Source organism: Zingiber officinale, chromosome 6A (assembly GCF_018446385.1).
Source record: "Zingiber officinale cultivar Zhangliang chromosome 6A, Zo_v1.1, whole genome shotgun sequence".
In the NCBI taxonomy this organism is placed as follows: Eukaryota; Viridiplantae; Streptophyta; class Magnoliopsida; order Zingiberales; family Zingiberaceae; genus Zingiber; species Zingiber officinale.
This window is the reverse complement of record NC_055997.1, coordinates 110,903,902-110,975,990: the sequence shown is the minus strand read 5'-3', so window position 1 is coordinate 110,975,990 and position 72,089 is coordinate 110,903,902. Positions and strand designations below refer to the sequence as shown.

At 38.8% G+C, this 72,089-nt stretch overlaps 3 protein-coding genes and 3 non-coding genes across 6 annotated transcripts; 3 read left to right on the top strand and 3 right to left on the bottom strand.

Annotated features, from left to right (window-relative positions):
• Positions 1–4,941: 4,941 nt before the first annotated feature.
• LOC121997430 (IAA-amino acid hydrolase ILR1-like 7) lies at positions 4,942–16,215 on the top strand. The gene is made up of 5 exons (XM_042551830.1): positions 4,942–5,337; positions 14,795–14,920; positions 15,045–15,359; positions 15,484–15,612; positions 15,696–16,215. The coding sequence occupies exons 1-5, from the start codon at positions 4,993–4,995 to the stop codon at positions 16,068–16,070; spliced, it is 1,290 nt and encodes a 429-aa protein (XP_042407764.1). The 5' UTR covers positions 4,942–4,992; the 3' UTR covers positions 16,071–16,215.
• A 2,554-nt stretch (positions 16,216–18,769) lies between these two features.
• TRNAV-CAC lies at positions 18,770–18,843 on the bottom strand. Its single transcript has one exon. It is a non-coding gene; the product is annotated as a tRNA-Val (tRNA).
• A 31,195-nt stretch (positions 18,844–50,038) lies between these two features.
• On the bottom strand, positions 50,039–50,112 carry TRNAV-CAC. Its single transcript has one exon. It is a non-coding gene; the product is annotated as a tRNA-Val (tRNA).
• Positions 50,113–62,562: 12,450 nt separating this feature from the next.
• On the bottom strand, positions 62,563–62,636 carry TRNAV-CAC. Its single transcript has one exon. It is a non-coding gene; the product is annotated as a tRNA-Val (tRNA).
• Positions 62,637–63,015: 379 nt separating this feature from the next.
• Positions 63,016–63,896, top strand: LOC121995145 (cyclin-D6-1-like). The gene is made up of 4 exons (XM_042548965.1): positions 63,016–63,174; positions 63,264–63,353; positions 63,447–63,542; positions 63,603–63,896. The coding sequence occupies exons 1-4, from the start codon at positions 63,016–63,018 to the stop codon at positions 63,894–63,896; spliced, it is 639 nt and encodes a 212-aa protein (XP_042404899.1).
• A 6-nt stretch (positions 63,897–63,902) lies between these two features.
• LOC121994576 (cyclin-D6-1-like) lies at positions 63,903–64,369 on the top strand. The gene is made up of 2 exons (XM_042548564.1): positions 63,903–64,030; positions 64,192–64,369. The coding sequence occupies exons 1-2, from the start codon at positions 63,932–63,934 to the stop codon at positions 64,366–64,368; spliced, it is 276 nt and encodes a 91-aa protein (XP_042404498.1). The 5' UTR covers positions 63,903–63,931; the 3' UTR covers position 64,369.
• The last annotated feature ends 7,720 nt before the right edge of the window (positions 64,370–72,089 follow it).

Sequence of the window (72,089 nt, the reverse complement as noted above, 5' to 3'; positions counted from 1 at the left end):
AGCCCTACAAGACTCAGTACACGAAGAGAGGGAAAGGATACAAGAAATACAAGCTTACAATGAGTACAAACCCTAACCCTAGCTTCTCTTCTTGACTTTGATCCGCCTCTTGACTTGGAAACCTTCCAAGATCCTTCAAGAACTGGCGATCTGAGCTTTGCAAGTGCTGTGGAGAAGCTGGCGAGAGATCTGGAGTGAATCGGTGAAGTAATGCCGCAGCCAACGCACGCCTGCAGCTCAAATACGACGCAACGGTCGGATCCCGATCGATTCGAATATTCCCAATCGATCGGGGAGGCTTTGGATCGATCCACGGATCGATCCAGAGCGCCTCTGTGCTCTGGAAAAACGCCTGGATCGATCCACGGATCGATCCAGCGCTTATCGCGCAAAGCAGCCGCGTCCCAATCGATCCACTGATCGATTTGGACATCTGGATCGATCCACGAATCGATCCAGAGGCTCTCTGTTCGCTAGGAAAGGCCTGGATCGATCCACTGATCGATCCAGCTCCTGGATCGATCCACTGATCGATCTAGCACTTGGTTTTTGCCCAAAACCAAGTCCCAAGCCTCTCAAACCAACATCCGGTCAACCTTGACCTGTTGATACATCATGCCTAGCATCTGGTCACTCCTTTGACCTGCTAGGACTTCCCACCAAGTGTCTGGTCAATCCCTTTGACCCACTTGGACTTTACTCGTCGTGCCAAGTATCCGGTCACTCTCTTGTCCTACTTGGACTTCCACCAGATGTCTGATCATCCTTGATCCATCTGGATTTTCCCTTGCCTGGCTTCACTCACCAGGACTTTCACCTGGCTTCACTCACCAGGATTTCCTTCTGCCTAGCTTCACTCACCAGGACTTTCACCTGGCTTCACTCACCAGGATTTCCAATCTGCCTAGCTTCACTCACTAGGACTTTCACCTGGCTTCACTCACCAGGATTTCCAATCTGCCTAGCTTCACTCACTAGGGCTTTCCTTCTGCCTGGCTTCACTCACCAGGACTTTCACTTCTGCTGCCTAACATACCAGTTAGGACTTCCTAGTCAGGTATCCGGTCACTCTTGACCTACTTGACTCTCCTTCAATCACACTGATCAATCCCTGATCAGAATCTCCCCACATGAACAACTGCACCTGCATTGTCCATGTGTCTACATGTATTGTCAAACATCGAAACTATGACCAAGACCCAAGCTTGGTCAACTCAGTCAACCTTGACCTAAAGGATATTGCACCAACACATTAGACTCTAGCGACGAGGAGGATGTTGTTGTTCCAGAGCCATCGCGTATGTCTACGGACAAGAGGATTACCCACCTAGAGAAGATGATCCATCAGGAGTTTTAGGGGTTTCATCAGGATATTTAGGGCCTTCGTTAGGATTGGGTTGATTCTCAGCAGCGTCAGATCGCCATGTATGAGATGATGCAGCATTGGGATTTGACGTACCAGGCTCCTCCTCCTCCTAGTGATGATGTTTAGGCGCGGTGTTTTACTCTTAGTTTATGTCGAGAAACTTTTGGTTTAGACATGTTCATCCTCTATTTATCTCAAACGCCATAGACGCTCTTGTAGCACTTTGTATTTCATGTTTATTTCTCTTTGTGACTTTGCATAGGCTTATGCTTTTGTATGACATTTATGCCTATTAGTACTTATGTATGACTTTTATGTTTATGTCTATTTTATAGTGTGTGAAATGCCTAAATTTCATAAGTTTGTGTATTGAGTAGTGCACTCATGTGTGTTTGCATCTCTAAAATACAACACACATCACTGCTGAAAATCTGATACTAGTCGATTGGCACAGGTACCAGTCGACTAGAACATTGGAATTAGACTCCTCTGAATTTACACCTTGAATCTTCCTAACTTGGATATATTTTATTGTGGCATATCATTCTGTCCCCTCGCACTTAGAGAGTATTTTGGATTAAGGGGGAGCTTAAGTTCTTAAATTTATCAAAATATTTACACTTGTTTGAGGGGGAGTTTTGGTTTATGCTCCCTCTAACTTTTTGTTGTATGTAAAGGGGGAGAAATAGATAGGTTAAGTTAGAACTTTCACTTTAAAAAGTTGAACTCTATGATCATGATTTTCATATACATACATTATGCCTATACTTTATGATTATTGCATATTTAAAGACCTAACTTAAACAATTTGCCAAACATAAAAAAGGAGAAGATTGTTGGTGCGATCTTGCTCTAGGTATTATTTACTTTTGATGTTTGGTTAAATAAGTTTAAGTTAGGCAATATTGGTGATCTAACATAAATGTTGAGTAAGCAGGTACAAAAAAAAAAAGCCCAGGTATGAAGACTTGGCAAGGAAAGTCCAAGAAAATAGTCTTGGCGGATGAAGTCCGGAAGCATGGCTCTTAGCGGTGAAGTCCTAGAGGTGCGGCCTCTTGGCAAAAGAAGACTTAGCATGATGAAGACAAAGGAAACACTTGAAGGCAAGCACAAGGATGAGGAGCCATGAATTCGGAAACATCCTAAGGACGCGAAGCTGATAGAATATGCTTAAAAGTATAAGTCTAGGCTAAAGGTATGTTTCAAGTATGAAAGATCATATTTGAAGTGTTGTACTCTTATATTAAGAAGTATCAGTCGACTGGTTCTTGCACTAGTCAACTGATACCCGATCCTAAAACGAACAGTGAGTTGCAGTCAGTTACCAGTCGACTGGTAATTGATTGTTATATGTTGACGGCAGGAGATCCCGCAAAATCTTAAGTGTCGTTGAAGTCCATCACTCGACTGATATGAACAGCAGTCGACTGATGCCGGGAAAAATATAAAAACTATTCTTGAAGTTTGGAGAAAAAACACTTGCTATTCTAACCTTCAAAGCTCTCCAAGTGATCTCCAAGTCTACAGATTCTCAGTCTCTTCCTCCCAAATTCATTCTTTAATTTTGTAAGAGGAAGATATCACTTTATAAGGGTTTCTCTACCTTCATGTTTGATTCAAAAAGGAGAAGAGCATAGTGAAACTTGATCGTATGTGTGTGGACCCTTGGATTATTCACCTCAAGAAAGTAAAGACCAAGTAAATTGCAAAGCGTTAGCATTGTATTATTGTTTTCATTTTTGTCTTTCCTTTGCTTTTGATTCTGCTAACAAGTTGTAGGCAAGAAATCGAAGAAACTCTATTCACCCCCTCTAGCCAGACATAAAGGTCCCAACCGTGATAACGTTTAAATACACCCTTGTTTCACAACCAACAACCTGTGCTAGGTTGCAATCGTGGTTTCGTGATTGTATCTTGAGAAACAAACGTTCATCATTACCTCATAACATCATTATTGATTGATGTCCATAATAAAGCAAGTCCTAGTTTTCTCTCTTTTAATTTCTTCGGAATCATTAGACTTGTTTATTATATTTGAATTGGATCTTGTGATATTTAGTTTGTAATGTGAATATTGTGTTGTTTAGTTCTATAATGTAAACTGTTGTAATAACCATCATTTGTGGTGATTTATTGATTGTTATACTTTGTGTAAAAGGGAAAACATTAAAATGTGATGATTTTGGCAAAAATGTGCCAATTTAGCATCATAAATTTATAATTCCATCGCTATTTATTGTAAAAATAGTTCGTGACATAAACTTTAATTTTCTGTTGCTAATGTGATACTAGTTAAACAGGAAAATTACACTATTAGAAGGGACAAATTTATTTTAAGGAAACTCTATTAAACATAGGCCTTGACATCTCAATTTCCCACTCGGGCTTGGCAGTCAAGATGTGGCTTCCTGTCTCAGTGACCCACTCGGGCTCGAGTTCCCGACCACTTGATAGCAGTCGGTCCACTCGGACTTTGGAGCTCTCTTGTGACTCAACACTCATCCCACTCGACACGTAGAGGAATTGACACTCAACACTCAATCACTCCGAGTAATCAGCCTCACTTCCTGACTAGTCGAACTTCGCTCTCAAGCACTCGTCGCTCAAACAGTAGCGATCCATTCAGACTCAACCTAGTTGATAGTGGGCAATCAAGAGATGTAACCACTCAATTTCCCACTCGGGCTCAACGGTCAGGATATGACTTCCTGACTCAGTGACCCGCTCGGGCTCGGGTTCGAGTTCTCGACTACTCGACAGTAGTCGGTTCACTCGAGCTTTGGAGCTCTCTGGTGACTCAACACTCGTCCCACTTGACACGTAAGCGAATTGAAACTCAACACTCAATCACTCCAAGTAATCGGCCTTGCTTCCTGACTAGTCGAAGTTCGCTCTCGAGCACTCGTCGCTCAAGCAGTAGCAATCCATTCAGACTCAGCCTAGTTGATAGTGGGCAATCGAGAGGTACAGCAACTCGGGAAGCACTCGGATTGCCTAGACCTCGTGACACTCAGCATTCAACCAACCACATCTCACTCGGGCTAGAACAAGTCCACTTGGTAGCTAGTCTGGTAGACAACTACACAATCGGCTTGGCAGTTAAGACAAGCTGACAGTTCGGTCTAACCCAGCCGAAACTGACCGATTAAAAATCATCAATTGAGGCTATCTTGATAGAGAAGTTTGATTTTAATTTATATTTTCCATTCACAAGTCGTCCTTTAACAAAGGTATACTTTTTTATTTATATCATTAAAAGATGTCCTTTTAAAATATATTAAAATAACAATTCATTCATAATTTTGTTTTTTTTTAAATGCTCCTTTGCAATTCATAAAATGTTTTTGTACGTTAGGTTGGCTATGAATATTTAATTTTAAATGCCAATTAATTTATTCTTTTTCAATTTTAATTTTATAATGATATGAATTATTCTAAATTCCACGGTATGTAGTAAATCATCACTTAAACGCTAATTAATACGAGTAATTTAAAATAACATTGTGAAGTTAATTATTAAGATAAGTATTAAAATTAATATATCTATAATTATGTGATTAGTTTGGAATGATATATTTGCGGTATTAAATGTTGTAGTGGGCGATGGGCCGTCGACTTTCGATTCCATGGCTTCGTCTTCCTCTTCTCTTCTCGGACCCTCCGTCCATCTCCTCCTCCTCCTCCTCTCCTCTGGCTTGGGGGGCTTTTTGATATCCGGTCTCGAGCTGCTCGAATCGGCTCGATCGCCGGAGTTCTTCGACTGGCTGACGACCCTCCGCCGGCGGGTCCACCAGCACCCGGAGCTCGCCTTCGAGGAGTTCCAGACGAGCGAGCTAATCAGGTCGGAGCTCGACGCTCTTGGAATCCGCTACACTTGGCCGGTCGCCAAGACAGGGGTCGTTGCCTCCGTCGGCTCCGGCGCTGGTCCCGTTTTCGCCCTTCGGGCTGACATGGATGCGCTCCCGTTGCAGGTAAGCGAGAACCCGACCTAATTCGAATACATTTCCATGGGGATTTTGGTTTCTGGGTTTGAAGCAGTTAAAAAAAACAGGGTCGGTAAATGAGATTTTTGACGCCATTAATGTGTTAGTGTTCGAAACCCTAAATCGACCGGCCATCTAATCTAGATGATTCACCATTGACCACATGATATAGATTTGATTGCCTGTTCGTTGAAAGATGCAACAAAATATAAGATTGAGATTAGCAAATGAAACTTTTGCTGCTTCGTGAACCAAATTATGCCGAACACAAACTTGAATTTGATGAAAAAGCTTGAACCAATTAGTAAGAAACAGAAAGCTAACTTATATGCTCAAAACATGGTACTAACTCAAGTTCTTATATGTCTACTTCTGAAACTTCTTAAGTGGATGGAGTGTGTTACACTTTAAGCTGGAAAGTGCCTTGATGGTGAACCAAACTTAAAGTGCCTTGAGGGTGAACCAAATTTGATTGTGTTGTGGTGTTCTTATTATAACATTATGGAAGTCTATCAAGAATATTAAATTGGCTTGGCCCTCTATTGCGTAAAGAGAATGGCAACACCTCTCAATCTCTAACGCGAATGAAGGAAGAGAAAGAGATCACGCAGAGCAATGAGACAAAGACGCGCAAGAGGGAGCAAACATGAGGAAGAAGAAGAAGAAGAAGAAAAGTTATCGTGATTCGGTGGCGTGCCTACTCCACAAAAATGGCCAAATCTTTATTAGAATTCTCTCTACACAAGATAATCACATTCAATGATTCTCATGATCCAATAGGTTTTCAATGATCCCTATAAATAGTGTCTAAACTCTAGACCCAATAAAGTCGTAACAGAATTCTGTTACGAAAAACCTTAACAAATTTTTCTTTCATGATGCCCATTGAATTGATCTTCATCCAAATATGAGTCACCTGTCAATAATTTCCACCTTGGCGAATATTCACCCCTTCGAAAAATACGAGTATCTGAACAAAACTCCACCTAGATCTCTTCCTTCCACATGTTTACAGCATTGTGTGAACCTTCTCAAGTTGAATTTCCCCGGAAGCAATCAACTCTCTGATCTTGTGAAACCTCATATTAATGTGCTTGGTTCTCGCAGGATACACCTACTTTGTATCCAAATAGATAACACTTTGACTATCGAATAACAACTTGACTCCATCTTGTTGAACGCCCAGTTCTCTAACCAACCCTGTAAGTCATAAAGCTTTCTTCGCTGGTTTAGCTACTGCCATGTATTCCAAATCCATTGTAGACAATGCAATAATAGATTGTATCATAGATTTTCAACAGATAGGTCCTCCTGCTACAGTGAACACGTATCCTGTAGTAGTCCTTCTACATAGCCTACATCTACATACCCAACAACTGAAGGATCTTCCGATTGTCTACTGAATATGATGTCATAATCAGTTGTATTTCTGAAATATCTAAAAATTCACTTCATTGCATCCCAATGTGGTCGACCAGGATTTGAGAGAAACTTGCTCACCATACTAATTGCTTGCGCTAAATCTGGTCTGGTGCAAACCATGGCATATATCAGACAACTAACTACACTGACATAAGAAACTTTTAACATCTCTTGGATCTCGTCATCCATCTTTAGACATTGTGTACTGGATAACTTGAAGTGATGTGCCAAGGGTGTGTTCACCGACTTTGCATTCATCATGTTGAACCTATCCAGCACCTTCTCCACATAGCTACATTAAGATAACCAAAATCTCGCTGCAGCTCTATCCCTATGAATCTTCATTGCAAGAATCTTCTTGACTTCTTCCAAATCTTTCATGTCAAATTCCTTGCTCAGTAGCCTCTTCAATTTATCAACCTCTTTCATCTTTTTTGCAACAATGAGCATATCATCTACGTATAGTAGTAAAAAAAATCAGTGATTCATCTTCAAGGCTCTTCACATATATATAACAATCATACTCACATCTCCTATATCCATTTTGAATCATGTATGAATCAAAACATTTGTACCATTGCTTAAGAGATAGTTTCAATCCATAAAGCGATTTCTTCAACTTGCAAACCAACTACTCTTGTCTGGGCTGACTGAATCCCTCAGGTTGTGACATAAAAATCTGCTCATCCAAATTTCCATGAAGAAATATCGTCTTCACATCCATTTGCCCTGCAAATCGTAATGTGTCACCAAAGTCAATACCACTCTAATTGGCGTATGTCTTACTACTGGAGAGAAAATTTCTTCATAGTCAATCCATTTTCTCTGTGAATACCCCTTTGCTATCAACCAGGGTTTTCAATAGCGGCGAATAACGCGCTACATAGCCGCTATCGCGTGCTACGATCAGCGAACGCACAGAGCGTTCGCTGATTAGCGATTGTCCCGAATAGCCCACGCTATTCGGGACAAAAGCGTAGATAGCGCACATAGCGTGCGCTATCATGCCTTGGCGGCCCATTGCGGGCGCTAGAATTGTAAAATGCTTACACAATAGGTAGGGCAAAGGCATCGAATCGTGACCGTCGAGGTAGGCAGAGGCGAAGGTAGGGCAGAGGCGACAGGCGGCGATTGGCGAGCGATAACTTGCAAGAGACGAGCGGCAAGCAGAGACCTAGCTGCGGTGTGATCGGCGAGCAACAAGGCGAGCGGCGAGCAGTGACCTGTGAGCGGCGGCCAGGGACAACGATTGGAGGTAAGCTTTTCTCCTTCCTTTCGTTTTCTTCGTTTCTTCGTTTTTTCTTTTTTTTTTTTTCTCCAAGGAGCAAAGATTTCGCGAGTCGGGTACCTGGATCGATCGAGTGATCGATCCCGATCCTTTATGTTCGAACAGAAAGGATCTCGATCGATCACAGGATCGATCCAAGGAATTGGATTGATCCTGTGATCGATCTTCTAGATGCCTTGATTGATTTTTATTTTTTTCTAATTAATTAATTATTTGTTTTGATTTTTTTCTTTTGTTTTTCTAGGATTTTGATTGTCTGGTTAGAATTTGCAATGTCTACGAATTTGTCAAAAAAAGATATTGGTTGGAAATATTATTATCAAAATGAAGGGGAAAAATCTGTTCGGTGCAAATTTTGTCATCATATATCGAATGGAGGGATTACTCGTTTGAAAGAACATTTAGCTCAAACTCATAAAGGGGTTGCACCTTGTGTTAGTGTTCCGGATGATATTAAGAAAGAAATTAGAGAAACACTTGACAAAATTAGAGCATCTAAAAGCAAACAAACCGAATTGTTACGAGAGATTGGTGAAGGTCCCAGAGTATGAGTACGCAATCCTCAAAAGTTGGAAGTGTAGGGGGAAATTCAATTGGATGTTCTGGTAGTGGTGAATCAAAAGGTAAAGGTACCCTTCATGGATTTGTTAGTTCTGAACCTCAACAAACAACTCTAAATTCGACATACAAAAAAGATTTACTGGTTGATGTGAAGCGTAGAGTTGGTCGTTTTATATACTCTGCCGCACTTCCGTTTAATGTTGTGAATGATCCTTATTGGTTGCCTATGGTTGAGGGCATTGCGAAATATGGAAGAGGGTTCAAGCCTCCTTCAATGCATGAGTTAAGAACTTGGATACTTAAAGCTGAGGTTGATGGCATCAACCTAATATATGAGGAGCATAAAAAAGCATGGAAAAAATATGGATGCACTATTATGTCCGATGGTTGGACGGATGGAAAGAATAGAAGTTTGATTAATTTTTTGGTAAATAGTCCCGCCGGCACTTTCTTTTTGATATCTATTGATGCATCAGCTTCTATTAAAAATGGGGAATTGATCTTTAAATATCTTGATGATGTTGTTGATGATGTGGGAGAGGAAAATGTAATTCAAATTGTCATGGATAATGCTTCGAAATGCATTAAGGCGGGGGAAAAAATTATGGAGACTAGACATAGAATTTGGTGGACACCTTGTGCGGCGCATTGCATTGATCTAATGTTGGAGGATATTGCAAAGTTGAAGATTTTTTCTGACACAATTGAGCAAGCTAAGATGGTTGTGAAGTTCCTTTATGGTCGTGGGACTATACTTTCTTTGATGAGGAAGTATACAAACGGTAAAGAAACTCTCGGTCCCGCTGTTACTCGCTTTGCAATTTCATTTCTCACTCTTTAGAGTATGTATAAGGTTAAAAGGCCACTTGAACAAATGTTTGCTTTCGAAGATTGGGTTAGTTCACCACTATCTCAAACAACTCAGGGGAAGGTCATGAAGAGAATTGTTATTAATGATCCCAACTTTTGGCCACATGTTGCATTTTGTGTTAAGAGTGTTGTTCCTCTTGTAAGTGTGTTAAGGGAAGTTGATTTGGATGAGAGATCGGCCATGGGATATATTTATGAACTTATAAATAAGGCAAAAGAGACAATAAAATTTAATTGTGGGGGAGTTGACAGAAAATACAAGCCCATTTGGAAAAAAATTGATTCACGATGGACTCCACAACTTCATCATCCTCTACAAACGGCCGGGTACTATTTGAACCCGCAATTGTGTTATGAAGAAAGATTTTTTGATTGTGATGAAGTTAGAGATGGATTGTATACTTGCATGGATAGGATGTTGTCTTCTGATGATCGTCTTAAAGCAGACATCCAATTGGACTTGTATAATAAAGCTGAAGGAGAATTTGGAACTGCAATAGCAAAACGAACAAGAATGTTGCGAACTCCGGATAAAATTTTCTTCTTGTAAACGTTCTTGTAAAATTATACTAGCATTCATATTTTAAAATTATATACATTCTTGTAATTTTTTTTTTTAATGTTATTACTTATTAGTCTCGTGGTGGGAACGTTTTGGAAGTAAGACACCCGAGCTTATTACATTTGCAATTCGAGTGCTTGGTCTCACTTGTAGTGCTTCGGGATGTGAAAGAAATTGGAGCACTTTTGAATCGGTGAGTATTCTAAGTTTCTAACTATACTTGAATTTTAATTGTTTTATAATTTTCATATCATTGTTTATTTTAAATTTTTTTATATATGTTTTCTTCTTTGTAATATTAGATTCATACAAAAAAGAGAAATAGGCTTGAACATGCAAAGTTGAATGCGTTGGTGTTTGTGAAATATAACTTCAAGCTTAGGGAGAGAAGCATTAGGAGGAGAGACAAGATTGATCCCATTGTAGTTGATGAAATTAATTCGGATGATGAATGGATAACTGAGAAAGAAGGTCCATTTCTCCCCGTAACTACTAAATGGCTTGAAGATGATGAATTGTTTGAAAGTGATCCTATTGTGCATGTGCCGTCGGCTACCTTTGAAAGTCTTTTCGACTCAGATAAGCGAATCGAAGATGTTGAGGATATAGTTGAAGTTCCTCCTACGAATTCAAAAAAAAGAGTGGTTGAAAATTCAAGTAAGCACTAAGCATATGCAAATTATTTATTTATATCTACTTCACCTATAATTGATTCTTAAATGTCGTTTCTCTTATATAATAGGTGGAAGCAAAGACAAACAAGCAAGGTTGAGTCTTGTTGATGTGGAAGATAATCATCTTGATACTGAAAATTATGGAGGAGTAATTCTAACAACTTTTGATAGTGGAAATTTTCCAACAGACACTATTGATGATGATAGTGATATAGAATTGGATGATATTGATTATTTTTAGGTTATGTTGTTTTAATTATAAGACTTTTTAAATTGTTGTTATGGGATTTTTTGACATGTAATGAATTATTATGATTAATTTTAGGTTATGTTATTTTTATTTTACTTATATAAGTATATTTTATTTTTTTTTTAATTTAAACATTGACGTGCACGAAAAGCTTGCGCTATACGCTTCGCTATTTACGCTACGCGATGACAAGACAAAAACGCTATGAACCAACGCTACGCGATTTAAAACACTGCTATCAACCAAGTCTTAAACTTCACTTCTTCCTTTGTCATTGCTTCTTTCTTCTTGAATATCCACTTGCACCCTATAACTTTCTTTCTTTCAAGAAGTTCCACTAGATCTCACATTTGATTCTTATACGACTCCATCTCCTCCACCATAGCACCCGTCCACTTGTCATTGTCAGAGCTGTGTATCGCCTCTTGAAAAGATGTAGAGTTTCCGCTACTAGTGATAACTACTTAAGATACCAAGTCTTTGAATCCGTATTTTGTGGGTGGTTTTACCTCGTTTTGCCACCAGCTATAGTGTGATGTTTCGTGTGTTCTAAGCTAAAATCATTGGAGTCATGAGTCTCTAACTCTAGTTGCACAATATCTTTCTTCATGTTGCTATGTGGTGTTTCCTTTCCTTCTTCCTGAGTACGCTGTAACATAGCCTTCTCGTCAAATACCGCATCACCACCTTGTTTGCCTTAGGATCCCAAAGCTTGAAACCTTTAACTTCTTTCTGATACCTCAGAAAAATGCACTATTTTGACTTCGCATCCAGCTTTGATCTTTTCTCACTAGATATGTACATATATGCTAGACATCCAAAAACTTGAAGATGAGAGTAATCTACTCGATTCTCTATCCATACTTCCTTTAATACTTTTCCTTATAGTGCTGCCCTTGGTGATCTATTAATAAGATAACATATCATATTAACCGCTTCTGTCCAAAAATTCTTTGCTAGCCCTACATTCAGCATGAGACATCTTGCCTTCTCAATGATTGTTCTGTTCAACCTTTCTACCATTCTATTCTGCTGAGGTGTCTTGCGAACCGAGAAATGTCTCATTATCCCATGCTGCTCACAAAATTCTTGAAACTTTGAATCTGTGTACGGAGTCTCATTGTCTAATCTAAGACATTTGATCTTCCTTCCGGTCTGGTTCTCCACTTCAGTTTTCCACAGTTTAAACTTTGCAAAAGTTTACAACTCGTGATGCATATAGTATACCCAGACCTTTCGTGAGTAATCATCAGTAAAACTCACAAAATACAAGTGTCCTCCAAGTGATGCTACACTGGTTGGTCCAGAGATCTGTATGTACATAGTCCAGAATCCCCTCTATCTTGTTTGTTGCCATCTTGAATTGCACTTTACTCTGTTTCCCAAGAACATATAATTTGTAGAATTCAAGCTTGCACGTTTTAACACCTTTCAACAAATCTCTCTTGTAAAGTTCTAGCATCCCATGTTCACCTATATGCCCTAGTTGCATATGCCACAAGACAGTATTGTCTAATTCAGACTCCACCGAGGCGACTGCTATAATTGTAGTCTCTATCAACTTATAGATATTCCCTGCTAACTTTTGCCCTTTTATTACCGTCAGAGCTCCCTTGCTGACTTTTATTATCCGGTTCATTGATTTGTAACTACAACTAATATCATCTAGTGTGCCTAGCGAGATCAAGCTCTTCCTTAGCTCTGGTATATATCTGACATCACATAGGGTTTTGATCACACCATAAAACATATTGATTCTTACATACCCTATGCCGATAACTCTGCATGACGCATCATTTCCCATCAACACTGAATCAGAATTCACTACCCTATAGGTGTCAAATCACTCTTTGTTTAGAGTCATGTGATATGAACATGTAGAGTCTAAAATCCATGCATCCGTTAATTGCTCCGAGCTCGGCATAACTGATAGCATATCTCAATCACCGCGCTCTAAATTTTCTTCTTCAACTATGTTTGCAGACTTTACCGAATTACCTTTGTTCTCTGCAACATGCTTCTTTATCTTTGACCAATCTCTCTTCATATGACCTTTGCCTCTACACTTCTAGCACATGATCATCTTCTTCCTTCTCGACTTAGAATGAGCTTGTCATTACCCGATTCATGTCGAGATTTGTTCCTACCACACTCTTGGATGCTATTTACCACAAGTCTTTCTCCATGAGAAACTTCATCATTTGGTTTCTTCCTTTAGTGAAAACCTAGCAATGCACCCGTGATCTCCTCCAATTTAAGAGTTTTCTTACCCCACATCAATGTAATAACCAAATTCTCATACGTAGGAGATGAAGGTAGAGAATTCAACAAAATCAACACCTTGTTTTCGTCTTCGATCTTCACATCAACCCACTTCAGATTGCTCACAATTTAGTTGAATACGTTGATGTGCTGGCTCAGATCGGTTCCCTCTGTCATCTTCTGTCCGAATAATTTTTGCTTAAGATACAGTTTGTTTGTCAATGACTTTAGCATGTATCGGCTTTCCAGCTTTTGTTAAACTGCTACCGATGACTTTTCGTCCATGACATAGTACATCACATCATCCGTATGACAAAATCTGATTGTTGTCATGAAGTTCTTCCCAATCCGATCTCTCCATGCTTTCTGGTTTCCTTTCTCCTAGCACCTTCATTATGCCTTATTGCACAAACAAGTTCTTGACCCTTCTCTGCCATAATCCGAAGTTCTTGGTTTCGTCAAATTTCATCATATCAAACTTCGTAGAAGTCGTCTCCGACATGTTGAAGAAATCTATAAAAATCTCGCTTTGATACCAATTATTACGCAAAGAGAGGGGTGACGCCTCTCAACCTCTAATGTGGAAGAAGACGACGAGAGAAAGAGATCGCGCAGAGCAATGAGACAAAGACGCTCAAGAGGAAGCAAACACAAGGAAGAAGAAGAAGCGAGGAAGAAGAAGAGTTACCGTTCGGCGACATGTCTACTCCAAAAAATAGCCGAAGCTTTATTAAAATTTTCTCTATAAGAGAATCACATTCAATGATTCTCATGATCCAATAAGTTTATAATAATCCCTATAAATATTACCCTAGAATTTTATTATGAAAAATCGCAATAGAATTCTATTATAAAAAATCGTAACGAAATTCTGTTACGAAAGATCTTAATAGATTTTTCTTTCATGACGCCCATCGCATTGACCTTCATTCAAATATGAGTCACCCGTCAACCCCCTCATTTCGAGATCATAGCCAGCCAGATGAGCACTACAAAGTGTTCAGTAGAGCCCAATTTTTTAGCCGGATTCAGTTTGCCAAAGGTGGATGCAGTTGGGTCAAGGTGGGCAGGAACTAGTTGGGCTTGCTTGAAGTTGATGTTGGCCAAGGTGAACTAGAGGCTGGTAAGGTCCGCTTGGCATAAATGTGACTAGGCTATAGTGAATGGACTGGTCTGAAGTGAGGTTTGGCTTGCCCAAGGTGTGAGTTAAAGGTGATTAAATAGACTGTAAAACCATGTAGCCTTCCTCCTAGGAAAGATGGAAGGAACCTTTCTAGCTTATGTTTATTGGATATTAAGTAGAAGTTGCAAATTTGCTTTTATGATGATCATTCACTTTGTGAAATTTTCTGCAACTAGCTATTTAGATTCTCGCTTGCTTTGACATATAGATTCAGTGATCATATATATCCAAACAATTTACTGATGCATTCACTCTTCAAAACATTCTTTTTATAACTTCAGTTGATGTGAATCATCTTGGATTGTCAATATAGTGTATTTTTTTTCAAAAAGCAAGAAATTCTAGTCACTGTATCCTTATTATCCTCTTGAAGGAGCTTGTGAACTGGGAGTACAAGAGCAAAGAAAGTGGGAAAATGCATGCTTGTGGTCATGATGCTCATGTAACCATGCTCCTTGGTGCAGCCAAGCTGCTTCAAAATAGTAAAAGTGAACTGAAGGTACATCTATGACCAGAAAATTGATTGATAAAGCCATGTTTTTGCGACAAGATCATAATGAATTATCATTACTGCATGATTTTGTGATTCTTACCAAACTTGTATATGTCTATTGTGCTTGAAGGGAACAGTTAAACTTGTTTTCCAACCAGGGGAAGAGGGTCATGCTGGTGCATACCATATGTTGCAAGAGGGTAAACTGGATGACATAGAGGCAATCTTTGCTTTGCATATCAACCCTGCACTCGCTACTGGCCGAATTGCCTCCAGAGCCGGCCCTATTCTAGCTGCATCAGGCCGATTTGAAGCAATAATTAAAGGAAAAGGTGGCCATGCTGCAGCTTCACATGCAGCAATTGATCCGCTAATTCCTGCATCATTTGCAATCCTCAGCCTTCAGCAGCTTGTGTCGCGAGAGACAGACCCTCTCGATAGCAGAGTAGCTTCAGTTTCAGAAATTGAAATTTACCAGATCGTTTTATTTAACAACTATTGCAGTTTCCCCAATCCTTCCTTTTGGTATTATTTGTTTATAGTATAAATGACACTAATTTCTGTCACAGGTGGTATCGGTAGGATTCATAAAAGCTGGAGATGCTTACAATGTCATTCCAGAGACAGTGGCTTTTGGTGGCACATTTCGGAGCACAACCACTGAAGGTCTGATTGAACTATCAACGAGGATCAAGGAGGTAAACATTTCACATACCCTGACAACGAACTAGTAGCACAAAATGCAATGGCTGATTCCCTTTCTACTCGTGCTTGCTTGCAGACTATCGAGAGACAGGCTGCGGTTCACCGCTGCACTGCCTTAGTGGACTTTTTGGAGCAGAAGCTCATACCATATCCTGCGACCGTGAATGATGAAGGGATCTATGCTCATGCTAAGACAGTGGGGGAGAAATTGGTCGGTTATGCCAATGTCCTTGAGAGCCCGTTTGTCATGGGGGCCGAGGACTTCAGCTTCTTTTCACAGAGGATGCCGAGTGCCTTGTTTTGGCTCGGAGTTGGAAATGAAAGCTTAGGGCCACCCCAGCCATTGCATTCTCCCTACTTATTCCTCGATGAGCAGGCACTTCCTTTGGGAGCCGCGCTCCATGCCGCGGTTGCATTGTCCTATTTGGAACAACATTCAGCAAAATTGTGAGGGGGGTTCTCTGTCCCTTCGAGTTTCAGTTGTTAGTGTACTTAATCATGGGGTTTATTTATAAATAAGCTTATTTCTCTAGGGCAGCAAATGGAAAGATGTTTATAAATTATAAATAAGTTTGATACTTGCCGTACCTTGATAAGTGGTAGCTTAAAGGAACCTATGTTTATAATGATACAACAATGTTCAGTTCATCCATTGCCACCAATGAGTTTACCAGCAAACTCATTCTGTGAATTGCTGCAATAAAGATTTCAACCTTTCCGATGCAAAAGACGACAGTAGAGTTAATAGCAGTATTCAACAACAGAGACAATGAATAAAGTGTGCAAGAAACTAATTCAGCACCAATACGTCCTTCATCCCAGCCAATAAACCTCAGTTGATGAGTACGTATCTCTTGTTCCTTGACTCGATCAGGGGGGCCGATCAATGGAGTTCGCTTTCCTTGTGGGTGTGAATGATCAGTCGGATTTTGAGTAGGAGACGCAAGTCAAAAGGTACCCCGTATCCATTTGCTTTTCATCAAGGAAGGAGCCATCGGACTGGTCTATACTACCAGAATCAATTTGGCCAGCACAAGTTGAACATGCTCCAGCTCGGCATGAGTATGGAAGCTCCACTCCGGCAGTCTCAGCTGCGTCGAGTATGTATGTGCTGTCGGAAGCTTGAAACTCATGCTCGACCCCCTATGGGCCAATGAGTTTCACCTTGTAAACAGCCACAGCGGATGCCCTGAAGCCACTGCTGGATGCCTTCCTGAAGGCAAGATGCTTTTGAAATGCACTTCCAGGAGCTAAGTGAGGATGTGCTCTTGATCAGCAGATAAGAGGGCTGGAGCTTGAAATAACCTCCACTCAGTGTGCAAGCACATGAGATAGGAATAGTGGACATGGTGATAAGCTGAAAAAGATGGACAGAGGAACTAATCAAGCCATATTTGTGAAGGAGAGATGAATGATTGTAAATAACACTTGAAGAAATTGCTGCAATAAGGCCTGGGAAGCTGTTGGCGAAGTTCCGAGCCTAGTTTACCAGCCTTCACCGAAATGGAGCCAGCGACTTTCGCCTTGTCTAAAGACTAATTCAAGAGTTACACCAATGCCGTAACTGTACATGGCATTGCACCAAACATTGGACAATCCAAAAGAATATTAAAAAAAAAAACATTTTCCGTGAAACAAAAAGAAACAATTAATAATACCTACTTAACATCTAATGCGTTTGTCAATACTAGAATCTAACTCTCAACCCAATATCATTCTAGTAGGTGGCATGCAAGACCCAACAATGGATACACCAACCATTTCTAGTTGGATAGATTCACCAAGCTTAAGAAATAGGTATGCTGACATGAGATGATCGAATCATGTTGGTAAGACAAATACTACATGAACAACAATACTAAAACCTGAGTTATTGCAGAGAGCTCATCTAGGCCTTATAGTCCTCATTGATTAGCACACAAAAAAAAATCCCCAACATAAGATAAAATCAAGTGTCATAATATTTCTTCTTAGCAAATCCAAATTGTCACAACAATCACCAAAGTGTAGTTCTCCTAAACACCATGTAGAAGTTCAGTCAAGTCTAGCACTAAAATAGTAAGTGAAGATTACATTACTTTTTAAGAATGTTAGGTCGTGGTCATGGCGCGTGAATCATAGAATGGGCATTAAATCCTTTCGAAGTAGCTTAAATTTCACTAGATTTCCTATTGTCCGATCAAAAACAGTGCATAAATCAGGAATTGAATATGGAGCGATGAGTGATGGTGGCATGAGAGCTTTGATGAACGTGTAAACCAAATAGGGTTTCCCAAATTAAAAGGGGCAAACAAAAGGGACTCACAAAGAATGTGTGCTTGGACGGCAAGATCCCGTCCAAGCACACATTCTTTCAAAGAGACGGCAACCGCGGATGTCCTGTCTTCCTGATGTCCTGTCTTCCTCCTGGGCTGCGTCACTGAACATTACAAATGAGAAATTGTACGATACAAGTTAGAAGTTAGAGTGGATGGGAATTCGATGGGCAAATATGAATACATTCGCCCAAGCATCCCATCAACCCGTTCTAGGACCAAGGGATATGATATGATGATAAGTAGTGGACCGTTTAAGGGTTTAAATTTCACAATGCACATTATATGTAGGGACTTGTAAAAAAATTTATGAGGTTGGGTCATTCATTATGACTCATCTAGGCTCTCTGTTATGCCTTAATGTCCGGTGAAAAATTAGATAACAAGTATTGGATATTGGATTATTAGAAAAAACATGAACTCTCTAAGCAATAAGAGTTTAAATTACCCATGATACATTACAGTTCGAATTAATTATGATACTAAACTATCTATCCATTTACATTTCTCAATTCATCTGGGAGTTGATGAAAAAAATTTATAGGACCACTGGAATTAATCAGGTAAGAATGGGATATCTGTATTGCCTTATAGTAATCTGATTTATACTAGGTAAAAGTGAAAAAGACAACTCCTATTATCTTTTGAAAAATATAACGGGGTGATGTTTTATTTTTGAAAACAAAAATTCTTTTAAAAAAAATAAATATTAACGGGTGAGTGGTAAGGCAACAATAGTTATACTAGTATATGGTTGCTAAATGATGACAACACGCCTGATTGTTAGTTCGAGCAGACTAAAAAAACTCAGAAGGAATTTTAAACGTTAAAAAAATGTCTGAGCCCAGGTTCGAACTGGGGACCTTTAGTGTGTGAGACTAACGTGATGACCAACTACACCACCCAGACAACGTTAAGAAAAATGATCTATAAAGTATTACATATATTAATAATTAAACTTACCTGAGTTCAACCTATGTTCACCTCATCGGTTCAGATCGTGATTCGCTACTGGACTAAGCGAATTTGACTTGTGAGCTCGTTTTTTATCTCAACTAGTAACTACACTTTCAGTTTGGTTCCTATAAGTCGCTTGAGTCATAGGAAAAGTGTGTTTTATATCTGGTTTGCGAATGCTTGATGAAAAAAGTGCAGAAAATAGGCAGCGGTGGGGTTCAACTTGTTCTTACCAATGATCTACCTACCCTCACTCTCAATCTCTGAGATGAATGCACCTTCATCTTCATTCTCAAAAGTTAAGAATCTTGCCCCCGAAGTTATGATGCAACGATAGGATATTCAGGTTGTCACTCAGGTACTTGCGGTTCGAGCCCCAATTATGACGAATTTACAAAAAAATTTCCTCCAAATGAGACATGCAACTAAAGGATGCTGGACTCCTGGGATGCCCGCTGCGGGGGCTTCCTAATTTACCCTGGTGATCGGTAGAAAACTTTCGTGGGGCCAGACCGGTCATCCTAGGCTCGATGTTACCCAACCTGATTAATCATTTTTTTTCAAAGTTAAACATCTCTCAACCTCTAAATTGGCATATAGATTAAATGAAGAATTTCTCTCTTTGCATTTGTCATTCCTCTCCTCTCAATTGAGGATGGATTTTCATGGAGCTTCACCAATTTACTTTAAAACTCTTTGACATTTTCATAATCTCCAATTTGACTTAAAATATTACTTGACAATAAATTAATCAATAATTTGGTCACTTTGTTTTTTGCCTCATATCTTTTGATTTTCTCCTCACGCCATTTACTCTTCTTGAGAATCTTTCCATTGTTATTTGTTGGAGCTTGAAAATATTCCATTAGAGTAAATCATTACTTTATCTTCATCATTAAAAAGTTTTCAATCCTTAATTTTCAATGATCGAATCTTGTCGATACGAATGGTGGAGGCATTGTAGTATCATATCCGAGTCCATCTCAGAAATCAATCTTGAAGTTAAGTTCTCTAGATGATAATCTTTGACTTGTTGACTTTATGGCTTCAACTTTTTCTACTTCCTTTAGCTCGTTGCCCTTTCCGACGATGAGTTCGATGAAGAGTGACTTCGCTTTGATATCACTTGTTGGGACAAGGGGAGTTTGGAGGAGAGGGGGTGATGAATAGCTCGCTCGCTTCGATGAAGATGATCTTGCAGTGGAAAACTTAAAGCGAAGGATTCTCCAATGTTAATACAAGGATTTACTTTGTATCCACTTCCTTGAGGTGACTAATCCAAAGATCTGACCCTTTCTCACACATACACTATGAAAGAGCTCTTTCTCGGAAATAATTCAGAGGTGAAAAAATCTTGTATAAGCTTGCACAAGAAGAAGAGGATGATGTAGGATCGAAAGCGTTAGAGGGGGGTGAATAACGCTCGAGGCTTTCACGCTCGTTTCGAAAAACTTCAAGTAAATACGCAACGGAATAATAAAACACAAACACAAACGCTAAGGTTTTACTTGGTTTGGAGCCTGTGGCGACTCCTACTCCAAGTCTCACACTCGTTGAGTGTTTACTTTGGGTAATTCACTATCAATCCAGAAATATTACAAAAGGAGTGTTACAATTTAAATGCAACAAATTAAAAGTATACCAACAACTCAAGAATGGAGAAAGTCGAGCTTGTGATTGTCGGAGTAGCGTTACAGCTATGCCGAATTGTTTCGTTAGCAGTGTGCAGTAGAAGAATCATAAATTTCAGTTGTGTTTAAGCCTCTGCTCGAGACATGCTTATATAGCCTATTGAGGGCGCCTCCAACCGCATGGAGGGCACCTCCAACCCCGCCGAATCCGCAACGTTGATAAGCCCCGCGTCGCTCGCTGCTTATCTGCCTGAGGGCTCCTCCAAGCTCCATGGAGGGCGCCCTCCAGCGTCCAAGGCACCTCCAAGCTCCATAAAGGGCGTCCTTTGCCCTGCTGCGTGGAGGTCTTCGACTAGTGCACCCGAGGCGGCCCCAAGCACCATAGAGGGTGCCTCGGGTACTGTTCATCCGAGGCTTTAAGTATTTTTCACTCCCTACAAGATGTGGTAGTCCAAAATACAAAACATATTCTACAAAACAGAGTTTAGCACAATAACATAAGATTAATATAGGTATTCTTGACAATCTCCGGACTGTCCAGTTCTGACTTCGGATTTCACCTCCGAAAATCCTAGATCGAACCAACGCCTATTATTCCCTCACCGGGAAACGCGTCCTCACCTACTCCACTCAGGAGAGTTTACTTGTTCGCAATCTGATTCTCCAGACCGACTGGACTTTTGCTCATCACCTGATGCTTCCGGTCTTCATACTGGACATCTGCTCCACGACCCACCCAGACTTCCACTCGGTCCGCGACCACTAAGATTTCAACCTAGAGTTCCCGACTCTAGGATTTTTTCCCAAAGCACTCGACCTGCCAAGGTTTTCCACCTAGGGTTAGCACCCCCTAGGACCTAGGGTTACCACCCCCTAGGGTTTTTCACTTGTCTAACCACAGTTAGAATTTTTCTTCACCTAGAGTTACCACCCCCTAGGGGTTTCCACCTACCTAAAATCCACTAGGACTTTTGCCTAAGACAACTTAAGACTTTCCTGCGAGCTCAATCAAACTTGTTAGATCATAAGACAATTTAACTTTAGACCTTTTGACATAATTAAAACTCAGGTTTAATCGTCTGGTACTCCCTGCACCAACATATGAGAAGCTAATACAAATAAAATCTTACAAGATTACAACAATAAAACGCTAGCTTACTCTCTTCTTGCTTGAAACCACCTCTTGATCAACTTGAAAATGTACCAACACTTTACATTTTCGAGAACTTGCCATATGTGGTTGAGAAACTGAGAGAGAGAGAGAGAGAGAGTTCTACTTTGAAATATCCACAAAAACTTTTTTCAAGGGTTCTTCGATGCCTCTCAATTGATTCAGCTTCTCCCTAATCAATTGTCACATCATCCGACCATCCAACACCTACAGAACAGCTCTTTTTTCGAACCTTAATTGATTAGTGAGTCATCCTAATCGATTCAGAGAACCTTAATCGATTATGCAACTCTCTGTTTGCTCGCAAAAGGCCTTAATTGATTAACCTAATCGATTAAAAGTATTAATCAATTGTATCAATGGATTCACTCTCCTCGCGATGAAACACTGCATAATTGATTAACCCAATCGATTAGAAGTGGCTGAATCGATTGACCAATCGATTCAGGCCCTTTCTGTGTTCTCATAAGAATCTCCTAATCGATTAGTTTAGGGTCAATCGATTGTCCAATCCTAACTTATTAATCCAAGTCTAGGGTTTCTTGGCCCAACATTCAGTCAACTGTGATTTGTTGAGACTTCTTCACCAAGTGTTCAGTTAATCCTTTGACCCACTTAGATTTTTCTCCTAGTGTCAAGTGTTTGGTCCTCCACGGCTCACTTGGATTTCCAAACACCAGGTGTCCGATCAACATTTGACCCAGCTAGATTTTTCTTCTTATGCCAAGTGTCCGGTCCTCCATGATCTACTTGAACTTCCAATTATCAGGTGTTCGGTCAATCTTTGATCCACCTAGATTTTTCATTGTCTGGCTTCACTCACCCTGGTTTCACTCACCAGGATTTCTTTACTACCTAGCATCACTCACTAGGGCTTCCCAACTACCTGATTTCACTTACCAGGATTTTCTAACTGTCTAACTTCGCTCACCAGGGTTTTCCAACTGTCTGCTTCACTCATCAGGACTTTCCTATTGTATGACTTCACTCACTAAGACTTTCCCACTACTCGACTTCACTCACTAGGACTTTTCTACTGCTTAACTTCACTCACTAAGACTTTCCAACTGCATGACTTCACTTACCAGGACTTTCCTATTGGATTGTTAAGACGCTAAAAGGGGGCCAAATTGCATTCGTCGCTTATTCGAAAGTCACAAAATATGCAATAGAAAAGAATCATGAAAATATAAACGCTAACACAAATAGTTTTACTTGGTTCGGAGCCTTCGACGATTTCTACTCCAAGGCCCACCCATTTGTTGAGTACTTTCATTGGACAATCAGTATCAGTTCGAATATTTAAGTTACAAAATTTGAGTACACAAACTGTAAAGTAAAAGATTACCGATAAGAAGGAAGTATGAACAGAGTTCCTTCATCGTCAATTGTTGGAGCAGTTTTTCAGGATCGTTAGAGTTTTCTCAGAGTAGTGCGCAAGAACGAAAGTTATAGCAAACGTTGTATTGAAACTACTGGTCGAAGCATCTTTTTATAGCCCCATCCGGGTGCCTAGATCCCCTCCAAGGTGCCTGGATCGTGCTGACTTGGTGAACCCTCGTCGAAACTTCATTCTCGAAGTTTATCCATCTCAGAGGCCTGGAACCCCTCCGGGCGCCTAGACCATTGACGTGTGTCGGCTAGTTGTTACGCTCCAACTCAGTGCGAAGATTAAATTTCCCTTGTCCGGGCGCCTAGAGTAACTCTAGGCACTCGGACTGCCCAGGTGCCTGGCTAGGCACTCACCCGGGGTGCTCCTCGTCACAACTTACCGAGGCACCCGGACCAACTCCGAGCACCCAGATCCCTTCCAGACGCCCGGACCTTCTTTTCTGCAATAAAGAATTAGTCCAAGTAAACAAAAATTGTCCTGCAAAAAAAAGTTAGCACATTAAGAATATCATCAATTTATGATAGATCATATTTTTTTAAGATCAAGATTTAATCATAGTATAACGCTCAAGATCTCCTAATGTGAACTATTTTTATGTAAATAGATAAATCGTTAGATTAATTTAATTAATTAGATGATTTACCCATTTTAATTTAAATAAATGATAACTAAATAAGTAAAAAATAACAAGTTAATGAATTCAAAAAGAAGAAAAATAATAAATACTGAAAAGCTACGGAATTTAAAATATATAGGATGGCTGAGCCTATCTACTTGGTATTTAAAACCAAAGAAAAATAAAAAGACAGCAAAGGCCTAGTTCGGATTCTCTTTTCTTACATTTTTTTTATCCCTGTATTTTTTATTGATGGAATGGATCATATTATATTTTAAGATATTATGACATTTTTAAAATGTGTACAGTATTCTCATGATGTGCAAGATATTTTTGAGATGTAATCTGATCCGTCTGATCGGTAAAAAGATACGGAGACAAAGAAATTTAGAGATAGAGGATCCGAACTCGCAAAGGCCAAGAGAAATGAGGGGTGGATCCTCTTATATGCAAAGATTGAATCAATTCATGATCTAACCTTTGCATTGGTGGGGGGCAATGACCCCCCACCTGTTAATAGGTGGGGGCTATTGTCTCCCATCAATCTCTTTATCCTGGTCTAGGAGCGAATAAGTATAAAGGGATAAGAGGATCCGGTCCCAAGGAAACGGCAGTCGCCATGATCGTCCTCGCCAAAACACAGGAAGAAAAAAAAAACAAAAACAAAAAAAAAACAAAAGCGTGAGATTCTTGAGAGAGGAGTTCGGACCAAAGGCTCACTAGTCTTGTCCCCTCGCACGAAGGATCGAGATTCGAGTGTTTTAAACGCAAAAGCACTTTTTAAACTCTTCTTTGTTTCTCTTTGATTTACATCATTCAAGCTATATTATGCATGGAAAATCAGTAGCTTATGTATTTATCCACGAGTTTTTTTGGAATTTTTTACATGATCTAACCAAGCTCTTCTAGGTTCTTTCAGGGGTATGCTAAAAAGATTAATTTTAAATAATTACGGAATTTTATGAATATTTTTATGATATATTTTAAGGCTATGTTGCATGCATAGTTTAAATGAAAAGGGCATGATATTATTTGCACCCTTCAAATTATATTATGCATCATTATAATGGTATGCATGGTAAGCTGGTAGCTTGTGCCTTTACTCACGTTTTTATGATTTTTACATGATTTGACCAAAGTCTACTCGGTTCTTGCATTGTACATGATAAGAGGATTATTTAAACTGAGTATGGAATTTTATGAAATTTGAATGATATATTTTAAGGCTAAGTAGCATGCATAGTTTAAAAGAAAATGTATGATATTATTTTTTTTTTATCAAGAACAATTAGTTTGAAGGATGTGAGTTAATAGGAAAAAAATCTCAGAGGGAGTCTAATATTAAATTTTTATATTAGGCTACGATCCAGTAACGAGAGTTGTTGATGTCCTATTGCTAGGTACTATAATTTTACAGCTGAGATTGATCAATCGATCATATGATGATAGTTAATCATTTTCAACGAACGAATCTCACCTTAAAAGGAGTATATGATATAAGATGGTGATAAAATAAATACTATGATATAATGATGATTCTATAATGTATGAAGATGATAAATGAAGATATGAATTTTTATGATGATATAATGATGATTCTATAATGTATGAAGATGATAAATGAAGATATGGATTTTTATGATTTACACAATAAATGCATATGTTCATGATTTTAAGCTAAATACATTTTAGTAAGAGTATTTTAATGATGCACATGCCTATATACATATTAATGATGATTACTGGTTAGGACGTGCTTAGCTATTAGATTCACTCTATTTGAATGGTTGCATGCGATAATAGTGATGAGATTAGAGGCTCTGACACTTGATTGGATCGAGCCATTGCAGTACACACCTAAGGACCTCGTTGCTTACCGTATTATGATAGAGTAATATTTTATTTTATGATTTATGAGGGGTTTTGAAAATAAGAGAGAGAGAGTATGCTTAAGTATTATTCCTGAGTTTTTATGATATTTAGACTAGTTTTTAGAAATTTTACTCGTACCAGTATGATCACACTATGATTATTTGCCATTAGCATTTTGCTTGACCAACTATGCTTTGATATATCTATATATCTTAACTTCTAGATTTTTTTTTTCCTTCGCCTTGTGGTGTATATTCATTTAGTTAGATTATCCACTTTTTAAAAGTGGTTAATATGCTATACCTAGACGTATAGTGATGCTTGATTGCACCATAGGTATGCATATGTAAATGTACTAAGATATTAACTTAAAATTTAATTGGTACATCTCAATCAAGTTAGCCTATTATATCAGTCTGAAGAATATGTTTAGGAATATATCATATATAATGATTAACAATCTCTTTTTACACACACACATATATATATATATATATATATATATATATATATATATATATATATATATAGTATTATTTAATTAAAGTAGGAGTTAGGGTCATTGCAATTGGTATCAGAGCAAAATCCTTGAAAGGGTTATACCTACTGTCGGTCCCAAAAAACTCAAGAAGTCAAGCCTCAAGTATGTGAGTTTTACTACTTTAAATTTTACATGTAATGCTTTCATGGTATAAAAATTAAGAGAATAGATGCTATTAAATTTAAGTGCATGATGCTTACGTATTGGATGGGACGTTGGGTACAGATATGGCTCTGAGATACATTGGTAACAAAGATAGGGATGAAGAGGGACGTGAGGAGGTGCCACGACCCCCTCCAGATGCTACTACATGATTATCGGAAGGAATGACTCAATTATTTGAGCAGTATGTGGGTAATGCTAATAGGGGAGAGTAGTAGGACATCTATGTGCAGTTTAGGAGGATGGATCCTAAAGATTTCTCGGGTACTACAGATCCATTCGTAGCTAAGGGATGAATTTGATCTTTAGAGGTGATCAAGGTGCCATAGGTTTTTATATTTGGACAGAGGTTTAAGTTAAGTTTATTGTTGTATTTGATATGCATTGTGAGTGTGCAAGATATAAGTATAACAAGGAAAGTCCAAGTGTCATCTTGGCAAAAGAGGAAAGTCCAATGGTGAGTTTTGGCGGTGTAATTCTAAGCATGTAGTTTTGGCAATATAAGTTCAAGTGTGACTTAACAATAAATGAAGTCCTGGAGGCATAGCCTCTTGGCAAAGGAAGATCCGACAATAATGAAAAGGTCGATGGAAGCTCCAGAAGGCAAGGAGTGAAGGATGGGGAGGCATCCGAGGGACGTGAGCCTGATGGAAGAGGCTAGAAAGCTGAGCCTAGATTATGCGAGCAAGGATGAGTGCATGAGAGACTGTACTCGGGGTAAAATTCCAAGGTACTGTAGCAATACTGTAGCGTTACTCTAGTGTTAATGTAGCGTTACTGTAGCAGCCGACTGGTGTTTTCATCAATCAACTGGTAGTCGATCGTTGGCTTGTAACGGTCGAATTTCACTTAGAACCAGTCAACTGGTGGCGGAAAAATAACTTGATATTTTTCTCCCGAGCTCTATTTAATAGAGCTCGGGGTGCTTGGGCATTGTTGACGAAATTAATAGTGGTTAACCCTAATTAGAGTCTCCAAGTACTCAATTGATCTAGTGTGGTCTTGTGAGAGTTATGGTGAGGTTTCTCCACCCACAAGGAGATATGCAAGCTAGCCAAAAGTTCTCCAGAGAATCATCTACCGATGGATTGAGATCGTTCACCTTACGGGCAGCCGTGGAGTGTGAGTAAGTGATCTCCGAACCATGTTTCATAAACGTGTTAGAGGTTTGATTATCTTAGTTATTGCCTCTAGGTCTAGCTTTCTATTTGTTAATTTTGTTTTGTATTTTCGTTGTGCACTAACAAGCGTAGGAAGCGATGATTTGGGTGACGAGCTATTCACCCCCTCTAACGGCATCAAGGTGGTATCAGAGCTTGGTCGCTCTTTGTTGGACTAATCACCAAAGGAGCAATCGCTAGAAAAGAAGATGTAGTTGGAGGGACCTCTCAGATGGGACATCCGGATCCCACCTCCATATGAGCACAAAGACTTCCGCTATTGGAGGTCGCGCTTGGAGACGTAGTTTCAAATGGAATGGAACCATTGGATGGCATTGGAAGAGTCGTTCAATGCTCCAACGGATAAGAAAGGGAAATGCCTTCAGCCTCAGTATTGGATCAAAGAGCAAAGGGAGCAATCGGAGCCAAGCAAGGAGGTAACTAGAATTTTAATTAATTTATTACCTCTTAATATGGTATTGAATGTAGGTGAGTAAAAGAGTGCTCATGAGCTTTGGAGCAAGGTGATTGTGCTCCATGAAGATACTACACAACTCCAAGGAGTGGAGGAACCCAAGGAGAAGGATTCATTGGTCCAAGGGAAGGACCAATAGGATGTTGACACATGCTCAACATCTGAGGAGGAGAAGGAAGATGAGGAGATATCATTCACATCTTCAAGGGAGGAAGTAGTGAAACCGCCCACATCTTCAAGTGAAGAGAAAGAAGATCAATCCAAGGAAAAGGAGATCTTGGAAGCTTAACCCTCCACCTCAACTACCAAGAAGAGCACAAAGGACCATATCAAATGATTTAAGTACGGTAAGATGGGGTACTACAAGAGTAGGTATCCTTCGCTCAAAAAGGTAAAGGAGGTAATCCCTAAACCCGGTAAAGTTGCTTTAAGAACTAATGTGAGTTGTAGGGATGGAGTCAAGGAGAAAAAACACATTAGGTGTTTCACATATGGTGAGTGGGGCACTACCACATAAAGTGCCCAAGGAGAGGAGAACTCAAGAAATTAGTACACTTGAAAAAATGGTAAAATAAGAGGAGCTCAAGTTAAGTAAGAGCTTTAAAGGTAAAAAGGGAAGGTAATCCCTGTTTTAAAGTTTAATTCAAGTTCAAATTCCTTCATGCTTATTAGGAATATTGAAAATTATGTACTCATGTATAATTATGGATTTAGGTATAATGATAAGAATAAAGTTAACACGGTAGATAACCCTAGGAAATCATTTTCAATGGTTAGACCTAAAAGAAACAACCTACTTTCCTAAGCAGAGGTAGATGGTTGAAAACCTATGCATTCCCAAGACATTTGCCTAGGAAGGGTAAGTCTAGGAATGCCCAAGGTGGATATATTGATTCTAGGATTAGAACCCTAGAATTGAAAAATCAAACCTTGAAAGTAAGGCTTGAGGAAATGGAGAAAGTCCTAAATAGGTTTATTATTGAACCTAGAGGACTTGATATGTGTTTGGGTGGTTAAAAATTCAAAAATATCAAATTGGGTCCCTCTAAGGGCAAGAGGAGGTCAACTGCTAAGGTGGCACATGACAATGGCAAGGTAGAAATGACCAAAGGCAAGGGAGAGTCATCCAAGGTCCATGATAATAATTATGCAAGGGTCGCATATAATTATAGAAAGGATGAGGTGCCCAAAGAAGAAGTCTACTAAGGTATACCATGTGGGTGTAGCCATGGTAGATGAGTCACCTAGGGAGGTGATTAAGGTTAAAATTCCTAGAGTTAGGAAGAGCCTCTGGGACCCATGACAGATGGGTCATCAATGTAACAAAGTGATTTGGAGACATATTTGAGTCTCAAATCCAAGAAATTGGCACAATTGGGTTGAGTTTCATGCATAAAAATATGATTTGGGTTCATATTGCATAAAAATTAGTTTTTGATGTATAGATGTCATATAAAATAATGCTAGGAATGCATTATGGTTTAGTATAGGCAGATACATCAAGAGGAAGCTAAAACAAGGATTTTAGGTCAAGATTTAATTGAATCATTTAGCTAGTTTTAGATTTTTATGTCAAGCTTGGGATTTATGATAAATGTATTATATATATATATATATATATATTCTAAGTAGACATTGATAAAATAGACCTCTCCATAAAATTTAAAATTTTTTAGAGAGTTGTGGAATTTCTAGTGTATTTCTGAAGTTGGGTCAGAAATATTATTTTTGACTGAAATAGTGTACCAATCGACTGATACAGTTACCAGTTGACTGGTAACATTATTCATGAGTATAGAATGTCTCTGTAAACTTGTTTTAAAGATAACAGTCGACTGGAGTTAATGTTAGTCGACTGATACAGTATGAAAATATGTTTTAGCAATAGGAAATGACCAAAAGGATGGTGAATATGTATGTAATCTTATGGGGGATTCATACATGATGTTTATGACCATTAGAGGTTAAAGAGTCCAATAACTAGGATAGTGTTGGAATCTTTTTGATGTATGGAAAAGGGAGAGATATTGGGTTTAAGTGAAAAATCTACACACCCTTGCAAGAAATCCTAGCTCAAGGGGGAGCTTAGATGAAGGGAGAGCAATTGCTCACTTATTGGTAAAAGGGGAGAAGTTTAACTTTGTGGGAAATCCTAGCTCAAGGGGAAGCTTAGGTGAAGGGGGAGCCTAGGGTTACATTCCATGACTTATGCATGAGTTGATTTGCATATTTTTTTACATATTTATTGCATTTATGTTTCCCTAACTCAAACGGGTTGTCAAACATCAAAAAGGAGATTGTTAGAGCAATCTAAGTACCCTTGGTTTTGATGTTTGGATAAAGGTTTAATTTAGGTTTATTGTTATATTTGATATGCATTGTGAGTGTGCAGAATACAAGTACAACAAGGAAAGTCTAAGTGTGATCTTGGCAAAGAAGGAAAGTCCAAGGGTGAGTCTTGGCAGTGTAAGTCTAAGCATGTAGTCTTGGCAACGTAAGTTTAAATGTGACTTGGCAATGGATGAAGTCTTGGAGGTGCGACCTCTTGGCAAAGGAAAATCCGACAACAATGACAAGGTCGATGGAAGCTCCAGAAGGCAAGGCGTGAAGGATGGGAAGGCATCCGAGGGGCGCGAGACTGATGGAGGAGGCTAGAATGATAGGTCTAGGTTGTGCATGCAAGGATGAGTGCATGAGAGATTGTACTCAGGGTAAAATTCCAAGTTACTATAGAGATACTGTAATGTTATTGTAACAGTCGACTAGTATTTTCATCAGTCAACTGGTAGTTGACCATTAGCTTGTAACGGTTGAATTTCACTTAGGACCAGTTGACTAGTGGCGGAAAAACAGCTTGATATTTTCCTCCGGAGATCTATTTAATAGAGCTCAGGGTGTTTGGGCATTATTGATGAAATTAATGGTGGTTAACCCTAATTAGTGTCTCCAAGTATTCAAGTGATCTAATGTGATATTGTGCGAGTTGTAGTGAGGTTTCTCCACCACAAGGAGCAACGCGAGCTAGCTGGAAGTTGTCCAGGGAATCGTCCACCAACGGATTGGGATCATCCACTTTACAAACAGTTATGGAATAGGAGTAAGTGATCTCCAAACCACGTTACATAAACGTGTTAGATGTTTGATTGCCCTGGTTATTGCCTCTAGATTTAGCTTTCTATTTGTTAATTTTATCTTATATTTCCGTTGTGCACTAATAAGTGTAGGAAGTGACGATTTGAGTGACAAGCTATTCACCCCCCCCTCTAGTAGCGTCAAGATCCTAACATTACCAAGTCAGTACATCTTTTATTAGTGAAGATGACTTTCTCCATGACTCAGTATGCAGAGCTGTATATCCGAGAAATAGTCAGGTTGCATGGGATTCCAATTTCTATTGTGTTTGACAGAGACACGATATTTACCTCCTCATTCTGAAAGAATCTACATTTTGCTATGGGGACTAAACTAATGTTCAGCATGACATTTCATCCCTAAATAGATGGGCAGCCAGAGAGAGTGATACAGATTTTGAAAGATTTATTCCGAGCATGTGTGATCGACTTCCAAGGAAGTTGTGAGCCAAAGCTACCTCTAGTAGAGCTTACCTATAATAATAGTTACCAGCCATCTATAAGAATGACCTCTTATAAGGCATTTTATGGAAGAAAATGCAGATCACCGATCCATTAGGATGAAGTTGGAGAGAGATTCGAATTAGGGCCAAAAATCATGAAGCGTACAACAAATTTATCAGTCAAAATTTGAGATAGGATGAAGACTGTGTTAGGATCGATGATCGCGGCTAGAGAGGGGGGTGTGAATAGCCGCCCCAAATTTTCACGTTTCTTTCTCAAACACACCGATGTAACGAGGTTCGGAGATAAACTCCTACTCCTCGGCGTGTCCGTAAGGTGGACGAAGCCTATCAATCCGTCGGTGGATGAGTCCCCGGAGAACCGGCTAATAGATGCTCCTTGTGGGTGGAGAAACCTCGCCACAATACTTGTAACAACAAGAAAGGAGTACAAGGAAAGCAAAAGGCAAATACAAACAACAATATGAATGCAACACTCGCTTGCCTTCTCTGTCGACCGGAGGCGATGAAGCAGCAACTTCACAACCCAACTGCAGCAGCTGATCGACGACTGGAAGCTCACGCGAAGCTTCGGAAGCGAGCTCAACAAAGCTCAGAACCTCAGAGCACAGAAGCAGAAGCTTCAATCCAAGGAAGAAGAAGAAGTAGTAACCAATGTAGAAGCTCTCAGCCTCCTTTTATACCTGCGGAGAAAGAAGCACAGAATCTAGCCGTTGCGTCGCAATGGCTAGTGCCCTGATCGGTCTGTGGACCGATCAGGGAACTTCCTGATCGGTCCGGGGGACCGATCAGGCTTTGTGCTGATCGGTCCCCAGACCGATCAGCCCCTCTTGCGCCTCGCTCCTGTTCGGCTTCTGATCGACTCCTGATCGGTCACCAGACCGATCAGTTATCACACAGTATGCTACTGATGTGTTACTGATCGGTCACCAGACCGATCAGAATATTCGCAGTATCACTGGATCGATCACCAGATCGATCCAACTCATGGTTTTCGCCCAAACCAAGTCCAAACCAACATCCGGTCAATCTTGACCTGTTGGTACATTGCGCCTAGCATCCAGTCACTCCCTTGACCTGCTAGGACTCCCCGCTAAGTGTCAGGTCAATCCCTTTGACCCACTTAGACTTTTCTCTCCGTACCAAGTATCCGGTCAATCCTATGACCTACTTGGACTTCCCATCACCAGATGTCCGATCACCCTTGATCCATCTGGATTTTCCCTTGCCCGGCTTCACTCACCAGGACTTTCACCTAGCTTCACTCACTAGGGTTTTCACCTGGCTTCACTCACCAGGATTTCCAATCTGCCTGGCTTCACTCACCAGGACTTTTCCAATTGCCTGGCTTCACTCACCAGGACTTTCCCGTCTGCCTGGCTTCACTCACCAGGACTTTTCCACATCCGGTCCAGAGAACGAGCTCCCGAGCCCTCTCTGACCACAGTCCGGAGAACGAGCTTCCGAGCCCTCTCCGACTTCCCATGTGCCAAGCTTCCATACTTGGACTTCTCCGTGCCAAGTCTCCATACTTGGACTTTTCCCGTGCCAAGTCTCTATACTTGGACTTTTCCCGTGCCAAGCTCCCTGCTTGGACTTTTCCGAGTCAGGTCAACTCACCTTGGGTCAACCAGGTCAACCTTGACCGCGGGTTGCACCCACAATCTCCCAAGCTTGTATCCTTGTCAAGCATCAAGGTACAAACATTGTCAAACATAACTCGTCAAACATCAAAACACAACTCGAGTCCAGTCAACTCAAGTCTAGTCAACCAGGTCAACCATGACCTAAGGTTGCACCAACAATCTCCCCCTTTTTGATGTTTGACAAAACCCATAGTCAAGTTAGGTTAACTCGATAACCTAACTTAGGTTTTCCAATGTTCTTCCTTGAACATTCTCTAGACATTCTCCATTCTCCTTTCTACTCTCCCCCTTTTTGGCACACATCAAAAAGAGTGAATCAAGGTCAAGGGTTTCTTCCTAATGAAAGTCCCATACCTTTCATTGAAACTCTTAATTTCCCCCTTGACACTAGAGTCAACAATTAACTTAGTGATAATCCCATATCACTCATCCTCAAAAATTTCGACGAGTAAAAACTCCCCCTAAAAGTCAACTCCTCCTTGACTAATAGGTAAAACTCTCCCTAAAGGTCAACTCCCCCTTGACCATTGCACCAACAATGTCTTGGATAGTTTCAAACCTTTAGAAACCTAAACTCAACTCCCAAAAACTTGAAATTTCAGACACCTGCTGAAAATCAGAAATTCGGCACGCACTGATCGGTCCTCAGACCGATCAGGAACCCCTTGGATCGATTCCCAAATCGATCCTCGCTTTCTGGATCGTCACTGATCGGTCACCAGACCGATCAGGACTTCTCTGGATCGGTCCGGTGATCGATCCAGCCTCTGAAATCAGAGATTTCTGATTTTCTCCCCGGGAGAAATTCAGAAACTCACAGAAAATTACAGAAAATTCCAAAAATCATAAAATTTTGAGGATACATTCCTCATAACATATATTATCAAGGAAAAATAGTTTTCTATGAAAATAACTTCCATTTTCAAATCTTGATACAAAGTTCAAAAACTTTGAAATAGTTCAAGTTTACTTCAACTTTGTATCAATTTGCTTAATGATGAATGCTATCACTAGAAAAGCTTCATCAAGGTTTTTCAAATCAATTTTGAAATGATTTTAAACCCTTTAATTTGGGACCACAATCTTTGGGCTATATGTACATGACTTGTACATAAGCTTTCCCTATGATCCCCAATTTTGAATTAGGTTCATCTAGGTACAAGAGCTATGCACCTTGATCCTAACTCATCATCCTAATATCTCACACACATCTAAGGTGTATCAAACACATCCAAGTCAATTTTGATGTGAGATATGGGTTTAGGTTATCTTAGGCTAAGTTTTCATGCATTTTCTAAAACAACAACTTGATCTCCATATCAAATTGTGTTGTTTATCCTTAGATCAATTTCATTGATTATAAATGCAAGAAATGATGACATGGCATAAAATGATATCATAAATGAAAACATGTGCCAATGTCATGATGTCATGGCATAAAGTATGAACCTTAAATAAAGCATGACATATAACTAACCTAAGCATTATCATGACATTTCAAATGATCATAAAATAAATATGATGTCATGACATGGCATATGGCAAACAACCATGGTAAGTTAGCACAAATAAAATACCTAGATTACCTATCTAAGTATCCTTAGCACCTTAGCTAACTTAAAATCTAAACCTAGATTGCTCAAAGTGCTTCAAGAAAATGCCCAAACCTAAGTTGGCATTCCTATTTTTCTTGATTAATTTATGCCACTTAACATTAAGTATATCCTCCAATATTGGCATATTTCATATTTCCTCAAGAATATCACCTTTTTAATTAAGGCCTAGATTGTCTTAAATTCCTAAGAGAGTACCAAGACCCCAACTTGGTATTTCTCTAGGTTTTCCTAACTTGTGCCAATAAAGATTAAAGTCGATATAATTTTTTTTTTCAAATATGGCACAATTTACTCTTCAAGGAGTAAATGATAGATTCATTTCATTTTCAAAGATTCACAAAATCTTGAAAATGTTCCTTGAGTGTCAATTTCCTCAAAGTTGGGTTAACTACCCTTCTAATCGGAGTTGACACTCTCTAACCCATCTATGGGGTAGAGAAGATGCTCCTAGGAACCCAATACCTATTAGAGCTCATTGGGTTCACTAAATATTCACTAGGGATAACTTCCCTAGCAACCCTCCTAATGACCCTCTTAGGCTTTAAAGCCTTGGCCATTTGGGACTCATCAAGATCAACTCTAGGGGTGACTCCCCTTGTGACCTTGGTGTTGGTCTTCCTAGCCCTAGGTTTTGTTCTATAATCGAATGGAACATTATGATAGGTGGGCTTGACCATTTGGGACTTAGGTTTGTGACCCAAACCTTTCTTGTCCTTGGACATTGGTTTTTGACCCTTAAACCCTAGAGATGACTTCTCCAAGTTCTTAAGAGCCTTTTCCAAAGTATCAAGTCTTGACCTCAAGACTTGATTCTCCTTCTCTAATACCTCAATTTTTAATTTTTCATTTTTCTTGGAGGTATTCCTAGGCATGTGTCTAGTTGATTTGGGATTTCTACTTAGGTTTTCCTTAGCCTTAGATGAGTTAGTCCTAGGGTTGGCTTTCCTAGTGTTATCCTCATCTAGGCTCACATGTTTGGCACCTAAGCATGTATATTGATTCCTATAATTAACATGCTTATCATTCTTGACAATAGCAATAAGGCTACTAGCATGCATCCTACTAGAATTGCAAGAATGTGCCTTAGAGATTACCTTAGGGTTTGCCCTAGCTCCCCCTATACGTGTGCTCGATCTCTTGTCCTTGTGAGATTGCCTCCCCCTCGGACATTGGCTCCTATAGTGTCCCCTTCTCTTGCATTGGAAGCACACCACGTGCTCCTTGCCCTTGCGTGTTGGGACTCCGGCTTCCTTGACCTTTGGCGCCGGTGGAGTCTTCCTAACCCTCCTTGGACACTTACTCTTGTAATGTCCATACTCCTTACACTCAAAGCACATTATATGTAATTTACAAGAAATTAAATTGCTTGAGTTACCTAGGGTTGAGGATGGTTGAATGCTCTCTCCTTCATCCCTTCCGGAGGTAGAAGCTTCTACTTCTTGCTCCGAACTTGAAGAAGAACTCTCCTCCTCTTCATCCTTAGATGTTGAGTGACCCTCAACCTCTAAATCCATGCCTCCATGATGTGAGCGACTTGGCTCACTTGCCTCCTCTTCATGGCTTGAAGTGGAGTTCCCCTCATGAAACTTGGCCAAGTTATTCCACAACTCCTTGGCGTTGTTGTAACCACCTATTCTACACAAAATGTCATTAGGTAAAGAAAATTCAATGATTTTCGTTACCTCATCATTGATAGTTGATTGGTGGATTTGCTCCTTGGTCCACTCCTTCTTCTCTAGGGTTTCTCCTTTCTTGTCCATCGGAGACTTGAAACCTAATTGAACACAACTCCAATTTTCAAGGTTAGTCATAAGAAAATACCTCATTCTTACCTTCCAATACGCGAAGTCGCAGCACTCGTAGAATGGTGGAAACGTGATGTCTTCTCCGAGTCGATCCATTCTCTAGCTTGTGCTCCCCCGGGTGTTAATCCGACGAAGAGCAACCTTGCTCTGATACCACTTGTTAGGATCGATGATCGCGGCTAGAGAGGGGGGTGTGAATAGCCGCCCCAAATTTTCTCGTTTCTTTCTCAAACACACCGATGTAACGAGGTTCGGAGATAAACTCCTACTCCTCGGCGTGTCCGTAAGGTGGACGAAGCCTATCAATCCGTCGGTGGATGAGTCCCCGGAGAACCGGCTAATAGATGCTCCTTGTGGGTGGAGAAACCTCGCCACAATACTTGTAACAACAAGAAAGGAGTACAAGGAAAGCAAAAAGCAAATACAAACAACAATATGAATGCAACACTCGCTTGCCTTCTCTGTCGACCGGAGGCGATGAAGCAGCAACTTCACAACCCAACTGCAGCAGCTAATCGACGACTGGAAGCTCACGCGAAGCTTCGGAAGTGAGCTCAACAAAGCTCAGAACCTCAGAGCACAGAAGCAGAAGCTTCAATCCAAGGAAGAAGAAGAAGTAGTAACCAATGTAGAAGCTCTCAGCCTCCTTTTATACCTGCGGAGAAAGAAGAACAGAAGAAATCTAGCCGTTGCATCGCAACAGCTAGTGCCCTGATCGGTCTGTGGACCGATCAGGGAACCTACTGATCGGTCCACAGACCGATCAGGGAACTTCCTGATCGGTCTGGGGACCGATCAGGCTTTGTGCTGATCGGTCCCCAGTGCGCCTCGCTCCTGTTCGGCTTCTGATCGACTCCTGATCGGTCACCAGACCGATCAGTTATCACACAGTATGCTACTGATGTGTTACTGATCGGTCACCAGACCGATCAGAATATTCGCGGTATCACTGGATCGATCACCAGATCGATCCAACTCATGGTTTTCGCCCAAACCAAGTCCAAACCAACATCCGGTCAATCTTGACCTGTTGGTACATTGCGCCTAGCATCCAGTCACTCCCTTGACCTGCTAGGACTCCCCGCTAAGTGTCAGGTCAATCCCTTTGACCCACTTAGACTTTTCTCTCCGTACCAAGTATCCGGTCAATCCTATGACCTACTTGGACTTCCCATCACCAGATGTCCGATCACCCTTGATCCATCTGGATTTTCCCTTGCCCGGCTTCACTCACCAGGACTTTCACCTAGCTTCACTCACTAGGGTTTTCACCTGGCTTCACTCACCAGGATTTCCAATCTGCCTGGCTTCACTCACCAGGACTTTTCCAATTGCCTGGCTTCACTCACCAGGACTTTCTAACTGCCTGGCTTCACTCACCAGGACTTTCCCGTCTGCTTGGCTTCACTCACCAGGACTTTTCCACATCCGGTCCAGAGAACGAGCTCCCGAGCCCTCTCTGACCACAGTCCGGAGAACGAGCTTCCGAGCCCTCTCCGACTTCCCATGTGCCAAGCTTCCATACTTGGACTTCTCCGTGCCAAGTCTCCATACTTGGACTTTTCCCATGCCAAGTCTCCATACTTGGACTTTTCTCGTGCCAAGCTCCCTGCTTGGACTTTTCCGAGTCAGGTCAACTCACCTTGGGTCAACCAGGTCAACCTTGACCGCGGGTTGCACCCACAATCTCCCAAGCTTGTATCCTTGTCAAGCATCAAGGTACAAACATTGTCAAACATAACTCGTCAAACATCAAAACACAACTCGAGTCCAGTCAACTCAAGTCTAGTCAACCAGGTCAACCTTGACCTAAGGTTGCACCAACAGACTGCTCAGACCCGATAGAAGAGTTATGCCGACAAACGAAGAAGGAATCTCGAGTTTGTAGTTAGTGACCATGTGTTCATGAAAATAGCACCTATGAAGGGTATTGTGAGATTTGGCAAGAAAGACAAGCTTAGTATGAGATTCATAGGACCATTTGAGATCCTAGAAAGAGTGGGAGCGTTGGCTTATTGAGTGGCTTTGCCACCTAATCTTGTAGGGATGCATAACGTGTTCCACATCTTGATGCTTCGCAAGTACATATTGAATCCTTCACATGTACTGAATTTCAAATCACTACATCTTACACCAAATCTATCCTATGAGGAGAGGCTCATTCAGATATTGGGTAGGCAAGTGAGAAGCAGGTTGCAGACCTAGGTGATAAAGATGGTCAAACTCAAGTGGATAGATCACTTGGAGGAAGAAGCTACTTGGGAGACCGAGACTGACATGAGGAGTCACTATCCGGAGTTATTCGATGAGTTTTAATTTCGAGGACGAAATTTTATATAAGGGAGATAAGAATTATAATGCTCAAGATCTTCTAACGTGGTGGAAAAAGACGAATATGCTCGCCCCCAGCGCTCCCGCCAACTCGTCCCAGGGTCAACATGAAGGAGGTAAATCACGGGCGACTACTAGCCTTTGGAATAGTGACTAGCACATAAGGGATGCATTTACCTCGGCTTTGTCGAGATTCAAACCTCAGACCTTATGATGGCAACACCTCACATACTAGCCACTAGATCCTCTAACATGTGGCAAAAGGCGATTCGCTCACCCCCAGCGACTAGATCCTCTAACATGTGGCAAAAGGCGATTCGCTCGCCCCTAGCGCCCCCGCCAACTCGTCCCTAGGTCAACACGGAGGAGATAAATCACGGGTGGCTGCTAGCCATTAGTGCAAATGACCAAGACATGGGGGATGTTATGCTCGGTCACGTCGAGTTTCGACCCCAAGACCTCATGTGACAATACCTCATGTCTTAACCATCGCACCGCCCCGAGTGGACAACTAGATCCTCTAACATGTGGCAAAAGGCGATTCGCTCGCCCCCAGCGCCCCCGCCAACCCGTCCCTAGGCCAACACGGAGGAGGTAAATCACGGGTGACTACTAGCCATTAGTGCAAATGGCTAAGACATGGGGGAGGTTATGCTCGGTCACGTCGAGTTTCGACTCTAAGACCTCATGTGGCAACACCCCATGTCTTAACCATCGCACTAATAAATAACCGCTAGATTAATTTAATTAGACGATTTATTCATTTAAATTTAAATAAATGATAACTAAATAAGTATAAAGGAGATCAAGGACCTAGGGCAAAGAAAAAAACAAAGATAGCAAAGGCTAGGGGAAACGGCAGCCGCCGTGGTTGTCCTCGCCAAAAGACAGCAATAAAAAAATTAAAACAAAAACAAAAGTGTGAGGTTCTTGAGAGAGGAGTTCCGAACAAAGGTTTCCCGCTCTTGCTCCTTGTCTCCTCGCGCTAAGGATCAAGATTAGAGCATTTTAAACGCAAAGATACTTCTTGAACTCTCTTTGTTTTTTTGCTCTTTCATCTGGACCATTCAAGTTATATTATGCATGGAAAATCAGCAGCTTATGTATTTACCCATGATTTTTTTAAAATCTTTTTACACGATCTAACCAAGCTCTTCCAGGTTCTTGCAAGGGGTATGTTAAAAAGGATTAATTTTAAATGATTGTGGAATTTTATGAATTTTTTTATGATATATTTTAAGGCTATGTTGCATGCATGGTTTAAAAGGAAAGGGCATGATATTATTTTCACCCTTCAAATTATATTATGCATGATTATAATGGTATGCATGATAAACCTTGGGCCTTTCCTCACGTTTTTATGATTTTACATGATTTAACCAAAATCTACCCGGTTCTTTCAATGTATATGATAAGAGGATTATTTAAACTGATTATGGAATTTTATGAAATTTGAATAATATATTTTAAGGCTAAGTAGCATGCATGGTTTAAAAGAAAAGACATGATATTATTTTTTTTTTATCAAGGAGGATAATTATTTTGAAAGATATGAGTTGACCGTGATAAAATGGTAAAGATAATTATAATGATAATAATTTAAGAGAAAAAGTTGTAGAGAGAGACCGTTTACGAGAAATAATCTTAAAAGGAGTCTAACATTAAATTTCCAAATACTATGATTTTACAGTTGAGATTAATCAATCGATTATATGATGATAGCTAGTCACTTTCAACGAAGGAACCTCGCCTTAAAAGGATTATACGATATAAGATGATGATAAAAGTAATATCATGATATAATGATGATTTTATGATGTTGGAGATGATAAATGATGATATGGATTTTTATGATTTACGATAAATGTATATATTCATGATTTGAAGTTAAATATATTTTAGTAAGAGTATTTTAATGATGCACATGCTTGTATAATGATGATTACTGGCTAGAACATGTTGAGTCATTGGACTCACTCGGTTTGAATAGTTACAGGTGATAATAGTAATGAGATTGGAGGCTCTAACGTTTGACTGGATCGAGCCACTATAATACACACCTGAGGACCTCACTGCTTACCATATTATGATAGGACAATAATTTTTTATGATTTATGAGGGGTTTAAAAAAAGAGAAAGGGAATATGTTTAAATATTATTCCTGAGTTTTTACGATATTTAGATTGATTTTCAGAAATTTTACTTGTATTGGTAAGGTCATACTATAATTATCTGCCATTAGCATTTTTCTTGATCAATCATGCTTTGATATATTTATATATCTTAACTTCTAGATTTTTTTTTTCTTTCACGTTGTGGTACATATTCATTTAGTTAGATTATCCCCTTTTAAAAAGTGGTTGTACCTAGATGTAAGTGATACTTAGTTGCATCACAGGTCTGTATATGCAAATGCACTCAGAAATTAACTTAAAGTTTAATCGGTGCATTTCAATCAAGTTAGCTTATTATATCAGTCTAAAAAATATGTGTAGGAATAGATCATGATCCTGTCCGAACCAGGATCAATGGAGGCTGGAGATGTGGCGCTCCCTGTTGTATCCTCGAATGCTCCGGCGAACCTGCAACAAAACCGAGCCGGGGGGGTGTCCCGGCGATGGTCCTCCGACGCTCAAGTTAGGCGAAGGAATAAGAAAGTGGCTTAGAAAATGTAGACTTGTGTACCTCCGGTTGAAGAAATGGAGGCCTTATATAGACCTCTCGAAGGAGCCTGGGCACACCAATCGAAGCGATCACCTGCTTTCGACCATGCCTAGGTGTGGGCCTGTCAGAAGGCCATCCATAAGACCATACTGTTGATACAATCACCTGCTTTCGACCATGCCTAGGTGTGGACCTGTCAGAAGGGCATCCATAAGACTATACTGCTACTGTATCAACCTGTCCGTGACGTGATGGTGGGGCCTTTAATAGTGTCATCTTGCGTACAGTCTAATCATCATGCCTTTGCTGACATATCATATACCGAGCCGATCGAATAGGCCGCTCGGCTAACCACTGTTCCCTCGCCACGATTCCGGCCGAGCGGACACCTCCGCTCGGCCATTCGGCTCCGGTTCTTCTGCTTTGGCGTCGGAAACCCAAACCTTTGGCTGGGTAATCTCTGGTTCCGCTCGGACGGGACCCCATCTGTGGGTCCCCCATTCTTACCGTCGGATCAGATCATATGTAACGATTAACAATCTCTTTATAAAAAAAATAGTTTTATTTAATTAAAGGAGTTAAGATCATTTTGCATAGTCTCAGCTTAGACTTCTCAAATGATTCTGAGCTGAACCGCACCTATATAGTCCCACTGAGACTAGTCTTTACTGGATCTATTTCCTCTAGTGACTTACCTTATTTATCATTTACAGACTTCCTTTATATCGGTCCCTTGACCCACCAAGACTTCCTGTCAAATCTCAATCAATCTGGACTTCAACCAGTTGTCAATCCAACTGGACTTCCTTCTGTTAGATCTCAATCAATCTGGACTTCCTGCTAGCTATCAACCTAGCTGGACTTCAGTATGTTGTTTCGGTCCTCTAGACCCATCAAGTCCTGCACATTTGGTAAAAGATTAGACAAATAATACATCTAACTCAACTTATTTATCATATATCAAAACCAGATTATCAGTGCAATCTGTATCAATAATCTCTCCATTTTTAATGTAATGATAACCTAAATTAAAGTTAGAAAAAATAAATGCAAATAAGCATTAAACATGTAGTACAACTTAAGTTTAAATTTGAGTAAAGTGATTTGATTTTTCTAACTTAACCACTATCCTCTCCTTTGGTATACATAAAAAAAAAAAATACATATAAGTATATCAAAATATAAAATATTTAAAGACACAAGTAAAATTTTTCAAAGTAGGTATAAAAACTTGTAGGTTTATTATAGAAAGGAGTAAAATTTTCCAAGGTATTTTCAAATAATTTTATTTATCTTAATTTAATACAATTTTATTTATCTTAATATAATTTTTAATTTAATTTAATTTTTTATGTTAATTTAATTTAATTTATTTAATTTTAATTTGATTTGATTTAATTTACTTTTATTTATTTTAATTTGATTTTAATTTATTTTCATTTAATTTAATTTATAATTTAATTTATCTTAATTTAATTTTTAATTTATTAAATTTCATTAATTTATTTATTTTAATTTTTAAATTTTATTTATCCTTATTCATCTCACCCGATTTATATTTTCGATCAAGGGAATTCTATAATTTTATGAGATGAGTTAAGTTGAATTTTAGGATTTAGTTTAATTTGTTTAAATTTAAGTTTAACTTTAAATCCAACAAGCAAGCATTCTGAGTCACTTAGACATTATTAGAGTAACCACGTGCTTTGAAAATTTTCAAATAGTCCTAGTCACGAAAATTTTCCTTTTGGATTATTAAGACACTGGAGGGTTCGTTGCTTTTTTTCAGTCACAAGAATATGCAGGGGAAAAGAATCACGAAAATACAAACACTAACACAAATAGTTTTACTTGGTTCGAAGCATTTGACAACTCCTACTCCAAGGCTCGAACTCGTTCAGTACTTTCGTTGCGTAATCACTATTATTGGACCCTTGGCGGCCAGTTAGAGGGGGTGAATAGCCTTGCAAAATAAAATGAACCTTCCTTGAACTTTACAGCTTAATAAGAGTCAACACTTGCATAAAATAAATAAGAAACTAAAAAGAAGAAGTACAATCGATTTACTTGATTACAACCGGGGAGATTGTTAATCCAAGGAAGTTGAAGCTTACTAAACTCTCCTTCAGGCGGAAAAACCTTACATCAATTAAAGCACTAGATCAGAAAGCTAAATTGAAAAGAAATGATTATAAGTGTTCTGTCTAAGCTTCTGGGACTAGGGTTGTATTTATAGCCTTGGTCGAGGCACCTGGAAGGGATCCAGGTGCCTGGAAGGGGATAATTTTTATCCCTGTCACAACGGGATGTGCCACGTCACACTCCGGATAATTTTTGGTTTCGGGCGCCTAGAAGGGTTTCTGTAACGACCCGCCTCCTACTGACTATGTTGTAAGGCCGGGGGTTACAATCGTTGTGCTAAACCTCACTATAAGGTGCGGAAAACTGAACTAATTTAAAACTCTATGCTATTTGCCACAAAATCTAAAATCTATATTCATAATACAATTCTAAGGTTGTACCCCTACTAAGAGATGAAGCCAACTTGCCATCTAATCAAAAACCTGAAGATAGAAGCTTCTGGCTGACATCAGACATTCCAATCGATCAGCTGATCGATTGGAGTCATTTGATCGATCCAATGATCGATTCAGCGTGCTACTGTGCACGGAGGTCCCGTCTAGATCGATTAGCTGATCGATCCAGTCCGGCCAATCGATCCAGAGATTGATTCAGACGCTCTCTATTCGCGGGAGCAATTTCCCGATCGATCGGCTGATCGATCCATAGTCGATCGATCAGTTGATCGACTTATCAGCTCTCTGTACGTGGCAGATCGCGTTTCGATCGATCGGCTGATCGATCGAGGGCTCCTCAATCGATCAGCTGATCGACTCATTGGCGTTCTGTACGCGGGGACTTCTTCCAATTGTTCGGCTGATCGATTGAGGACTGCTCAATCGATCGGCTGATCGATTGAGTTTCTGATTTCTGTAAAAATCAGACCTGACCTCGTATAGAAACTTCAGAAATCCGACTAAACTATGAAACAATACTACTAGACATGACATTACTCATGGTTAGCTATCTAACATCCAAACAATAAGCAATCTAAGCATAACTTTCATAATTCAAGACACCTAACATCCTAACTACAGAAAAGTAACAACATAAGGAAATGTTAAGTTTGAAGGTGTGCTAGTTCCCAAAAAAATCTTTATTCCAAGTTCCTTCCCACATATATCTTTATTGCATTGTCCTCCAGCCTCCACTAATTCATCTTTCCTTTGCCTTTATCTGCAGTATAAGGAAAATGAAACTATAAGCCTGGGAGCTTAGTAAGAAACTATCTACCTCACAAAACATGCATTCGATAAGATCATGCTTTCAAAAGATGTTATTTAAAATACATGCTGAAGATGCTAAAACATGGCATATGGACAATTAGATCATGCTAAACAATTACTGAACAAAAGGCTACTCAGTGTATCAACAAGCTAACTAAATCGATACATAAGCTAGGCTATGTGTTATAAGGAAAGCTAAACTGAAGCTAAGCTGTATTCAGGTATCTGGTTGTGAAGTTTGAAAACTATTTTCATAAATAGATAAAAATACTAAACATGCTGCTGATGGGTCTGACAACTGTACTTGTTGTACGCGCATCCCTAACTAGGCCCGAGGTAGCAAGTCCCGAATCTAATAGGGTACTAGGTTATCTAAACCTAGGGACGACTATGAGAGCCCAACCCAAGGACAACTGAAGTCCAGTACAGTGCCACTGATAAAGTAAAATACTGTTTATAAACTGATTTGTCATATCTTGCTTTTACTAGGTTATTTGAACTTAGAGCTAGGTTATCTGAACCTAGAGGCGACTATGGGTGCCCACCCATTGGACCGTAGTCCTATATCACTGAAGCAAGGCTATATTTGCTAATTAAAATGCATCTAGGGCATTTAACTGAGCTATTAAAATGCTCACTGTAGCATTTAACTATCCTAGGCATTTTATCGAGCACTTGGTGTGCTCTAATTCTGCATATGTCTAAACTGAGACATAAATGCGAACTAAGGGCATAAAAACATACAATTAGCTACTTATACTGCAGGTGAGGGGTTACTTACATCCTGCGCTAGTTTTCTTACGAATCTGATCGCTAGGTTTCCGGAGAAGATGATCTCTTCGGCGATCCTCTCACGTCTATGCGTTCTTCTCACGGAGAGGAGTGTCCTCGTATCCGAAATGTCGCCGGAAGGTGCTCCTACGACCCTAGGGTGGAACCCTAGGTTTCCTTGGAGTTGGCGTGCCGAGAGGGTGCGGGAGAAGAGAGGGCGGCGTGTGAGGGTGAGGGGAAAAGAGAGTTGTCGTTTAGAAAATAATAACTCCTCTCTTAATTCCCTATTTATATTAAGTAATTAATACCACCCAACTAAATCTTAAATATAATTGTTCTCCTCTTCTTTCAGCACACCCCTGCTGGGCCCCTTGGTTACTAGAATCACCTTATATGTCATAGAGTTCATAGGTCTCAGGTTCGATTCCCGCTTAGGCTATTTTACATTTTTATTTAGTTTTGCTACTTCTGCTACTCTAAAAATTCCATAAAAATATTCTAAAATTTCAGAAAAATAATAGAATATTTCTAAAATTAATTTGAGAATTTTTGGGCATTGCAGTTTCAGGTGTCTGGAAGGGTTTCATGCGGCCGGAAGGGTTTCGGTCACCCGGAATAGAAAGTCAACTTTTAGTTGACTTTTTGGTCAGGATTTTCTGCTCCAGTCCCGCTCGCATTGATCCGGATCTTCCATGCTCGCTTGGGCGATCTCAGCCATCAGGAATAGGGCTCACCTGAAGCCAACTTCCGGCTTTCGAGCAATCTTCCGCTTCGACTTCTTGTCCCTCGGAAACGCCGCGCGCCTCCTTCTCGTCCACCCACGTACTCTTCCGCAGCACCTCGCCCCTCAAACGCACCGAGCCCGTCGGCTCTCTTCCGTGTCGTCCTTCTCGCTAGCTGTGTCTTTTGTTCGACTTCCTGTGCTCCTAAGTTCCTATACACTTAGATATAGGGGATAAATATCAACAAGACCTAACCTGACTTGGTTGATCATATCAAAATTACCTTGGGGCTACTTACTGTTGGTGCGGAAGCATCCGACGATCGAACCCAAGTTTTGATAATGGCAAAGGGATTCGAAGTTAAGGTTAATTGTTATCTAACATGTGTGAATGAGGTTTTTTAGGAAAGTTCTAACTGCTGTTAGGAAGGTGGAAAACCTAGAGGTGGTAACCCTAGGTGGAGGAAAACCCTAAAGGGCGGCAACTTTAGGTCCTAGGGGGTGATAATCCTAGGTGGAGGAAAACCCTAAGGGGTGGCAACTTTAGGCCCTAGGGGGTGGCAACTTTAGGTCCTAGGGGCTGGTAACCCTAGGTGGTGGAAATCCTAAGGGGGGGTAACCTTAGGTCCTAGGGGGAGGTAACCCTAGGTAGCGGAAAATCCAAGAGGGTGGTAACCCAAGGTGAAAAGTCTAGTCGGTCTGGAGGACCGGACTGACATCAGGTATGCTCTCCTGAGTGGAGTAGGTAAGGATGTGTTCCCCGGAAGAGGGAACAGTAGGCGTCTGTTCGACCTAGGGTTTCTGGTGGGAAATCTGAAATCAGAACCGGACAATCTGGAGACTATCAAAATATCTTCTGTTATTATGTTTATAATGTGCTAACTTTGTCTTGCATGATATATAGTTGTTTTATGGACTAACCCATTTTGCAGGGACAAAAGAGCACCTTATGTCTCGGATGAACAGTACCCGAGGCGCCCTCATGGAGCTTGAAGGCGCCTCGGGTACAAGGCAGAAGAAGCGTGTGCAGTGAAGCTGGAAGCGCCCTCATGGAAGCTTGAGGCGCCTCGGACGGCATTAAAGACACCTTCAAGGAGGTTGAAGGCGCCCTCAAGTGGACCAGCGATGACTTCTTCAACGCCCATCCGCGCGGCTAACTCGGCGCTTGGAGGCGCCCTCAAGGGGATTGAGGGCGCCCTCAGCAGGCTTTATATGGGGTATTCGACCAGCAGCTTGATTCATCAAATTCTAAGTGATCCATTCTTCGTGTGCTGCTCAAGAGACGACCCGGTTAAGCTACGACAAGTCCCCGACGACCCGAAGCTGCAAGCTTTCCATTTAGTGTTGTCGGTATAGCTTTTTATGCACTAATTGTAAAATTCAATTGTATTCTTTTGCACTATAATAGTTGTTGCCCAAAGTAAACGCTCAAGGAGCGTGAACCTTGGAGTAGGAGTTGCCTAAGGCTCCGAACCAAGTAAAAATACTTGGGTCTTTTTGTGTGTTTGTGTTCTTATTCCGCTGCATTAGTCGATCTGTTTTCCGAATACATTAAGTTAAAACCATGAGCGCTATTCACCCCCCCCCTCCCCTTTAGCGTTTTCGATCCAACACTTACAACTATCAGTTTGAATATTTGAGTGCACAAACTGTAAAATAAAAGGTTGCCGATAAGAAGAAAGTATAAACAGAGTTTCTTAATTGTCGATTGTCAGATTAGCTTTCCAAGATCGTCGGAGCCTTCTCAGAGCAGCAAACAAGAACGAAAGTTATTGCAAATGTTGTACTGAAGCTACTGGTCTAAGCCTCCATTTATAGCCCCATCCGGGCGCTTGGATCATCTCCTAGGTGCTTGGATTGTGTTGACGTGGCGAGCCATCAATGAAACTTCATCCTCAAAGTTTATCCACCTCTGGGAGTCCGGACCCCCTCCAGGCGCCTAGACCTCTGACGTGGGCTGGCCAGTTGTTACACTCCAACTCAGTGCGAAGATAAAATTTCTCTTGTCCGGGCGCCTGGAGCAACTTAGGGTGCCCGAACCTCCCGAGTACTTGGTTAGGCACCCGCCCAAAGCGATCCTTGTCGCAACTTACTCGGGCACCCCTGATCCCTTTCGAACATCCAGACCTTCTTTCCTGCAACAAAGAGTTAGTCCAAGCAAACAAAAACTGTCCTGCAAAATAAAGTTAGCATATTAAGAACTAAGTCAATTTATGACTTAGATCCTGTCTTACCAAGACTAGGATCTAGTCATGATCTCAGCTTAAACTTTCTAAATGACTCTAAGTTGAACTGTGCCTATAGTCTAATTGGGACTCTCCTTATTAGATCTCTTTCCTCCGGTGACTTATCTCACTTACCATTTATAGACTTCCTTGATGCCAGGCCCCTTGACCCACCAGAACTTCCTATCATATCTCAACAATCTGGACTTCAGCCAATTGTTAACCCAACTGAACTTCCTTTTGCAGATCTCAACCAATCTGGATTTCCTGCCAGCCATCAACCTAGTTGAACTTTAGCCTGGTGTTTCAATCCTCTAGACCCATCAAGTCCTGCATACTTGGTAAAGGGTTAGACAAATAACACATCTAATTTTAACCTATTTATTATACATTAAAATCTTATTATTAGTACAATCTGTACCAACATTTCCAACTGTATGGTTTCACTAACCGAGACTTTCCATCTTCCTAGTTCCACTTACAAGGACTTTCCTCACTGTTCAGCTTCACTCATCAGGACTTTTTACACCAAGTGTCTGGTCAATATTGAGCCACTTTATTTTTCTTCTTTTGCTAACCATCTCGTTAGTCTTGTCTTTGTCTAACCTCCAGTTAGAATTTTCCCAGTTAAATATCCGATCAACCTTAACCTACTTGACTACGCTCTCATTTCAAACTGGTCAACCTTTGACCAGATGAGACTTGCACTAACATTTTCCCTAATGGACAATTATACCTATAATATTTATTTATGTTAAATATCAAAACTCAAGTTTGAGATAAATTGGTCAACTTTGACATAAGGATAATTACACCAACATATATTGTATCAATATTATAAAATTTTATTAAAATATTTCTAGTACGTTAGGGTTCTAAATAAATTTTTTTTATCAAATTTATAACACGTAGTCATACATGTTATATTAATTTCAAGATAAAAAAGATTTTACGACTGCTCTTAAATTAAAAAGCTCTAAAATTCAAAATTTTTTATTCAATTTTTTTAATTCTATAATTTTTTTATAAATCTGAGGTGCCCTATTAAATGAGAGTTTGAATTTCAAGCATGATACGTTACCGTTCGAATTATTTATGGTACTAACTACCTGCTAGGATCCATTTACCCTTCTCGATTCATCTGGCGAGTTGAGGAAAAATCTTGATAGGGCCACTGGAATTAATCAGGTAAGAATGGGAAATCTGTATTACCTTACAGTAATTTGATTTATAAAGGTAAAAGTGAAAAAGACACCTCCTATTATCTTTTTGAAAAAAAACAAAGTATTCTTTTTTGAAAAAATAAATAATAATAGGTGATAACAATATAGTGGTAAGATCACAAACGTTATATTAATATATCGTGCAGAATAAAAAAGGACAAGGAATTTTAAGAAGTTAGAAGTGTCTGAGCCCAGGTTCGAACTGGGGACCTTTAGTGTGTGAGACTAACGTGATAACCAACTACAACACCCAGACAATGTTTTGATTCAGGATCAATATTATTTTAAATGTATTAATAATTAATTTACCTGAGATTGACCTGAATTCATCTCATCGGTTCAGATCGTGATTTGCTACAGGACTGAGCAAATTTGACTTGTGAGCTTTATTAACCTCAACTAGTAACTACACTTTCAGTTTGATTCCAATAAGTTGCTCGAGTCATAGGAAAAGTGCGTTTTATATTTGGTTTGCAAATGGTTGATAAGAAAAGTGCAGAAAATAGGCAGCGGTGGTGTTCAACTTGTTCTTGTTATTATATAAACTCTATTTTAGTTCAATATAGGTAGAGATTTCTTCTTACTTTGGTACTAATGATATATCCTCTCTCTCAATTTTTGAGATGGATACATCTTTATCTTCATTCTCGAAATTAAGCATCTCTCGACCTTCGAATGCTCATATAGATGAAACAAAAAAAATCTCTTTTTGCCTTTGTCGTTCCTCTCAATTGGGAATGACTTCATAGAGCTTCACCAATTTGCTCTAAAGTTGTTTGACATCTTCATAATCTCCAATTTGTCTCAAAATATTACTTGATAATAAATTGATCAATAATTTGGTCACTTTATAATTTACCTAGCATCTCTTGATTTTCTTCTCGCACCATTTACTCTTCTTGTGAATCTTTTCTTTGTTATTTGTTAGAGCTTGAAAACCTTTCATTAGAATAAATCATTGCTCTATCACTATAAAAAAAACACCTATATAGAAGCAGTTTCTTAAGATGATTTTAATACTGCTCTTGAAAATTGAACAATATAATTTGTTTGAGTTAAACCATTTCTATTGTCTTACCTTTTCAGAACGATTTTGCAACCGCTCTTATTGAATAACATTAACATCAATTTGAATAAATTACTAATGTAAATCATTCTTAATGATACAACTATTAAAAAATATCTTGAAATTGTAAATATTGGATAATTTTAACAGTAGTTTTATGTCAAACGCTTGCCACTATTCTTTTCTATTGCTTTAACTTGTTCTTCTATTGCTTTAACTTCTAAGAACAGTTATCAAACTGTTCCTATTGATCCTAAAATACTTCTATTTCTTATAAAAATATCCTAAAATATTTATTTATTTATTTGTTTATACAATAGAGTTATCTTAATCATATGACTATTGCTAACTCAAGATCTTTATTATCTTTATCTCTGACTAAAAATTAAATAAAAATATTTTTTTTTGAAAAACTTATTAAAAATAAGAAAAATAAATAAATTTTATTTTAATTTTTTATTTTTTTAATAAGAGTACTTATATAAAAAAATTACCATATATACATACAACGCATGCAAAGAAACACTAGTATTACTTTAAGTTAAATCATCTCATATTTATTTATAAAATCTTTTTTTTATTACATAAATATCTCTATCACTTCGACCACTTTCATTTTTCCTAATTTCCTCTCTTTAACATATCTCTAAAATTTTTTAATCAATTAATCAAACAATACCAATTATTTAATACTTAACATAGCTTTAAATATTTTGATATTTATATTATTGATAAATTATTTAATACTTAACATAGTTATAAATATTTCTATATTTCTATTATTTGTCTTTCATTCAAATTCAATTAATCAACTAAAAATTATAATAAAAATATTATTTATATGTGGGAATTTTTAATTGATTTTTCATATAAATTTTATATATTTTGTTGTCGCCTCAACTATTCATGTGATTTACATTCACACATTATCCACTATCCATTTCACATCGACTAACGGTATGAATTTATGTTGTTCCACAGCAGCTCTATGTCACAAGATGATGTCGCTATTAAGTCCCACTTGCGCCCGATCTATCTCCATCTACTCCTCTAAGCTTCGCAGATCTCGCGTTCTTTAGGTGAGAATCTCCTGCGTAATCCTTCACTCGATCGACCCTTCTCTAATTTCTGGCTTCGGATCCTCATTTGATTGTTCAAAAATCACTTCGAATTTGTGCAAGAATTTGTAGATCGACTGCTCGATTTTGCAACGATGTCTGGAAGAGGGAAGGGCGATAAGGTGTTGGGCAAGGGCAGAGCGCCACTACAAAATGCTCTGTGACAATATCCAAGGCATCACTAAGCTGTCGATTTGGCGTCTAGCTAGGAGGGGTTGCGTCAAGCGCATCAGTGGGCTCATCTATGAAGAGACTCACGGAGTCCTCAAGATCTTCCTTAAGAACGTGATCCATGATTTCGTGACCTACAAAGCACGCTCGGAGGAAGATCGTCAATGTCATGGACGTCGTCTATGCGTTGAAGAGGCAAGGAAGGACTCTATATGGTTTCGATGATTAATTAGGCATGCCTCTTCTCTATAAAGAAGAGTTGAATCAAATGTTATGAGAGCTGTGAGGGTAGGATGTTGTAATATGTTTTGAATATGATTATGTTTTTTTTCTCATATGAACAAATGCCTCTGATGGAATTCTCGGACATTTGTAAACTACTTTAAATCCATGACTAAAAAAACACATTTTTATATGTCTTGTTTTATGAATGACTTAATATAGTTTTATGTTCAGGATCAATTGAAAATAGCTCCAAATTTATAATTTCATCATCGATTTCACCAATGGTTTTAAAATGCTTCTAAAACCATTACTTTTGAGAAGCCAATATGCTTGGCATCAAGATTAATTCAAAATTATTTCTATATTTAATGACTTCAAGAGTGATTCACAATCATTCTTAAATTCCTAGTTTTAGAAGTGGTTTGCAACCACTTGAATATTCATGATTTGTAGAAGCAGTTGAAAACTATTTCGAAATCGCTCTTATATCCAAGGTATATTTGAGTGGTTTAAAATTGTTCTTATATTTAAAGGAGCGGTTTGAACTGCTTCTAAATTTATAGCTATAGAAACAGTTTGAAACCGTTATTATATGCACAACATGTAAGATTGATTTCAAACTGTACCTATAAAGAATAATAAGAGCGGTTTTCTAACTTGTATCAATGGTTGTGAAAACCACTTCTATAGGATATAGGAGCGGCAAAAAAAGGAGTGTTTTTGTAACCGGTGGTAAAAATGTAGAAGTGGTTGAAAGTCGCTCTTGAAAGTAAAAAACCCGCATCTATATGGGTGTTTTTTTTGTAGTGTATCTCCATCATTAAGAAATTTTCAATCCTTGATTTTCAAAGATCGAATCTTATCGATATGAATGATGGAGGCACTCTAGTATCATATCCGAGTCCATCTTGGAAATCCATCTTGGAGTTGAGCTTTCTTGATGATAATCTTTGACTTGTTGACTTTATTGCTTCAACTTTTTCTTCTTCCTCTAGCTTGTTGCCTTTTCCGACGATGAGTTCTGTGAAGAATGACCTCACTCTGATATCATTTGTTGGAACCAAGGGGAGTTAGGAGGGGAGAGGGGGGGTGAATAGCTCGCTTGCTTCGATGAAGATGATCTTGCAATGGAAAACTTCAAGCGAAGATTCTCCAATGCGGACACAAGGATTTACTTAGTATCGACTTCCTTGAAGTGACTAATCCAAGGATCTGACCATTTCTCACACATACACTATAAAAGACCTCCTTCTCGGAAATAATCCGGGGGCGAAAAAACCTCGTACAAGCTCACACACAATGAAATATAAGAAGAAGAGGATGAGAAGCCAATACAAATGAAATCTTACAATATTACAACAATGAAACCCTAGCTTACTCTCTTCTTGCTTGAAACCACCTCTTGATCAACTTGGAAATGCACCAGCACTTCACTCTAGGTCTCTAAGAACTTGCCATGTATGGTTGAGAAACTGTGAGCGTGAGAGTTCTGCTTTTAAATGTCCACGAAAACCATTTTCAAGGGTTCTGTGACGCCTCTCAATCAATTCAACTTTTTTCTAATCAATTGTCATATCATCCGACCATCCAACACCTATTAGAATGACTTTTTTTCGAATATAATCAATTAGTGATTCATCCCAATCAATTCAGAGAGTTTTAATCGATTACGCAACTCTCTGTTCGCTCACAAAAGGTCTTAATTGATTAACCTAATCGATTAAAAAGTCATGATCGATTGTCTCAATCGATTCCCTCTCCTCGTGATAAAACAATGCCAAATCGATTGACCAAATCAATTAGAAGTGGCTGAATCGATTGGCCAATCGATTCAGCTATTGTTTTCATGAATCTCCTAGCCCTAATCAATTGATCCAATCGATTAGGCTCGGCCCAATTGATTGACCAATCGATTCGGGCCCTTTCTGTGTTCTCGCAAGAACCTCCTAATCGATTACCTAATCGATTAGTTTAGGGTCAATAGATTGCCCAACCCTAACTTGTTAATCCAAGTCTAGGGTTTCCTTGCCCAATATTCAATCAACCGTGATCTGTTGGGACTTCTTTACCAAGTGTTCGATCAATCGTTTGACTCACTTCAACTTTTCTCCTAGTGCCAAGTGTCTGGTCCTCCATGACCCACTTGGATTTCCAAACACTAGGTGTCTGATCAACCTTTGACCCAACTAGATTTTTCTTCTCGTGCCAAGTGTCTGGTCTTCCATGACCTACTTGAAATTCCTATCACTAGGTGTTCGGTTAACCTTTGACCCACCTAGATTTTCCAGTATCTAGCTTAACTCACAAGGACTTTCCCACCTAGCTTCACCCGCTAGGGTTTCCTTATTGTCTAGCTTCACTCACTAAGACCTTCCAACTACCTGACTTCGTTCAACAGTACTTTCCAACTGTCTGGCTTCGCTCACCAGGATTTTCCAACTGTCTGCTTCACTCACCAGGACTTTCTTACGGTATGACTTCACTTATCAAGACTTTCCCACTATCCGACACCACTCACTAGGACTTTTCCACTGCCTAGCTTCACTCACTAAAACTTTCCAACTGTATGGCTTTACTTATTAGGACTTTCCTATTGGATCGTTAAGATGCTAGAAGGGGGGTGAATTGCGTTCGTCGTTTTTTCGAAAGTCATAAGAATATACTGTTGGAACAATCCTAATGGTCCGGTGTGATCATGCTTTGATGTTTGGACAAAGGATTTAAGTTAGGATTACCAGGACAAGAGCCAAGCGAAGCACACTTCAAAGCATACGCAAAGGATGACATTGAGACAAGCCATGGGCTTGAATGCATCTGAGGGACGAGAGCCAAAGGAAGAAGGCTTGAAGGCAAGAGCCGAGGGAAGAAACTTCAAGGCATATTCGAAGGATGGCATTGGGACGAGCTGCGGGCTTGGATGCATCCGAGGGGCGAGAGCTAAAGGAAGTAAGCTTGAAGGCAAGAGGTCAAAGTTGCGAAGAAGAGTCAAGTGAGTTGTGAGGGTCCGAGTGTCGAGAGAAATGTACTCAGGATGGGGAACCCTAGGTATAGGGTTGTACCAGTCGACTGGTACTGGGATCAGCAGACTGGTGGTGAGCATAGAGAGGTTCTGTGATCGAAATGGCTGGGATCAGTCGACTGGTCCATAGACCAGTTGATTGGTAGAGAGCCGTTGAGAGAGTCGTTAAGCTGGCACTAGTCGACTGGTGCAAGGATCAGTCGACTAGTAACGGTAAAACAGCAGGGCTATTTTCTTCCAAGCTCTATAAGAAGGAGCTTGGGATGGCCGGCCAAGGTGATGAAATTAGACTTGGTTAAAACCTAATTAATAGCACAAGAGTTCTCAAGTACTTGTGTAATCTAAGAGGTCTTGGTGAGTTTTGTGGTGAGATTTCTCCACCCACAAGGAGGCTTGAGATAGCTGGAGTTTACCGGGGGCTAATCCACAAACGGATAGGGATTGCCCATCTTACGGACAGCCGTAGAGTAGGAGCCCTAATCTCCGAACCACGTTACATCGACGTGTATTGGTTTGCATTTCTTCTTTGTCTTTAGCTTTCATATTTGTGTTTGTATTGTTGTATTTCCGCTTGCGCACTAACAAATACGTAAGAAGTGAATCATTAGGGGGCACCGTCTATTCAACCCTTTTCTAGCCGGCCACCAATCCTCCATCATATACAGTGGAAAAGAATCACAAAAATACAAACGCTAATACAAATAGTTTTACTTGGTTCGGAGCTTTCGACGACTCTTACTCCAAGGCCAGCACTCGTTGAGTATTTTCGTTCGGCAATCATTATCAGTTCGAATATTTGAGTATACAAACTATAAAATCCTTAATCCTCGATTTTCGAAGCAGCTTTTCAGGATCGTTGGAGTCTTCTCATAGCAGCGCGCAAAAACGAAAATTGTAGCAAATGTTGTATTGAAGTTGCTGATCAAAGCCTCCTTTTATAGCCCCATCCAGTCGCCTAGATCCCCTCCTGGGTGCTTGGACTATGCTGATGTGGCGAGCCCTCGTCAAAACTTCATCCTCAAAGTTTATCCACCTCCGGGGCCCGGACCCCCTCCGGACGCCTAGACTACTGACGTGGGCTAGCTAGTCGTTACGCTCCAACTCAGTGTGAAAATAAAATTTCCCTTGTACAGGCACCTAGAGCAACTCCAGGCGTCCGGACCGCCCGGGTGCCTGGGCAAGCACCTACCCAGGGTGTTCCACGTTGCAACTTACCCAGGCGCCTGGACCAACTTCGAGCACTCGAATCCCTTCCAGGTGCTCGAACCTTCTTTCCTACAACAAAGAGTTAGTTCAAGTAAACAAAAATTGTCTTGTCAAATAAATTTAGTACATTAAGAATATGATCATGACTTAAATTATATCTTACTAAGATCAAGATTTAGTTATACTATAATGCTCAATATCTCCTAATGTGAACTACTTTCATGTAAATAGATAAATCGTTAGATTAATTTAATTAGATGATTTATTTATTTTAATTTAAATAAATGATAACTAAATAAGTACAAAAATAAAAAAGAAGTTAACGAATTAAAAAGAAAAAAATAATAATAATAAATACTAAAAAGTTACGGAATTTAAAATATATAGGATGGCTGAGCCTTATCTACTTGATATTTAAATTATGTGAGACCGAGGACCTAGGGCAAAGATAAAGAAAAAAAAAAGGTAAGAGGAAATGAGGCAGGATTTTTTGGACCATTTTTTGTGATCCAGATGATGTATTATTTGTATTTATGGTCGGATCATGATTCGACCATAAATAGTTACGATCCCTTCTTGGATTCACCGCTCCCACCAGGTTATAATTTTTGTTCGGAGTGGACGGTCGGAGATCGCCCGGAGGATACCCTCGCTCGACGCCCAATAACCTGGCCACTTATCCACCACCGGAGGCCTTCGGGTGGACTTTGGCCGCCTGCTCCGAACAAAAACTATAATCTGGTGGGGACGATGAACCCAGGAAGAGATCGCAACCATTTGCGGTCAGATCACGATCATAATCCGGCCATAAATACGAATGACACATCCCCTGGACCACAAAAAAGTGATCCAGGAGATCTGTGCTCAGGGGAAATGGCAACCGCCGTGGTCATCCTCGCCAAAACATAATAAAAAAAACAAAAATAAAAATGTGAGGTTCTTGAAAGAGGAGTTCCGACCAAAGGCTTCCCGCTCATGCTCCTTATCTCCTTGTGCCAAGAATTAAGATTCAAGTGTTTTAAATGCAAGGCACTTTTTAAATTCTTCTTTGTTTCTCATTGATCTACACCATTCAAGTTACATTATGCATGTTTATAATATTATGCATGGAAAACCAATAGCTCAGGTATTTACCCACGATTTTTTCGGATCTTTTTTACATGATCTAACCAAACTCTTCCAGGTTCTTACAGCGGGTATGCTAAAAAGGATTAATTTTAAGCGATTGTGGAATTTAATGAATTTTCCTTTGATGATATATTTTAAGACTATGTTGCATGCATAGTTTAAAAGAAAGGGCATGGTATTATTTGCACCCTTCAAATTATATTATGCATGATCATAATGGTAGGCATGGTAAACCAATAGCTTGGCCTTTACTCATGTTTTTATGATTTTTACATGATTTGACCAAAGTCTACCAGGTTCTTGCATTGTTTATGATAAGAGGATTATTTAAATTGATTATGGAATTTTATGAAATTTGAATGATATATTTTAAGGCTAAGTAGCATGCATAGTTAAAACAAAAAAGCACGATATTATTATTTTTTTTTATCAAGAGGACAATTATGTTCAAGAATGTGGGCTGACTGGAATAAAATGATAATGGTAATGATTATGATTTAATGAAAATACTATAAAGGAAAAAGTTTTAAAGGGAGTTTGTTTATAGAAAAAGACCTCAGAGAAAGTTCAACATCATATTTTCATATGAGATCATTATCCAATGACGAAAGATGTTGACGCCCTGTCGTTAGGTATCATAATTTTACAACTGAAATTGATCAATCGACCATAATCATTTTTAACGAACGAACCTTACCTTAAAAGAATTATACGATATAAGATGATGATAAAAGCAATACGGTGATATAGTGTTGATTCTATAATGTATGGAGATGATAAATGATGATATGAATTTTTATGATTTACGTGTTCATAATTTTAAGCTAAATGTATTTTAGTAAGAGTATTTTAATGATGCACATGCTTATATACAGATTAATGGTGATTACTAGTTAGGACGTATTGATCCATTGGGCTCATTCCGTTTGAATAATTGCAAACGATAATAGTGATGAGATTGGAGGCTCTAATGATTGATTCGACTGGCCTACTGCAGTATCCGAGGACCTCGTTGCTTACCGTATTATGATAGGACAATATTTTATTTTATGATTTATGAGGGTTTTTGAAAAAAAAATAAAAATATACTTAAATATTATTCCTGAGTTTTTATGATATTAGACTAGTTTTCAAAAATTTTACTCGTACCGATATGACCACACTATAATTATGTGCCATTAGCATTTTGCTTGACCAAATCATACTTTAGTATATTTATATATCTTAACTTCTAGATTTTTTTTTCCTTTCACGTTGTGGTGCATATTCATTTAGTTAGATTATTCACTTTTAAAAAGTGGTTAATATGTTGTACTTGGATGTAAGTGATGCTTGATTGCATCACATGTCTGCATATGCAAATGCACTCAGAGATTAACTTAAAGTTTAATCGGTACATCTCAATTAAGTTAGCCTATTATATCAGTTTGAAGAATATGTTTAGGAATAAATCATATGTAATAATTAACAATCTCCTTATAAAAAAATAGTATTATTTAATTAAAATAAGAGTTAGGGTCGTTTCACGTAGTCTTAGCTTAGACTTTCTAAATGACACTAAGTTGGATCGTGCCTATAGTTCTATTGAGACTCGTCCTTATTGGATCTTTCTCCTTCAGTGACTTACCTTATTTACCATTTGCAGACTTTCTTGATGGCAGGTCCCTTGACCCACCAGAACTTTCTGTCAAATCTCAATCAATTTGGACTTCAGTTAGTTTCAAACCCAACTGGACTTTCTTCTGTCAAATCTCAACTAATCTGCACTTCCTGCCAGCTATCAACCTAGCTGGACTTCAGTCTGCTTCAGTCCTCTAGATCCATCAAGCTTTGCACATGTAGTAAAAAGGTTAATAAATAACACATCTAACTTAGCCTATTTGTCATACATGAAAACCTTATTATTAGTACAATCTACACCAACAATCTTCCCATTTTTGATATAATGACAACCTGGTTAAATTTAGAAAAAATAAATGCAAATAAGCATTAAACATGTAGTGCAAATTAAGTTTAAATTTAAGTGAGTTAATTTTTTTAACCTAACCCACTATCTTTCCCTTTGGTATACATAAAAAAAAATACATATAAGTATACCAAAATATGAAATATTTAAAGACATCGGTAAAATTTTTCAAAGTAGGTATAAACACTTGCAGGTTTATTATAGGAAGGAGTAAAATTTTACAAGGCATTTTCAAATAATTTTATTTATCTTAATTTAATTTTTAATTTAATTTAATTTGTATTTATGTTGATTTAATTTAGTTTAATTTGATTTAATTTATTTTCATTTAATATAATTTATTTTAATTTATTTATTTTTTAAAATTTATTTTAATTTTTAAAATTTAATTTAATTTTTAAATTTTAATTTAATTTATCTTTATTTAATTTTATTTATTTAATTTAATTTAATTTTTAAATTTTATTTATCCTTATTCATCTCATCCGATGTATATTTTTGATCAAAAGAATCCTACAATTTTATAAGATGAGTTAAGTTGAATTTCAGGGTTTAGTTTAACTTGTGTTAGATTCAAATTTAATTTTGGGTCCAACAAGCAAGTATTATTTGGATAAGTATCTAAGTTGCGGTTAGTCACTTGGACATTATTAGAGGAACCACGTGCTTCAAAATTTTCCAAATAATCTTGCCCACGGAAATTTTCCGGTTAGATCGTTAAGACACTAGAAGGGGATGAATTGCGTTTGTCGCTTGTTTGAAAGTCACAAGAATATGCAGTGGAAAAGAATCACGAAAATACAAACGCTAACACAAGTAGTTTTACTTGGTTGGGAGTCTTTGATGATTCCTACTCCAAGGTCCAAACTCATTGAGTATTTTGTTGAGCAATCACTATCAATTTGAATATTTGAGTTATAAAATTTGAGTACACGAACTGTAAAATAAAATGTTACTAACAAAAAGAAAGCATGAACAGAGTTCCTTAATCGTCGATTGTCGGAGTAACTTTTTAGGATCATCGGAGCCTTCTCGGAGCAGTGCGCAAGAATGAAAGTTGTAGCAAATGTTGTATTGAAGCTATTGGTCAAAGCCTCCTTTTATAGTCTCATCCGGGTGCCTGGATCTCCTTCCGGGTGCCTAGACTGTGCTGAGATGGTAAACCCTTGTCGAAACTTCTTCCTGAAAGTTTATCCACCTCCGGGTGCCTGGCCCGTTGACGTGGATCGACCAGTTATTACACTCTAACTCAGTGCGTGCGAAGATAAAATTTTCCTTATCCGGGCGCCCAGAATGTCCGAGTGCCTGGTCAAACACCCGCCCAAGGCGCTCCTTGTCACAACTTACTCGGGCACCCGAATTCCTTTCGGGCACCTGGACCTTCTTTCCTGCAACAAAGAGTTAGTCCAAGCAAACAAAAACGGTCCTACAAAACAAAGTTAGCACATTAAGAATATGATCAATTTATGACTTAGATTCTTTCTTTCCAAGACCAAGATCTAGTCATGGTCTCAGCTTAGACATCCCAAATGGCTCTAAGCTGGACTATGCTATAGTCTTACTAGGACTTGTTCTCACTAGATCTCTCTCCTCTAGTGACTTACCTCACTTACCATTTGTAGACTTTCTTGATGTCAGGTCCCTTGACCCACCAACACTTCCTACCAAATCTCAATCAATCTGGACTTCAGCTAGTTGTTAACTCAACTGGACTTCCTTCTGCCATATCTCAACTAATCTGGACTTCCTGTCAGCTATTAACCTAGCTAAATTTTAGCCTGATGTTTCGGTCTTCTAGACCCATCAATTTCTGCAAACTTGGTAAAAGGTTAAATAAACAACACATCTAACTTTAACTTATCTATTATACATCAAAACCAGGACTATCTAGCTTCACTCACCAGTACTTTACATCTGCCTAGTTTTATTTACCAAGACTTTCTTCACTATCCGGCTTCTCTCATCAAGACTTTTCACACCAAGTGTCTGCCTAGCTTTACTCTTAGTTAAGTATCTAGTCAACGTTGATCTACTTGACTACTCTCTCATTTTAAACTGGTCAACCTTTAACCAGAGGAGACTTGCACCAACATTCTCCCTAATAGATAATTATACATGTAATCTCCGTATATTGTCAAATATCAAAATTTAATCTTAAAACAAACTGATCAACTTTGATATAAAGATAATTGCACGAACATATGCCACATTAATATTATAAAATTTTATTGAAACATTTCTAATGGTTATGATTAGAATTATAAATGAATTTTTTTGGATCAAATTTATAAGATGTAGTCATGCACGTTATATTAATTTCAAGACAAAAGAGCTAATTTGAGATTTTACATCACCTTGATAAACTATAAACTTTAAACATCACCTTGATACTGGTTTAAACTTTTTTTATCAACTTTTTTAATTCTACAAAACTTTTATAAATTTTACATTGGAGATGCGGTTTGAATTTCAAACATGATACATTACCGTTCGAATTATTTATGGTACTCACTATCTAGCTAGGATCCATTGACACTTCTCGATTCATCATCTGGGGAGTTAAAAAATTTTGATAGGGCCACTGGAATTAATCAGGTAAGAACGGGAAATCTGTATTACATTATAGTAATTTGATTTATACTAGGTAAAAGTGAAAAAGAAACCTCTTATTATCTTTTTGAAAAAAAAGTATTCTTTTAAAAAAAAATAAATAATAATGGTTGATAACAATATAGTGGTAAGTTCACAATCGTTATATTAAGATACCGTGCAGAGTAAAAAGACGTAGGAATTCTAAAATTGACAAATGTCTGAGCCCAGGTTCGAACTGGGGACCTTTAGTGTGTGAGACTAACGTGATAACCAACTACACCACCCAGACAACGATTAGACTGAGGATCTAAAGAAATATAAAGATATATAGGATTTTAAATATATTAATAATTAAATTTACCTGAGATTGACCTGAATTCACCTCATCGGTTCAGATCGTGATTCACTGCAGTACTGAGCAAATTTGACTTGTGAGTTGGCTATTGACCTCAACTAGTAACTACACTTTCGGTTTGATTCCTATAAGTTGCTTGAATCATAGGAAAAGTGCGTTTTATATCTGATTTGCAAATGCTTGATGAGAAAAGTGCAGAAAATAGGCAGCGGTGGGTTCAACTTGTTCTGGTATTATATAAACTCTAGTTTAGTACTTTCTATATAAAGATCCCAGCGTCGCGCCTTCTTGATAACTTTCTCTGTCGTCGCTGATGGAGTTCCACCTCGACAACCCCTTCCAATTTTCCGGCGAATGCAGCGAGCAAATCATCATCGCCTCCCTCTTCTCCGCCGAGGATCTCCATGTCGCAGCCGTCTCCGTCCCCCATGCCCTCACCCTCCGCCGTGACACCGTCTCCCTGATACGCCAGGTCATATATATAATCTCCCGAATCGAGACCTCCTTTCTCTTCTCCATCTCCCTCGAGAGATTTGAGGTTTTATATTTCTTCGGTCGCAGTTGACGGAGACTCCGGGCGGCGTCGATCACTACGTGGCGTACCTCGCCGTCAACTACCTCGATCGGTTCATTTCGAAGCACGAAATCTTGGTAAATCGATCCCCTTTTCGATTTCCCTAAGTGGGGATCAATTTTGTTTCCAAATCCGATCTTTCGACCCTTTTTTTTCCTTCTCTGTTTCAGTCGTTTCTTCCATGGTCGCCGGCCTTCCTCTCCGCGACCTGCCTCTCCATCGCCGCCAAGATGCTCGACTTCCGCTTCTCCGTCGCCAAATTCCAGGTAGGCTTCTTTAGGGTTTAACTTGCCTCCGTTAAATCTGATCCACTGCGGATGAATCAGGAAATGCGGCCGATCGATTTCGATCCGGCGAACGTCGATCGGATGGAGTTCGTGTTAGTGGAGGCTCTTGATTGGCGATTGCGATCCATCACTGCCTTCGCGTTCCTCGGTTACTTTATCCGCTTCATTCAGTCGTATCCTATTGAGTTCCTCCGAGATATAAGGGATCGTGCCTCCAGGAAGCTCATCAGAGCGCAATACGGTATGGATCGATCGATCGCCACCGAGGTTTGGGAACATCAATCTTGTTCTACAATGTGTGCCATCTATGGTGGTTTTGCTTTTCTTTTGTAACAGAGATGGAGCCGGTTGGGTTCAAGGCGTCGGTGATGGCCGCTGCAGCGCTGCTCTCGGCCACCGTTGAGGTTTCGCCAGCAACATTCGCCGTCTTCGAGTCCGCCCTGCGTTCTTGCAAATTTCTAAATCGAGTAAGTTTCGTTTTGAACATTTTTGGAAAAGCATTTAATCAAAAAGAACCCTTGATAGTTATTATTTCACAACACAACGTCATAATATGTGTTGGAGACAAGTATCTCAAATCGATTTCACAAACTGATTTATCGATATTTTTTTCTTTTTTTTTTTGAAGGAGAAAATGAGAGCGTGCTTTGAGATGATGAAATGTGTTAAGCTGGAAGGCAGTGATCTGGCTTCCCCATCATCAGCCATGGGTGTTCAGAGATCGTATACACCGGTCGTTGTACAAGAATTTCGTGGAGAAAACAAAGAGACCGTCGGATGCTCATCTGATGGTAATGATTCGTAGACGCTCGGTTTGATCAGGAAAGAAAAGAGAGATAGAAACGGCGTTACCATTTTTCTCTAATCTCGAAGATTTTGAGATTAAATAAATTAGAATGACCATTCGAGAAAACATTGACAAATTTAAAGCAAATTTATGGAGATGGGTAAACTTGGGCAATATGTGATTCTTTTGTATTGCATTAATGCTACATTAACTAAGGGCGAAACCCATATCAACTACTGATCAAACTTAACAAAATATTGTTTAAAATTTATTTACAAATTAATTTTTGAATGAATACACTTTTTTTTTTATAGAAAAAACATACTGATACTTGTACCATGTCCCAATCTACTAAACTATCAACCTACTGTCAGGAATTTCTTCACACTTTTCATGTTCATTTGAACATTTTCTTGGGGTTCCAATTTCTAGATGATCTTATTAATTTAAGTTGAATGATAAGTGTTGAATCAACTTAAATGAATTTGATTCGATTGGAAATAATAACTAATAGATAAATTCAATTGACTATATAGAATTTGAGTTGGTTGAAATTAAACAAAACAATTGTATAAATGACTTTTTACCAAAAGAAACCATAACGTTTTTTTTATTTATTAAAACAAGCATCATAATTTTAAAACCATCAAAAAGAGTAAAAAAAAAAATATTATTCTCTTCCTACTCCTTCCGTCAATTTCCTAAATCTCTTTTCTCCAGATGTCATTTTCCAATGCATCCGTGCACATTTGTTTTATTTTAAATTTTAAATTAATAAAATGATTAGACTCATTCCCCTCTTTCTTATCTTGTGAAAATTCATGATCATCGTCCCCCACAGAAACCTAGGCTTTATGTGTCTCGACGTCCAGGGTTTTTGACGGAATCCACACAGTGTGTCCCTCTAAGGCAACACCAAGGCTTTCCAACGAAATCCACACATCTAAGGCGACAAACGTTAAGGGTCTCCAACTTAATCTAAAAAGAGGTCTCTCCATTCAAGTGTTTAGGAATTTGTTTGTCATAAATACTCTCTTTTCAAAATGAAGCAAGAAGTTGCGGTAACAAAGATAAGTATCATCAACTTGTTCACCTTAAAAACCCATAAGATATATCTAGAAATCATAGGATATAGGATCATCACGTTGGGCATGCTATGTTAAAATATCAAACCTAACATGGGCTTGATATGATCCCATATCAAGCCCAACGGATTATATCGTACACGTTGGGTCTGATATGAGATCATATCAGGTCCTCCAGAACAATGTGCATCTAGATTTGAAAAACATTCCATTAGTTTTAATTTTGCTGTTAATAAATCAAATTTATAAAAATTGTAGGTTGTAGTTGATTTTAACCAGAAACTACATTGAAACAGTATGTTAGGTCACTTTAATAATTTTTTTTATCATCTACAATTAAAGGAAGACACCATGGATCTGTTATTTTACATGATCAACATATAGCAATGATCAATAGTCCCTCTTTTATGTTTTCTTGGACATATAAGAAATCTATCATATCTATGGTATATTGGTTAATATATTTTAAAATTAGGATTTAACATATCAAACCTTTAGATTCTCAGGTACAACTCCCAGTTTTTAATTTAAGCATCAAATAGTTTTAGAAATTTAATGTTTTATGTTTTTCATTTTTGTATGCAAAAAAAATATCATACGATATAACTATTAATTTATGAATTTTTGGTGTACCTGTTGCATTTACACGAAGAGACGTATCTTTATTACTTGGTATTGCAGACCGAGGTGCTTCGGTTCCTGTGAATTCAAATCAAGCATCGGGTAACCTCTTTCTTACTCACTTCTCGAATAACAAACCCATAATCAGATCAAGAATTGAGGAATTGATGAAATTTTATTCCAATAGAGTTGAATCAAGATCATGCTATCAGTTCCTTATAAATTATAAATAGTAGCTCACGACTGAGATGGAAAGGAACAAACCATCAGAACAGTCGTAGTGTAATTAGGTATTACTTTATCTTGACTATATAATTACACTAGTACACTTAGAGTGTATTGAGTAGGATCATTAAGGCAGTTTCTTTTTATACTGACTAAATAAAAGAGCAAGACCTCGGTTATTATGGAAGTGTGTAATCCTAATATAATGATAAGCATATATATTTAATATTTATTTCTTTGACTTATCAAAGGGTGAGATTTAGTTTGATAAATCAAAGGTCCGATAAGTTGGGAAATGATATTATTTATAGTGTATGTTGTTGATTATAGAAAGAAACTGTGTCCTAGTAATCTAGGTTGATAATGTCCCCAAGAGGAGCTCATAAAGATTGTCATATTAAACCCTGTAGGTGGACTTAGTCCGACATGACGATAAGGTTGAGTAGTACTACTCTTGGACTAAGACATTAATTAAAATGAGTTGTCAGTAACTCAATTAATTAGTGGACATCCGATATCTTAAATACAGGGAGATTAACACACTCATTATAAGAAGGAGCCCATAATATAATTTGGGATTGGTGCAGTAGTGCAATAATAACTCTCTAGTGGAATGAGTTATTATTGATGAACTTGAGTTGTGTGTTCGAGGCGAACACGGGATACTCGAGCTCGTCAGGATGCCAAAACCAATTTCTCCTCTAGGTCCCTGTCGTAGCCTCATTAATGCCTCATATCCACCCATGAAAAGCCCATCTTGGTGTCCAAGAGAGGAGCCAGCTCAAGGCTTGGTGACTAAGCCAAGGGCCGACCACTACCTTCTCAAGGGGGGTCGACCACAAGTAATTTGAAGGGGGCCGACCACATAATTCAAAGTGTAAGGGGTGTTTTGAATTTTTAAAATCTTCTCTTTGTAGATATCTATAAGTTTTAAAAGAAAGATTTTAAAATTATAAAACTTTCCTTATTTGAATTAGGCCACATGATTTAAAAGAAAGTTTTAAAACTTTCCTTTTTTAACCATCCACATGGTTTTTTAAAAAAGAGAGTTTTAAATTTAAACTTTCCTTTTTTGTAACCATGTTAAAAAAGAAAATTTTAAATGAGAAGTTTTAAATCTTAAAACTTGTTTTAAAATTTTCCTTTTAAAAAAACATCCAAAAGAGAGCTTATAAAATTTTATAAGAGCTTTCCTTCTTTGCTTATAAAATTTTTACAAGATTATTATTTCTTCTTTTAAGGGTCAGCCACCCTTGCTTGGTGCCCAAGCAAGGGGCCGACCATTCAATCAATTAAGAGGAAAAAAAGGAATTAAAAAGGGGGAAAGAAAAACAAGAGGAAGATTTTAATTTTTTGTAAAATTTTTTCCTTATTTGTCTTAGGCAAGTATTATAAAAGAAGGGGAGAAGAGGCCTCATGATGTATTAATTCTTATTCTCTTGCTTGTTCTCCCTCTTGTGGCCAGCCCTCTTCCCTTTCCTTTCCCCTTGCTCTCTTTTGTTCCTTGGTGGTGGCTGTGGTCAAAACTTAGAGAAGGAGGATGAGCTTTTGGGTGGTGTTCATCTTGGAGGTTCGTCGCCCACACAACATCCAAGAGGAGACGAGGAATACGGCAGAAGATCAAGAGGTCGTTGCATACAAAGAAAGGTATAACTAGTAATTATTTTTCGCATCATGCTAGTTTTTCTTTATATGAATTCCAAACACAAGAGGCATATGATTCTAGAGTTTCAAATTTGTGATTCGAGTTTGTGTTTTTTTTTTATTTTTTGAATTTGTGATTCGATTGTTCCTTTTGGTTAAACCTAGAGTTATATAAGGAAATTAAATATTAGAGTTCCTTAAAAGGCTTTATCTAGGCGGTGGTGGATGATCTCATACCCAAGAAGGACTAGTGCCTCGCCATGCAGTCCTAGAAGCTAATTTTGGAAATTAATATTTAATTAAATTTATAACATAGGTGGATTTGGATCAATAACGTTAAGCATCGTTTGCGATCCAAATCTAAACCATTAAGAATAGATAAGTTAAATTTGGAATCAATAATGTTAAGTTCCGTTTGCGATTCCTAATTTAATTTCTAAAGAACACAATAGGTTGTTTAGGAAAGGTTCGACACTTGTACAAAATTTTTGTACAATGGAACCAGTACAATCTTCTAAGACCAACCATCAATTGGTATCAGAGCTAGGGTTTGCCTCTTTGTGTTTGGTTTTCAGTTTAATTATGCACATGTTATACATAATTTAGGCAAGGTAATAGTAGGATGTGCTAACTCTGTGGTTGCAAGCTCCAACTATTATGACTTACAGATATTGTGTGTAATTGGACCCTTGGACATGTCAAGGGCATTTTTGTGTGTGCATGATTGTATATATTAAATACAGCAGGAGCTGTATTAGTTTTAGAATTTTATATTTTTGTTTCGATCTAGATTACATGTACATTCCTTTATGGAATATAGGATCAATATATGTAAAATTCTATTTTTTGTCGCGGATCGTATCCTTGCAAGGCGTGGTACTATTGGAGGACCAGAAGCGCAGCAGAAAAAGGAAGCTTGATGGACCCGACAACATGAACCCTAGGGATGACAGCACGCGAAGGACAGTGATGCAAAAGGCCATAATAGTTGGAAAATAATTTCCATATTTATTGCTTTTATTTACTGTTATGTGTGTGATGTGTGCTTACTAGGTTAAAATTCCTCACCTTAAATAACTAAGTGGGAGAGAGATTTTTTTAATAAATTCCACGGTCTCCATTACTGGTTTGTAAGTGATGCAAACAAACTTGCGCGTTGGCTCTGGGTGCCTTCCTCCATATTAGATTAGTTTATTTGTGGATCACTAGATCAAACTTCCATTTTGGATGACTATAGGAAATTAATTAGGAGCGTGTGATCTTCCCCATCGGAAGGGGCACAATCTTATTTAATGAACAAGTGTTAAGTAATGGTATATACTTAGGCACATCTAATAGTATCCTCCCCATCGGAGTCACTGCTATTATTTGTGTGACCAAAGGAAAACTAACTATTAATTTTATTTGTCATAAAGTTAGGTTGACAAGAATAAAATTAATGGGTAAAACCTCCTCTTACAAATGTTTGATTTTGTATACGTCCACACTATCATGGCATGCAAAATTCACGGTGATTTGAGATATTGGTTAATTTAAATAATATTGTTTGAGGAATCAATATTATTTTAAATTTAGAGTCTTGACCAAAGTTTATTTTGTGATTCTTAGGATGACTTTCAACCCACTGGTCATCATACTGAAAGAGAACAAACTTACTGGTCCCAATTATATAGATTGGAAAAGAAATCTGAACATTGTCCTAACTGCTGAGGGCTATAAGTTTGTACTGTCAGAGAAGTGCCCTAATGCGCCTAATGGTGAGTCTACCCAAGAGGAGATTAAGAATCATAGGAAATGGGTAAAGGCAGATGAGATGGCGCGGTGTTACATTTTGGCTTTGTAGGGGTTCCAGGAAACCCGGTGTGTAGATACGGGAGCCACTGATCATATCTGTAACTCTTTGTAGGGGTTCCAGGAAACTCGACGACTATTTGAATGAGAGATAACCGTCTACATGGACAATGCTACTAAGGTGGCGACTGTTGCAGTGGGAGACGTCTACTTATCTTTTGATAGGAATAGAAGTTTGATTTTAAGAAATTGTCTTTATGTACCCAGTTTCAGAAAGAATTTAATTTCAGTTTCTAAACTATATTTGGATGGATATTCTGTTTCTTTTAATAACAATGTGGTTATAAAGAGAAATATGGTTATTATCTGTTCTGGTGCATTGATTGGAAATTTATATACTTTAAATCCAATTTCTTCCACAAAGCAACAAATGGAAACTAATAACACATTTTCTAATTTCAATAAGAGAAAAGAACTTTCGGAGATGAACCAAACATATCTTTGGCATCTAAGGCTTGGTCATATTAACTTAAGTAGGATTCAAAGGCTTATAGCTGATGGACTCTTGGGTTCATTAGTGGTGGAAAACTTTCCAACCTGTGAATTTTGCTTGGAAGGTAAAATGACCAAGAGACCTTTTAAGGCCAAGGGGTATAGAGCCAAAGATGTGTTAGAACTGGTTCATTCTGATTTGTGTGGTCCTATGTCTATCCAGGTAAGAGGTGATTTTGAATACTTTGTCTCTTTTATAGACGATTATTCGAGATACAGATATATTTACTTGTTGTGCCGCAAGTCTGAGTGCTTTGATAAGTTCAAAGAGTACAAGACTGATGTGGAGAAACGTCTTGGTAAAAGTATCAAGACACTACGGTCTGATCGTGGTGGAGAATACCTCTTAGGAGAGTTTAGGAATTACTTATCAGAAGCTGGGATTCAATCCCAATTATCCGCGCCTGGTACACCCCAACAGAATGGTGTGGCAGAACGAAAGAATAAGACTCTTATGGAGATGGTTAGATCGATAATGAGTTATTCAGAATTACTAAATTCGTTTTGGGGATACGCTCTGGAAATGGCAGCGCACATTCTGAACTTGGTACTTTCTAAATCAGTACCCTCTACTCCCATAGAATTATGGAATTAGCAAAAGCCTAGTCTGAGACATATTCAGATTTGGAGTAGTCCAGCACATGTGCTGAAAGTAGATGCTGATAAGTTGTAATCTCGTACAGAAGTTCGCGTATTTGTGGGGTATCCTAGAGGAACGAAAGGTGGTTTATTTTATAGTCATAAAGATCAGAAGGTCATTGTTAGCACCAATACCCAGTTTTTAGAAAAAGACTATATAATGGACCACAAGCTCAAAAGTAAAATTGTTCTATAAGAAATGAGAGAGGACACGTCTACTTTAGTACCAACAGTCTAAGATGAAGTACCATCAGAAACTGCAACACGTGTTACAAATGATGCGCAGTTACAAGCAGTGTCTCGTCGTAGTGAGTGTTAGAGTGTATACTAAAAACCTAGCTTTAGTAAACATTTATTTGTTGAAATAAAAGAATCACATTGGTCAATATCTGCATTTATTTGTTAAATGTAATTATTCAATTAATTTATATAGTAGATAACATGGAGTGTGGTGTCACACTCAGAAGATCATGTTGTCGGTTCTCTATAAATTATAAACAGTTGCTCATGACTAAGATGGAAAGGAACAAACCATCAGAATAGTCATAGTGTAATTAAGTATTAGTTTATCTTGACTAATAAATTACACTGATACACTCTAAGTGTATTGAGTAGGGCCATTTTAGGTAAGTTCTTTTTGTACTGACTTAATAAAAGGAACTAGACCTTAGTTATTATGGAAGTGTGTGCTCTTAATCCTAATGTAATAACAAACACATATATTTAATATTTATTTCTTTGACTTATCAAAGGGTGAGGTTTAGCTCGATAAATCAATATGCCCGATAAGTTGGGAAATGATATTACTTATAGTGTGTGTTGTTGATTAGAGAAGGAATCTGTGTCCTAGTTATCTAGGTTGAGAATGCCCCCAAGAGGAGCTCATAAGGATTACCATGTTAAACCCTGCAGGTGGACTTAGTCCGACATGACAATGAAGTTGAGTGGTACTACTCTTGGAGCTAGATATTAATTAAATGAGTTATTAGTAACTTACTTAATTAGTGGACATTCGTAATCTTAAACACAGGGAGACTAACACACTCATGATAAGAAGGATCACATAATGTAATTTGGGATTGATGCGGTAGTGCGATAATAACTCTCTAGTGGAATGAGTTATTATCGATGAACTTGAGTTGTGTGTTCGGGGCGAGCACGGGATACTCAAGCTCATCGGAA

Bases quoted from the DNA above. Each gene is read 5' to 3' on its own strand.
- LOC121995145 (XM_042548965.1), top strand. From the start codon at position 63,016: ATGGAGTTCCACCTCGACAACCCCTTCCAATTTTCCGGCGAATGCAGC. The intron at 63,175-63,263 runs GTCATATATATA...CTTCGGTCGCAG, and splicing joins CCGTCTCCCTGATACGCCAG to TTGACGGAGACTCCGGGCGG. The intron at 63,543-63,602 runs GTAGGCTTCTTT...CGGATGAATCAG, and splicing joins TCTCCGTCGCCAAATTCCAG to GAAATGCGGCCGATCGATTT.
- LOC121994576 (XM_042548564.1), top strand. From the start codon at position 63,932: ATGGCCGCTGCAGCGCTGCTCTCGGCCACCGTTGAGGTTTCGCCAGCA. The intron at 64,031-64,191 runs GTAAGTTTCGTT...TTTTTTTTGAAG, and splicing joins CTTGCAAATTTCTAAATCGA to GAGAAAATGAGAGCGTGCTT.
- LOC121997430 (XM_042551830.1), top strand. From the start codon at position 4,993: ATGGCTTCGTCTTCCTCTTCTCTTCTCGGACCCTCCGTCCATCTCCTC. The intron at 14,921-15,044 runs GTACATCTATGA...TTGTGCTTGAAG, and splicing joins ATAGTAAAAGTGAACTGAAG to GGAACAGTTAAACTTGTTTT. The intron at 15,360-15,483 runs GTAGCTTCAGTT...TTTCTGTCACAG, and splicing joins CAGACCCTCTCGATAGCAGA to GTGGTATCGGTAGGATTCAT.